This window comes from Canis lupus, chromosome 16 (assembly GCF_011100685.1).
Source record: "Canis lupus familiaris isolate Mischka breed German Shepherd chromosome 16, alternate assembly UU_Cfam_GSD_1.0, whole genome shotgun sequence".
NCBI classification, from domain to species: domain Eukaryota; kingdom Metazoa; phylum Chordata; class Mammalia; order Carnivora; family Canidae; genus Canis; species Canis lupus.
Window position 1 is genome coordinate 17,688,776 of NC_049237.1, and position 72,089 is coordinate 17,760,864.

Consider the following 72,089-nt stretch of genomic DNA (forward strand, 5'->3'; position numbering starts at 1 on the left):
GTCCCCCCCTGCCCCTCCGGGCACCCTCCCTCACCCCTGCCAAGGACTTTCACACCTTCCTCCCATCCCCCTCGGGTCCACTCACACTTCAGGCCTCGGCTCCAGCTGCCCACCCGCCGGGAAGCCCTCCGTGACCATTCTCCTCTCCTCCACCTCCATGCCTGCCTCGTCTATGCTGCACAACATGTAAGTAATTGCGACTTATTTCCCATCATCACATGCTAATAACAGCAGAGCATGCCTGCTGCCCCCGTGACCTCCTCAGGCTTCCACCCCTCCATGCCACACTGTCTCCATGTTGGGCATTTGGTTAACATGTGTTGCGAGACCAGCCAGTTGATTGATAGGAAGCACCCACTGAACTTGATCTGATGTACAAACTTCACTGTCACACATTTTATTTAGGCCTCGGTAAATGCAGTGACTGGGGTTCTCGCTATGCTTGCCTTGAGATAAATGCTTTTCATGGTACTTATTACTTCCTTTTCCATTTTGTAGATGCCAGCATCTATTTTGGAAATTTCAAAGTGATTTTTTTTTTATTATCTATTTGTGAGGTTTCCATCAGTTCATGGCTCTGCACCTCAAACGCATACATTCATGAAATATCAAAGGAAGAATAATCCCAAACCACATGAGATCCTTTTACAAGTTGAGTAAATTGCATATCATTATGGCACTTGGTATTTTAGATCATTTATTTATATTTTATATAATTTATGTTGAGTACAATTCTTTACCATATACTCTCATATGTTTTTGAAATCTTCTTTTAATGGCCACTCTCCTATTCGTTTCAAGTTAAAACACATTTCTTTGGTCTCCACTGGGTTCCAAATGCTGTGCTAGGAGTTAGGAATGGAAACATAAGTGAAGGCATGCCCTGTGCGCTCAAGGAGTTCACAGTGCCCTGGGGAGGGAGTCAGGAATGTCTCTGAGACCCCTTGACCCTCATTGCAAGTGCTCTAACAGAGCCAGAGTGCAGCGGGGCTGGGGCAGAGAGCATCTGGTGCAGCAGACACAACCATCAGGGGTCCTGTCTCTGCCCAAGTCAGGCTCTGTAGCTGAAGGAACTGCATCCCATAGCCACCAGGTACTTAAACGTCATTTATGGAAAAGCATGGCAGGTATTTTGCAAGGTGCTTCTTTATAAAAGGTGACTGAGTTCCAGACTAAAGCTTGATGTTGGGGAGAAATATCAGAAGTAAAAAATAAAAAACAAACCCTAAAAATACAAACCCAGGCTTGTACTGCACCAAGACAAAATACTTAAAACCCTAGAGTATCTGTCGTGCTGCTCGGGAGACAACCCTGGGGAAGCTGTGTGCAGGCACGTTGCCTCATCCATTCAGAGAAGGAACTCCTCGGCTAGATGTGCCTCTGAGCCTGTGCAGGGACGTGCCACAGAAGTGCAACCAGAAATGGGCCTCCTGCCAATGGGGGTCCAGCACCCCTCGGGTGTCACCTAAGCACTCTCCGTAGCATGTGTCTCCATTTTCGGGCCCCTCACCCCCAGATACCCCATACTTCCTGGTTCTCTGATCTATCTAGTTAACAAAACCCAGAACCAGGGAGCCAGTTGCCAGCTCCACCTCCACACCTGTAACTGCAAGTGAGGTATTTATCATTGGGTGGGATTCTCTGAAAGATAATATGTGATCACAGCACTCCCCAGAAGCACTTGGATTTTGTTTCCTTGTTTCTCCCGAACTGCATTATAAATAATAACATTCCCGCAAAACTTAGCAAGTGAAATGATATCTTTAATAACATGGCCCCGTTCTGTTTAATAAACAGTATTTCTTTTGCTAATGAGTCTCTTGTTGATGAGCAATAATATTAGGCATTTCTTTCAAGGCTTTTTCTTAAGAGAAAGTATTTGAACCACACAGAGAAGATGATCTTGCAAAAACCCCAGCGTGACTCCAGGCCCCGTGAACCTAGTGCCTCCCATGCGTGTAGGTGCCAACAGCGAAGGTGGGAATGGAGGTAAGGTTTCTCAGAGGGAACTTTTGTGGTAAGTGGGACGTGTCTGTTTATTTCATGGCAAACAGGAGCTGTCTGCTTGGGATGCTTGGGAGCTAACCTGTCCCGTTGATCAGCAAGCTCCTACGTAGGAGGTGTTGGTCACTGCCAGGAACATGGCTCTCTTGTTTCTGTTACAGAAATTCCACCATGCAATCACTGTCCACACACACACACACACACACACACACACAGACGAGCACACGAGCACACACACATGCACACACACTTGTATGGGGAGGATGGTGCTATGATGTCCCAGGGATCTCCCCAGCATGCCCCTGGCTTCCTCCTGCAGCCCTTGCTTCCTGACTTTGCCTGCTGAGGGGCCGAGTCTGTAGCAGACAGCAGCTGTGTTCCAGTGCACACATATGACAGGGATGTGGACCTCTTGCACACCTGGCTGCTGACAGATCGGGTTCCAGGTTCCAAATGTAGCTGCCCCCCGACCCCCTGCCCTCGATCCTATATGTGGGGTCAGCTCAAGGCCAGCAATAGTGAACAGACATCAGCAATCTAGCAATGAAGCGGGTGCTGGGCTGACCTTGTCATTTAGCCAAAGGCTTTTTCTCTGTTCTTTTAATGGAAGCACTTCAAGAAGCAAATAGCAGGCACGTGCATAAAGCGAATAGACCGGCCTCATGAAATCCAGGGCCACGTGCTGGGGCCTAGGCTTCCTTTGGCACCACCTCTACTTTCTACAGCTACCCCTGTGATTCTGGCAACGCAGGACATGGTTAGGGCAGCGAGCCCAGAGGTCACCGGATTTGGGCTCAGGTGTAGCAAGATGGAAGAGCAGATTCCAACACCAGAGACAAAAATCTTTCTCCCAGGGCTGAACCAACCAAACTGTTCGCTCAACCAGAAGGTCCACCTACTCAAGCCCCGGTTTCTGAATATTGCAGATGCCTTGGGTTTTGAACAATAGGAGTATCTCATCTCCAGTGAAGGCTTGCTGCTAACTGGAAATTAACGTGTCTCACAGGACGGTGCAATAAAGGAAAAAATGGCATTTTATGTTGACATAATTATTGTGGTTTATTTTCAGGGACATAAATTGTAACAATTCAACAGACTAAATTTAACACAACTTAAAATTATATGTAGTCACTATAGACAGTAGTGTAAGCAAGACTTGTCAGAGAAAATGCAACACTGTAGCTCTTTCAAACTTTTTTCAAACTTTTTTTTAAGTCCTAGAACTGTTATTCAAATTAAAGTTTGTTAATTTAGGGGGCGCCTGGGTGGCTCAGTGGGTGAAGCATCTGCCTTTGGTTCAGGTCATGATCTCCAGGTCCTGTGATCGACAGGGCATTGGGCTCCCCACAGGGGGCCTATTTCTCCCTCGGCCTATGTCTCTGCCTCTCTCTGTGTGTCTCTCATGAATAAATAAAATCTTTAAAAAATAAATAAATAAAATGAGATAAGCGTGATACAAAAGCTCCCAACAGGATGGGTCACTGACTCAAAAGTCTCTGGGAGATGCAGTGAAAAATACAATCTGATAGAGAAGGAGTCCCCTCCGTAAACTACTAAGCTTAAAATCTATAGGCTTGACGTTATTTAAAATCAAGAATTATTACACATTAGTAATATGCTACCTTTAAATTAATATATTTTTTAAGTGCCATGTATACTTTTTGTTAGGTTTTTCCAAAATGAACAGCGGAGAAATTAAATAAATAAATAAATAAATAAATAAATAAAAACAGCAGAGCCAGGCAGGAGGTTCGAGAGTGCTTTAATGGGGAGCGCTTCCAGGCGAGGTTCCATGACTGGGAGAGGTGACCCGAGTCAGGGAAGTCCCTGGGGATTGGGGAGTGTGGGGGTTTTAAAGCCTTATTGGTTCGGGGTCTGGATCCAGTGGATCCCTTGCCAAATTAGGCAAGGGAACACCGTGTCCCCAGGTGATTGGCTGGGGGTGGGGATAGTACAGATGATGGGGGGCGGTGTTCCCTGGCTGGAAAGTCCTGGATGGAAAGTTTTGGTTTCCTGTCTAGGCTTTGATTTACTGGAGATGATGTGGTCATGGCTGTTTTGGAGGGAAGATCAGACATTTTGACCCAATTTGAGACGTCCGCCATTTGGGGTGTCCCCGTCTCTCAGCCAGCCCAACACTTTTCAGGGAATGAATAGATTTAACTGGGTACCTCCCCATCCCTTCTAATGAGGTCTATGTGCTGAGTCAGGACGGCAACTTGAAGCCCTTGTGAAGAGCCTGTGGTAAATTGAGGCTCGAGCCCTTGCACGCTGGATGTGTGCTCTCTCTCTGAGGTGTGCACCCAAATCACAGATTTCTATTCCCTAAATGCTTTTGTGAAACATTATAACCTGAATCATGGGCTCGTCTGGAGAAAGCTCAGAGCAGTCCACTTATGTTCCAAAATGTTCTTACAAAACAACTGATGCTCCAGGATTGAGATGTGAGGGTTCTTTCCACTGTTCTCTGTCGTATTTCTGTCCTACACAAACACACAAACACCATGCTGTGTAATGCGCTGAGGTCGTTACTACCTGTAACTATGACATAACGTGGAGGAGTTTAGGGCAGACCAGTCACTGGACTCTGGTTCCTCTTCTGTCACGAGCCATCTCCTGGCTCTGTCATCTTGTCTTGTCGCCAGTCTGACCCCATTGTTCGCAGGTGGGGAACCGCGTCCCAGATGTTCACTGGAGGCACACTCCTCTGCGGGAAATTTCTGAATGACCTGCACGTCTGGTTTTTTTTTCCCAACTCATCATTTGTATTGTGTGGAAAGGTGGCCCCTCCGGTGACACCTCACTGTGGAGGGCCAGGTGGGCTTATATCCTTGTTTCAGGGTGGACCACACACAACACTGTTTGAGAACCAGAGGTCTCCTGCAGCCCCAGGGTAGTTCTATCATTTTAAACATTCTCTGTCCCCTTTTTCTGCCTTTTTTTTTTTTTTTTTAAGATTTTATTTATTTAGTCACGAGAGACACACAGAGAGAGGCAGGGACACAGGCAGAGGGAGAAGCAGGCTCCCTGTGGGGAACTGGATCCCAGGAACCCGGATCATGCCCTGAGCTGAAGGCAGATGTTCTACTACTGAGCCCCCCAGGTGTCCCTCTGCTCTGTTTTTCTTAATAGCAATGTGAGTATCTGACAACAGAACTCTACTCATAATTGTGGAGTTCTCTCCCCAAGGAGAGTAAGGGTTTGTAGTGTTCGCTCAAGCCTAGACTCTCTGGTGCATGAACACACACAATGATTCTTGCATGTTTCTCTCAGTTTTTCATTCAAAGCCTGATTGTGAGCCATGCCTACACAGAGGAAAGAGATCCTCTTGTTTGTTTGTTTGTTTTTCTGAAATCAGAGCACCTGGCCTAGGATCAGCAGAGGACAGCCTGGGGGGCATGGGGAAGGGGTGAAGACACGCTGCGATTTCCTCAGTGGAAAGGAGCCCTTGATTCCCAAGTGGCACTGGATGGGTAGGAAGCCTTCCCCTGTCCTGATGGCGTGTGGGAGGCAGCTGGGGTCAGGGCAGAGGTTGAAGCCTCTGCCAAACACTTGCAGAAGAGGAAATTAATGTTTGAATTCTCGCAACCTAGTTTTCTTTGTGAGAGCAGCAGCTGCAACACATTTTAATTTGCATGTGAATGAATTACTTTTAAAAACCATCACAAAATCAATTATCCTTTTTTATAGTATCTCTGTAAGTCACCATTTATCAAACCTACCATTAAAGGGAATGGGATTTAAAAGAAAAAAACAAACCAGTCCTAAATTTGCTATTCGAATGGGTAAATATACCAGGATTGTTGAATTCTGGGTTTGTTTACTACCGGTATGGAAAGGTGTGGTGTGAATGCGTGGAACACCCCCCACCCCCACTCCCACCCCGCATCTCTTCCGGATTGCTGTGCACCATCCCATGCCCCTCCCACACTCCTGGTCACCTTTCCCACTCTTCTACCTTCCTGCTATGAATGCCCTCTTCTGGAACGTCTTCCAGAATGGTGCAGCCAATCCTGCCACTTCAAGGGAGCATGTGCTCTCATAAAAGTACAAGAGTCACCCACCACCTTGTGTTGCTCACACTCTCACACACTTGACTGCCACAAGGCCTGAAGTAATGCCCTAATTCCACAGCATTATTGCTGTTTGACACATAAAACAGGGTCCTGAAGAAATAGAAAAACAGAGATAAACACTGAGAAGAAAGGCCAAGAACATAGGTCAGTGGTCAGTGGTTGCCATGCGTGAGGAGGAGACATAAAAATTCTGAGCAGTTGTGAGCAGTGTGAAGGTCTGCAGAAGCCCAGGCAACAAAATAGATGAGCCATTGGAAAAATGAGGGCCATCAGGGACTTTGCTTCATTAGATATTATTATGAAGTCTACTTGGAGTTGAGTGTTTTGGGCACTTCATCCATGTTTTAAGTAAAATAATATAATTCTGCCTTCTGGAGTTACTGGTAAATAGAGCCAACTGACTGCTGTTCTGCTTCTCTCCCTCATTAGCTTTGCAACGTTGAAGAAGCCACAGAGCTACTTTAGTGTTTGGTTTGCTCATGCGTAATGGAACAGCCTACACATGGCCTCTACTTTACAGAAATCTCCAATTTTCAAATTTTACAATAGAGTGAATGTAAACATGTCTTCAATTCTTGCCTTTCTTGTACAATTTATCTTTACAGTTCTTCTCACCAATAAGCTGAGTCTAATTCCCCACTCTTGCATCTGGGCCAGCTCTGTGGCTTGCTTTGACCAACATAATGTGGAGAAAGCTGGAGGTGTGCTGGGTCCAAACCTAGACCCCAAGAGAATCTGAGTGCTTTTTCTTTCTCCTCTGGAAGTCTGTCCAGCCTTCATGTCAGAATACCAGGTTGGCTTGCTGGAGCATGAGAGACCTCGTGGAACAGAGCCCTACCAGCCCAGCTGGGCCATCCTAAAGCAAGTAGCTGATTCATTCAATGGCTGGGCCAGTCACAGATGCACAACAAAGCCTATGGTTCAGAATCCCCAGCTGGCTACTGACTTTAAGAAATAACAAATGAGCCGCTAAGTCACTAAGTTGAGAGTTGATTGAGCAACCATAACTAGCTGATACAGATGATGAGCATTTCTGAGATTAGTCGGTGGGTAGTTAGGATACATTTTGGTTTCAAAGAGGAATTCCTTTACTCTGAAACTGACACCCATCCTTTCAGATTTGGCATATGTCTTAACTCTCTTCATCAAATGGAAAGCTAGATACATTTCCTTTCTTCTAATGAGCTACTAGGTAGTTCTCATTCTAAGTTTGAGCATTTTAAGGAATTGGGATAATGGATATTTGACTTGTAAGTCACACATTCTGACCTAGCTAATAGTCTAGCTATTAGCCCAAACATCACAGAAAGTTTCTAGGCATTTTAAGCAAATTTTAGAAAATTACTTGCAATGCTGCCTATTACTGTAAATACCAGGTGACTTTCTCTTCCTCTGAATGAATTTGGGTGGATTTCATTATTGGATAGGAAGTAAGCAAAGGTTCACTTACCCATGGTGACATCAAAGATCATGATGTCACCATTATTATTTGAATGATGACTTTATTGCATTTTGTAAAAATGATACATGCTCACTATAAAACACTCAAGCAATTCAGAAAAGTACAAAGAAAGTAATCAATCACCCCAAATCCTCCCAAACACTAGCGTTATCATTTTGTGAATATCATTTCAGATGGTTCCCTATTCAGATTATAAATAGAAGAGTAAAGAGGAAGTTAAAGAGATTTCTATACATAGGTTCAGACCATACCTATTATTTTTAATTTTCAAAGTGTTACATTCAATAATCCTTGATTTTATTAAGAGGAAGAAAATTTAAGGAAGAATTCAAATTCAGATAAATATCCATTCATTCCTTAGGAACTAGTTTCTCTGTGTTTATTCAAAGCCTATGGAAAATTAGGGAATCAGTGACCTCTTATATACCACTCAGATCTTTTTGGCTTCACTTGAACCCTGTTGCAGTTTTGCATCAGCTAAGATCAGTCTTAGAAAGAAATAACTTGACAGTGCATCACTACTTACCATATTGTCTACTTCAACTCCCAGTCAGAGGGTCCTCTGTGGATGTCACTATATGATCCTACTTGGCACATATATGACCCAAAAGTGCAGGGAAATGACATTCCAGGGATTTCCACTTTTGACCAATGGAAAAATAGAGCAAATATTAAATTGTTTCTTATTTTCCCATAATCCCCAAACAAGGGTGACCTTGAGATGCAGTTTATGTATTTCTTGGGGTCACATTCCTATGAATCTGGCAAGAATTCACACTTAGAAATAGCCGGCTGGGTAACACATTTGTACATTGCCTCCCCGTCCCTTGCCCACCTGATCATATTCCTACTTCAGTTATCAGAAGTGTACTTCTCCAGATAGCAATAGTAGATAAGTTCTGTCCTCAAGTGTTTTGTTTTGTTTTTTGTTTTTTTAATGTTGGATTCATTCTATGATATTGGTACCAGAAGTGGCCCTAGGTTATTAGGAAAGCAAATCCTCAAAATGGTGTTTTGGTATTTTTGAGCTTATTGGTGGCAGTAAGGATCTCAATGTTCAGGTGGTAAGTGGAATAGTGCTCATAATCCCAGGCATGCAGTGGCATTACTGTGGTTAATTGGGATAAGGTAGAGGCAGAGGATGAGGCATTAGAATGTGTGGGGATTATAACACTTCATATTGGGGAAATAATCTTTATAAGAATTGTGAAGTGGTCCAGCTTTATTAACAACATTGGAAACATTTCAAAAAGTAGACAATAAGCTCAGGACATCAAAATGATAACTTAAGACATGAGAGTATCACAGAGATGAAAGCTAGAGCATCTCAGTGGCATTAGACTGGGAAACTGTCACCTGTTGTAATCTTATAACTGAAAGTTTGAAATGTTGAACATGAGGTCCAAAATCTCACTGTAAAATGGCAAGGTGCAAAAGAGACCATATGTACAGCCTTGACAAGTCAATGATGGGAAAGTAGAGGATGAGAGGCCCAGGATGAGGGCATCTGAATGGATGAGCCTGAGGACCTTTAAATCTGAAATCCTACTTAAATATTCAGGATGCAAAAGCAGCGTCTTCCCCACTGTCAGAGAAAAGAAGCTTCTCCTTGCCTGAAGAATACAGCATTGATTCACCTGAAGTTCTTATTACAACATGCTGACACCACTCTTCCCACATTGCAGAGCAGTGTTTGTGCTTCCTAGTTTGGGTTGTGATGAGGACTAATGAGCTTGGAGGTAAATAGATCATACACTAAAAGACATAATGGTTGCTGGTTAGTTTTCCAGTAGAAACAAGGGAAATGTGTGGCCGTGGATCTTGAGGATATGGGACCACTATGGGTGGGATAAATCTGGCTAGGGAAAAAACTGTAGACTTGGGGACACTTGTCACGTACAGGAGACAATGCTTTGGCAAGGAGATCTGTAGGTCATCTAGTCGTCTATTGAGGTGGCTCCTTTAAGTTTGAAAATGGTCATATCTTACAGTAAATGAGATGAAGATGTTGACCTAGTATTGAAAAAGAATCAGAATATAAAAGTGAAAGGGACTAGTAGAAGGATTTATTACATAACATCTGGGAACCTGCCACTAAAAATGTTTCCCAACAGGACCCAGAGGACATTTTCTCACTAAGGTAATAGGGAAAGCATTTACCAGAAGGCATGTGGATTTTTCAGAAGCTCTTCTGTGTGGTTGTTCTCAATGAGCAAGAGCTGAGGCTGGAAAGTGCTGTCGTGAAAGGGGCTCCACGGAATGAATGAGGATGACTCCAGAATTGCACAGGCCTACTGGAAGCATTTATGGTCAGAGGCCAAGTGGACATAGTTACTATAATGGGTAAGAAGAGTGCCTTGATCTTCCAAGTTCTCTTAGGATGGTTAATAGATTCAGATGTCAAGACAGTACGTAGTATTAGATCGTAAATGTAGGTCTTAAACCACATCAGGGTTCCTAGAAGGAACATGACTGGGAGGTAGTCCCTTCCAGGGTGTGTACCTGAGCCCATGAAATGAACCCAAAGAGTGGGGGTCTTTGTGTCTCACATTAGTACTCACCAGAGAGTGCTCACTGCAGAGAAGCTACTAACAGAGCTTGCTGAATGGGATGGTCTGACCTATGGGTGTCAATGAGACTCCCTCTTTGACTACTGCAGAGCTTGCAAAATGGGCTCATGAATATAGCAGCCACAGTGGCAGAGATGGAGGCTTTCAGCTTTGTATGAAAGAATAGTTTGGGCTCCATCTCACTTGGGCAGGCCAAGCTCCTGTCACACCTGAATGCCCAAACTATCAGTAGCAGAAACTAATGCTGACCCCTTGTACCTTTTCTCCATGAGCCATTTGGTGGCAGATAAATTGCATCAGACCCCTTCCATTCTGGAGGTGGCCAGAAATACACCTTTTTGCTTACTCCAGATATGGATGTTCCTTTACTTCTCTGCCACCAGCAGCACTACTTGAGACTGCCTGATAGTCCATACAACCTTCCCCCAGTCCAAGGAAGGGTTCCTACCAAATGAAGTGCAGTGGCGAGCATGAGCCAATAGGATCCACTGATCTTAGCATGTATTTATCATCTAGAAACATCCAAACTCACAGAATGGTAAAGTGTTAACAACTCTGTCCACACATCTCACACCCAGATCATTGCTTTTCAATACTATTTCCCATTTAAGTTATCTGGGGCATCTTGGAGAAATCACTTATTCTGGGTCTGGAGCAAGAAAAGTACAAGATAAGCCTGAAACAACTTTTCATGCCAGGAAGTAAAGAAGGACTCAGAGGAAAATGAGGCCATGTCATGACAACCCAGGGACCATCAGTGGACAAACCTGGGAACATTTGGTCATTAAAAGAATATTAGTGCATAATCCTAACCCACCAAATGAAACAAGAATCCATGATAAGAAGAAGGAAGGGAGGGAGGGAGGGTCGGTGAATGAGGGAGGAAGAGAGGGTGGGTGAGGAAGGGTAAGGGAGGGAGGGAAAGCTATTCCTCACAGGAAAACATCAACTCATCTATGTAGGTAGAAGTGATGGAGTTGGGAAATAAGCATTTTGTGAACATCATGGTAAATACTAATTTATTATTTATTTATTCATGAGAGACTCAGAGAGAGGCAGAGACACAGGCAGAGGGAGAAGCAGGCTCCCTGCAGGGAGCCCGATGCAGAACTTGATCCCGGGACTGCAGGATCACACCCTGGGCCAAAGGCAGGTGCTAAACTGCTGAGCCACCCAGGGATCCCCACACGACATGGTTCTTAATGTGATGTAAGGGGAAGGATACATGTCTCTTACGCTGCAGTTTTCCCAAAAGTAGGTAACTTGAATCAAATCACGAGGACATATAACAACCCAGACTGGAGGGCATTCTCACTCTTCGAAAATGATGTTACAAAAGACAAAGAAAGGCGTGGGGACCATTCACGTTAAAGATTTAGGAGACATGGAAATGAACTACAGTGTGTAAGTCTGGTTTGTTTCCTGGACTAGAAAAGACTGCTCTAGAGCACACAATGCGGGCAGCTGGGTAAATCTCAATAAGGTGTAAAGATCTTCTTTGTATCATTCTCCCAGATTTTCTGTAACTTGGAAATTATTTCTAAGTAAAACCCTGCAAAGAACCTAGCTCATGCCAGCACAGGAATGTGGTTTTGGGGCACTGTCTTTCAGGATAAGAATTACATTGAACCAACAGGTGGGCCTTTGTTTTTCAGAGGAAGAATGCCTATTGGGTTCCCACTCTGGTCCTGGGATGTGTGTTTGATGAGCTCATCAGATGACCTAGGTTGACTGCAGTGCTCAAGTGGAACTCCTGTTGTCTCTGAGTTTTTTTTTTTCTCCCTGAGTTCTTTTATATTTTGACCTAAGGATTGTTTACAACTTATCAGATCATCGATGGATTTAACTAAGACTTTTGCATATTTTTCTGTAAGGCTTTTTTTTGTTTTAGTTTTTCAGTAACCAGGGCAATCCAGATGCTTAGTCTGCCACCTTAGCAGAAATGGAAGTCCCCTCCCTTTGCTTCCTAGCCCCGAGTGTTGCTGTGAAGGAACTAGATCAGCTTGTTTTGGTTCTTTCCCATTTTCTTTTGAAGGTGACTGGTTTTGACTGCTGGAAGTAATTTTTTTAATCCTTAAAGCTCAATAATTTATTTATAACACATCAACATTTTCTGATTTTTTTTAATCTGCAGATTTTCAGATTTTTTTATTCTGCAGATTCTACTTTTCCTTTATTTCAAGAAAATTTGCCTATAAATTCTCTGAGGACTTTTTTCAGCTTTTGGTGCTGTTGCATCAGCTGGGTAATTGCTTTCAAGTTAGATTGTATTTTTTTTTCTCTTTCCTGGCTAGTGTTTCCTCTCTAAAATTTTTAATAATTATCTCTGCACCTGTGCATTCACAGATTGTCTCTTGCCTTTTCTCCATCCAATTAATTGGATTTTCAAAAATGTCTATGTTTTCCTTGATACATATAATGTATTTTTAGGAAGCACACACACACACACACACACACACATATTTTATTATATCACTAGTTTGTTGATTAGATATGGAAGGATACATTTTGTATTCTCATTTTACTTCCTTAGCTCTATATCTCTTTCCATCATATTTTTTTTCTTTCCATCATATTTTTATAATTTAATCTATCTTTTAATTACTTAACCTATATATTTGATCACTCAGTCTATGATTTTAAATTTTATTGACTTTCTATTAACTCAAAAATTTCTATGTTTAATTGAATATTTCTGTTTTCTATTTCTATGTTTTATTATACCCCCATAGTTATCATTATTCCTGCAATATCTGCTCTGGACTACACTTTTTTCCAGGAATCTATTATTTTTATTTTTTTATTTTTCAACTTTTTATTTAAATTTCAGTTATTTAACAAATGGTGTAATATTAGTTTCAGGTGCAGAATTTAGTGATTCATCACTTACATAGGACACCAAGTGTTCCTCATAACAAGTGCCCTCTTTAGTCTCCATCACCCATATAACCCATCCTCTATTGTTAAGAGTCCGTTTTATGCTGTGCTTCTTTCTCTTTCTTCCCCCTATGTACATCTGTTTTCTTTCTTAAATTCCACATATTAATGAATTTGTTTGTTTCTGACTTATTTGCTTCTCTCTGACTTATTTTGCTTAACATTAGACTCTCTAGCTCTATCCACATCATTGCAAATGGTAAGATGAATGGATAAAGGAGATGTGTGTGTGTGTGTATGTGTGTGTGAATAATGATCAACCATAAAAAAGAATTAATTCCTTTTGTCTTTTATAGGCCATGATCCTTTATTTGCCCTGATTCCTTCCTCTTCCTGTCCCCTTGCTCCTTCTCTCAATCTCTCTTTTTGTTTTGGTCATAGTTTGTTTGCCGAACTCAGATGACAGCATTTGTTTTCATTTTCTGCGTACTTAATATGGGTCACTTTGTCCAAAACTTTCTAAGCATCTGACATAGTGTACATAAATACACCGTGACAATTTTTACCTTAAATTGAACCAGATCTACTCCCAATAAACAAAAGCCCAAGATCAGATGGATTCATAGGCAAATTCTACCAAACATTTAGAGAAAGAAGAATAAATATCTATTCTTCCCAAACTATTCCCCCCAAAAAAGGAAGGAAAACTTCCAAATTCATTCAATGAGACCATTATTACCCTGATACCAAAACCAGATAAAGACACCATAAAAAAAAAGAACTAAAACCAGTATCTTTGATGAACATAGGTGCAAAAATCCTCAACAAAATATTAGCAAACCAAATCCAACAAAACATTAAAAAAATCATTCACCATGACCAAGTGGGATTTATTCCAAATCAATCAATGTGATATATCACGTCAGTAAGAGAAAAGATAAAAATCATATGATCATTTCAGTAAATGCAGAAAAAGTTTTGACAAAGTACGGCATCCATTCATGACAAAAGCCTTCAACGAAGTAGGTTTACAGGGAACATATCTTAACACAAAAAGCCATATATAAAAAACCCACAACTAACATCGTACTCAATAGGGAAAAATTGAGAATTCCCCCCCTAAGGTCAGGAACAAGATAAGGATGTCCACTCTCATCACTTTTATTCAACATTAGTACTGGAAATCCTAGCCACAGTATTTAGACAATATAAAGAAATAAAAGTTATCCAAATCTGCAAGGAAGAAGTAAAACTTTCATTATTTGCAGATGACATGATACTATACATTGAAAATGCTAAAGACTCCACCAAAAAGTTATTAGAACTGATAAATGAATTTAGTAGGGTTGCAAGATACAAAATCAATATACAGAAATATGTTTATATATATACGGAATCAATATAGAGCAACACTTTATGCTATACACTAATAATGAAGCAGCAGAAAGAGAATAAGAAAACAATCCTATTTACAATGCACCAAAAGTAATAAAATACCCAGGAATAAACTTAACCAAAGAGGTGAAAGACTGGTACTCTGAAAACTATAAAACACTGATGAAAGAAATTGAAGATGACACAAGAGATGGAAAAATATTCCATGTTCATGGACTGGAAGAAGGAATTATGCTAAAATATCTGTATTACCTGAAGTAATTTACACATTTAATCTAATCTCTATCGAAATACTAACAGCGTTTTTCACAGAACTAGAAGGAACAATCCCAAAATTTATGTGAACACAAAAGACCCCAAATAGCCAAAGCAATCCTGAAAAAGAAAAACAAAAATTGGAGCATCATAATTCTGCACTTTGAGGTCTATTACAGAGCTGTAGTCATCAAAACAGTATGTTACTGGCACAAAAACTAGACACAGATCAATGGAACAGAATAGAGAGCCCTGAAATAAACCCACAACTGTATGGTCAATTAATCTTTGACAAAGGTAGAAAGAATATTGAATGGGAAAAAGTTTCTTCAACAAATGGTCTTGGGAAAACTAGACAGCTACATGCAGAAGAATGAAATGGGACCACTTTCTTATACCATTCACAAAAACTAACTCAAAAAGGATAAGGACCCAAATGTGGGACCTGAAACCATAAAAATCAGAGAAAGAAGCACAGGCAATAATTTCTGATATTGGCTATAGCAACATTTTTCTAGATGTGTCTCCTGAGGCAAGGGAAACAAAAGCAAATAAACTATTGGGATTACATCAAAATAAAGAATGTCTGCACAGTGAAGGAAATAACCAAAAAACCTAAAAGAAAACCTACAGAATGGGAGAAGATATTTGCAAATGACATATCCAGTAAAGGGTTAGTATCTAAAATATATGAAGAACTTACACAACTCTACACCAAAATAATGATGACGATAATGATAATGATAATAATAAATCATCTAATTTTAAAATGGGCAGAAGACACAAACAGACATTTCTCCAAAGGAGACATCCAGATGGCCAAAGAACACATGAAAAGATACTCAACATCGCTCATCACTAGGGAAATGCAAATCAAAACCACAATGAGATATCACTTCACACCAATCAGAATGGCTAAAATAAAAAATTCAAGAAACAGCAGATGTGGCAAGGACGTGGAGGAAAAGGAACCCCTGTGTAATTTTGGTGGAAATGCAAACTGGTGCAGCCACTGTGGAAAACAGTATGGAGGTTCCTCAAGAAGTTAAAAAATAGAGCTACCCTAAGACCCAGTAACTGCGCTACTAAGTATTTTTCCAAAGAATATGAAAACAGTAATTTGAAGGGATATACACACCCCGATGTTTATTGCAACATTATCTACAACAGCTAAATTATGGCATCAGCTCAAGTGTCCCTTGATTGATGAATGGATAAAAGAGATGTGAGATATATAGGTAGACATAGACATATAGACAGAGACATACACATATACATATATATACAGGTATATACCTACATGCACACTTATAATGGAATATTACTCAGCCATCAAAAGAATGAAATCTTGCCATTTGCAATGATGTGGATGGAACTAGAGGGTTTTACGCTAAACGAAATAAGTCAGAGAAAGACAGTATGTGATTTCACTCATACGTGGAAATTAAGAAACAAAACAAATGAACAAAAGGGGAAAGAAAAGAGTGACACAAACCAAGAAACAAATTCTTAACTTTAGAGAACACACAGCTGGTTACCCAGAGGAGGTGGGTGGGTGGGGACGGGTGAAACAGGCGATGAGGATTAAGGAGGGCACTTGTGATGAGCACGGGCTATTGTATGGAAGAGTCAAATCACTATATTGTACACTTGAAACTAATACAATGTTGTGCTAATTTTACTGGGATTAAATTTTTAAAAGAGAAAAGAAAATTGTTCCAAATCCTCTTCCTCTTCCAACAAACTATAGTTGAAGGCTGAGTAAGGCTTCCCAACGACTCTTCTGTAGCCCACAGGGGCTGGTGTGGGGGAATTTGCTGTTTTCCTCTCTCTCTCATCCCCCCTCCCAGATCAACAAAGCCCTCCTTGAGCAAACTGTAGACAGACTTGGAATGTCTGGGAACAGTGGTTCAGTGGTTGAGTGTCTGCCTTTGGCTCAGGTCATGGTCCCTGGGACCCTAATTCCTCATTGGGCTCCCCACAGGGAGCCTGCTTCTCCCTTTGCCTATGTCTCTGACTCTCTCTGTGTGTCTCTCATGAATAAATAAATAAATAACCTTTTTTAAAAAACTGTAGACAAACTTCTCTGACCCTCTTTTCTTTTTTGTTTTTTTATTTTACCATTTCATTTATTGGTGTTCAATTTGCCAACATACAGAATAACACCCAGTGCTCATCCCGTCAAGTGCCCCCCTCAGTGCCCGTCACCCAGTCACCCCCACCCCCTGCCCACCTCCCCTTCCACCACCCCTAGTTCGTTTCCCAGAGTTAGGAGTCTTCATGTTCTGTCTCCCTTTCTGATATTTCCTACCCATTTCTTCTCCCTTCCCTTATATTCCCTTTCACTATTAATTATATTCCCCAAATGAATGAGAACATATAATGTTTGTCCTTCTCTGATTGACTTATTTCACTCAGCATAATACCCTCCAGTTCCATCCACGTCGAAGCAAATGGTGGGTATTTGTCGTTTCTAATGGCTGAGGAATATTCCATTGTATACATAGACCACATCTTCTTTATCCATTCATCTGTCGATGGACACCGAGGCTCCTTCCACTCCTTCCACTCCTTCCCATAGTTTGGCTATTGTGGACATTGCTGCTATAAACATCGGGGTTCAGATGTCCCGGGGTTTCATTGCATCTGTATCTTTGGGGTAAATCCCCAACAGTGCAATTGCTGGGTCGTAGGGCAGGTCTATTTTTAACTTTTTGAGGAACCTCCACACAGTTTTCCAGAGTGGCTGCACCAGTTCACATTTCCACCAACAGTGCAAGAGGGTTCCCTTTTCTCCGCATCCTCTCCAATATTTGTTGTTTCCTGCCTTGTTAATGTTCCCCATTCTCACTGGTGTGAGGTGGTATCTCATTGTGGTTTTGATTTGTATTTCCCTGATGGCAAGTGATGCGGAGCATTTTCTTATGTGCGTGTTGGCTGTGTCTATGTCTTCCTCTGTGAGATTTCTGTTCATGTCTTTTGCCCATTTCATGATTGGATTGTTTGTTTCTTTGGTGTTGAGTTTGATAAGTTCTTTATAGATCTTGGAAACTAGCCCTTTATCTGATACGTCATTTGCAAATATCTTCTCCCATTCTGTAGGTTGTCTTTTAGTTTTGTTGACTGTATCCTTTGCTGTGCAAAAGCTTCTTATCTTGATGAAGTCCCAATAGTTCATTTTTGCTTTTGTTTCTTTTGCCTTCGTGGATGTATCTTGCAAGAAGTTACTATGGCCGAGTTCAAAAAGGGTGTTGCCTGTGTTCTTCTCTAGGATTTGGATGGAATCTTGTCTCACATTTAGATCTTTCATCCATTTTGAGTTTATCTTTGTGTATGGTGCAAGAGAGTGGTCTAGTTTCATTCTTCTGCATGTGGATGTCCAATTTTCCCAGCACCATTTATTGAAGAGACTTTTTTCCAGTGGATAGTCTTTCCTCCTTTGTCGAATATTAGTTGACCATAAAGTTGAGGGTCCACTTCTGGGTTCTCTATTCTGTTCCATTGATCTGTGTGTCTGTTTTTGTGCCAGTACCACACTGTCTTGATGACCACAGCTTTGTAGTACAACCTGAAATCTGGCATTGTGATGCCCCCAGATATGGTTTTCTTTTTTAAAATTCCCCTGGCTATTCAGGGTTCTGACCCTCTTTTCAAAGAGGACTCATCCTTGGGCCCTGCCATCAGCCTGCACAGCTGGGTTGTAGCAAGAATCCTGGTAAGTCAGTTTAGTGAGAATCCCATATCCTTAGCACCTGATCAAGGTCCACACTCCCCACCTTCCATATATAAATGCTTCACCAACTTCCAAAAGATTCCCATTAGGTTGGTTTAGCAAGGATTCCTCCATATGTGATGCCTCCCTTAGTGATTCTCCATCCCCTATCCGCCCTGCTCCTTGGCTGTAAATCCCCACTCGTCCTTGCATGCTTGGAGTGGAATGCAATCTCTCCCAGGAGTGAAATGGTCTTCTTTACATTTAGCAAGTGTCAAAATAACATCTTCTTTAACAAGACACATTATTTATGTTACTATTTTATCAGTGTGTGCCCACACCTCCTGCTAGATCGCCAGCTCTGAGGAAGAAGGGGGTTCACACTTTCCCAGCAGGCTGCAACAGCCCCTGGATTGGCGCCTGAGACAAGCTCAGTTAGCATTTGCTGAATTAACAGGCGGATAAATGAATATTAGAACTCACGTTCCTTTATTTTATGGAAACCATGGTATATCCTACTCCTCCAAGTTGAGAAATCATGAGATAAGCCAAATGACTACCTTTAAATGGTGCTTAAAGTTAGTATTCAGTAAGTGTTCAGTATCAAAACCAATAACGATAACTAGCCTTGTTCCTCCGACTCAAATTAGGGCTCGGAAAGTGGCGTGTCCTGGGTCCCTTCTCTCATCTCTCACTGTCCCAGCGGAAGGGCAGTTCTCATTTTCCCCTTGAACATTTTTAGAGGGCTGCTCCAAATCCTAAGTGATAGGGGAACTTTTAGGAGTTTCAACTTCACCTTTCCTCTTTTCTGCTCCTGAGGCGGGATGGGGACAAGACGTGGGGCCATGCTAAGCCACATGTAATCTATTTATTATTTTTCTTGTTGATTTGACATATTTATCACACTCATGAGTGGGAGATGGCGTGGCCTGCCTTCACGCTGCCATCTCCACGAGGTCCTGGGGGAATTCCTACCCTTGCACTGTCACACTGATTATCTCCCAGGGACTCGCTGCCGTGACGTAACTTCATGGTACAACCACCTCAGCATGTGCAGCCCACGTAGCCTGCCCCAGCCCCAGGCACTGCTGGCGGCACCCGGAGGTGACTGAGATATTCTGTCCGGCAGTCAACGTCGCGGCCTGGTCTGTCCGGGGTGGCGGGAGGGAAGGGATGTGGGTCCTGCTGGCTCTGGACGCCCCACTGCGGGCCAGTGAGGCTGGGCCTTGGGAGCTGGAAGAGCATCACTCTAGCCTCATGCCAACTGGGGCCCCTGGGCCGGGGGCCTGGGCCAGCCCAGGCTCTGAGGCAGGGCATCCCGCAAGTCTTCCTCTCCTGGTGACTCAGGGCAGTTGCTCCCGAAAACAGGCAGTGAGTCCTCCTAAAATCTTAAGGACTGTGAGCTGGGAGGGTGATGACGCCGTTAGGGTGGGGGAAAGGCTAGCGTGTCTCTGTCGTCAGTAGGGCTGAAAACTGCTTCAGTGGGTTGGGAAAGTAACTTGATAGAACCTTCTATTAAAATAAAAATATGGATGCCTGGGTGGCTCAGAGGTTAAGCGCCTGCCTTTGGCTTAGGGCATGATCCCGGAGTCCCCTGCAGGGAGCCTGCTTCTCCCTCTGCCTGTGTCTCTGTGTCTCTCATGAATAAATAAATAAAATCTTTAAAAAAAATAAAATTAAAACACGCTTGCATTTTGACATTGGACAGCACCTCTGGGGACTCTACCCTCCTGAAACAATAGCATTAGTTTAGACAAATATATAACCTAAGATGGTCACTGAAGCATTATCAACAGTAGTGACAAAAGAAAGAAGCAGGGACATCGGATTAATGACCTCTGTGTGGCCATGTGTGGAGTATGATGCAGCTAGGAAGGATACATATGCTGCAGCGTTAACCGAAAAAAAAAAGACATCTTGCTGAGTTAAAAGGAAGTGTTTGTATTTTGAGCGTGTGTGTGTGTGTCTGTGTGTGTGTGTGTCTGTGTGAGCACAGGCAGCAGCACAGGGGGCGCTTACTAAAGTTTTAATGCTGATTACCTTGGAAGGGACCAGGGTGGAAGGGGGAGATGGAGAAATGATTGACTTTGACTTCGTGGTGAATTGTTGAATTAACGTGTCACAACCAAAAGCATGTGTAGGCATTTTGCAGTTTGAAAGGAAAACCTGACAAAGAATGAAAAGAGATACAAAGTATTATGTGAAGTGAGAAAATCTTAATAGTTGGTGGTCTAGGGGACAACCATGGAAGAATCAGGGTTTAGCAGTCTCTTTACCCACAGACATCACTTGCAGCAGCTCCCAAGGGTGTGATAGGCATGGTATCCGTAGGGAGGAGAAGTCTGTGCACTGGGGCTCCCACACGGAGGCCGTGCACCAGTGGGAGAGGCCGTCACTATCACGGGAGGCCGTCCACCGGTGGGGGAGACTGTTGCTGTCACTGGAGGCCATCCACCAGTGGGGTAACCATCATGTCATTGGAGGCCGTCCATCAGCTGGGGAGGCCGTCACTGTCACTGGAGGCCGTCCATCAGTGGGGAGCCCATCGCTGTCACTGGAGGCCATCCACCAGCGGGGGAGGCCATTGCTGTCATTGGAGGTCATTGCTATCACCAGAGGCCATTTATCAGCAGGGGAGGCTGTCACTATCATTGGAGGCCATCTATTAGTGGGGATACCGTTGCTGTCAGTGGAGGTCATGCACTAGCGGGGGAGGCTGTCGCTGTCACTGGAGGCAGTCCACCCACAGGGGAGGGAGCCTGTCACTGTCATTGGAGGCCATCCACTCATGGGGGAGGCTGTCGTTGTCACTGGAGGCCGTCCATCAGTGGGGAGCCTGTCGCTGTCACTAGAGGCCAACCATCAGTGAGGGAGGCCATCGCATCACTGGCATCTGTCCATAAGCAGGGGAGCCCATTGCTGTCACTGGAGGCCATCTACCAGTGGGGAGGCCATCGCTGTCACCGGAGGCTGACCATCAGCGGGGGAGGCCATCATTGTCACTGGAGGCTGTCCATCAGCAGAGGAGCCCATCGCTGTCACTGGAGGCTGTCCACCAGTGGGGGAAGCAGTCGCTGTCACTGGAGGCCATCCACCATGGGGGGAGGCTGTCCTGTCACTGGAGGCCATCCATCAGTGGGGAGGCCATTGCTGTCACTGGAGGCTGTCCACCAGCGGGGGAGGCCATCGCTATCATGGAAGCCATCCATCTGTGGGGAGCCCGTTGCTGTCACTGGGGGCCGTCTACCAGGGGAGGGGGCCATCACTGTCACTGGAGGCCATCCACCAATGGGGAGACCATCACTGTCACTGGAGGCCATTCATTAGTGGGGAGACTGTGGCTGTCACTGGAGGCCATCCATCAGTGAGGAGGCCATTGCTGTCACTGGAGGCTGTCCACCAGCAGGGTAGACTGTTGCTGTCACTGGAACACGTGTGTTCCAGTGACAGCCATTCTGCCCTCTGAGGGCACCCTACTCTCCCATGTGCTGCAGAAGCGAAGGAAGGATGAGGGGGCTGTCAAGGGAGGAGGGTGTGTGTCTTCATCCATCAGCCTCCAGGGAGCACATCACCACACCTCTTAACTGGTTTCCATTTCTAGAGCACAGGGATAATGACTGTGCTTGACCCTGGATGAAATGTGTCCAAGAAAAGGTATATGCCCACTAAGTGCAAGGTTTCAGTAACTGGCATTGCACTAATTGGTGTGAGGCAGAGTCCAGAAACGAGGGAATATCCCTCCACTCGCCTTTTTATGTGACATGCTCTCGGACTTGGGCTGGATCTAAACTGGGGCCTCGCCCCCAACAGTGTCATGGAAAAGACTGAATATGATCCACAGCAAATTTCCTCTCTTAAAAAGATAATAAACCCAATACGCATGTCTAAATAAATTATAGGGCTCTATCACAAAGCCCCTTTAAAAATATCAACAGCATGCATAATTTGTGGCTACCCACAAAGACTGGGAATAGTCTGGGGAAAGAAATGAGAACTGGTCTGAACTCTCAACCTCCCCGTGCACAAGCCTTGACGCTGTTCCATCATGCAACAACCTTTAAAGATACCTAAGCGAAAATCCCAAGAATCTCTCCCAACCACTGCCCTCCGCCCCCAGGTGTACAGCTTCTGTTTTAATTAGGAAAAACTGTAGGCTGGTGCAGTATTCCCGTCAGAGATCTAGCAACTTCTGTCTTAGTCTGCCCACCGTGTAAAATGAAACAAACAAATAAACAAACAAAAAACCTTTGCTTGCACGTAGTAGATGTGCAACAACATAGGTGATGATGTGACTACAGAAACCCTACCTCCTACCTCCTCACGTAATACCCATCTTCTAATAAAGCATGATTCTTCTCCTAAATCTTGATTTATAAGATAATTGTACCAAAGATGTCACCTAAATGGGACCCAAGAAAGCTAAAGCTATTTTTAAGAGATAGTTTATTTAAATATCTTCAGGAAAAACTGTGATGGGCTTATCAAAATAAAATGCCCAGAACCATTTAGCCCCGTGTAGCCTGCAGACTGCCCCAGAAAGACAGGGCGAGCTGCCTCTGAGGCCCAGTGGAGCACCCCCGGCAGGCAGGCACAAAAAGCAGCAAAAACCATACAGGCGACATGATTCTCATGCTCAAAAAAGCTTATGCTCTCCTTAGAGAGATTTTAGTCTTTCAGAATGTTGCCTATTTTCCTCTTTTCTTTCAGATAGGTATGTAAAACAAAACAAAACAAAAACAAAACCATTCACCAGCATTTAGGCTCCTAGCACTTTTTTCCCTGGTAAAAACGAATGTTTTGGTTCCTTGAGTCAGTTCTGGCCTCACACTCCGTCTGCTGTGGGATGACTATTGGCATCTGTGAATTTTGAGTTCCAGGTGCCCGGGCTGTATCTCAGAACAATGAAAAGAGAACACCGGGGGATGGTACCCAGCATAGGTGGTTTTTAAAGCATCCCTGGAGATTCCAGGATGCCGCTTAAGGCTGAGGACCATCAGCCTCCATCCCGGGTCAGTGAGAGCTGGGTCAGAGGGCCCCTCTTGGTGGATCACATGACATCTGGAAACACTATTCTGCTCTATGTCTTGTAGTTTTTTGTTTGTTTGAAGATTTATTTATTTTAGAGAGAGAGCAAGAACGAGCTTGCACGCATGCACTTGAGCAGGGCGAGGGGCAGAGGGAGAGAATCTTCAAGCCGACTCCATGCTGAGTGCAGAGCCTGACATGGGGCTCGATCGTGACCTGAGATCATGACCTGAGTGGAAACCAAGAACCGGATGCTTAACCAACTGAACCACCCAGGCACCTCTCCTGTAGTTTTATTGGAGGTATGATCATTTTACTTTCCCATATTCTGAGTTTAAGTTTCTAATGGAACAGTCACATCAAAATATGTGCCCATATTTAGTGATACTAATTAAGAGAACTCACCCAATAGACAGTACCTGTATCATCAACCCTCACAAGGACTCTGTAAAGGGGGTTCGATCAACACTCCCATTTTACAGCTGAGGACACTGGGGCTCACAAAATTTCAACCCATCGCCCTGATGACAGGATTGGTGAGTGAAGATTTAGGACTCAAACCAGTATCTGCTTGACTTTTAGAGTCCTGTCTCCTTCCTGTGTGTGGAAATCAAACAAGAAATCAGGCCTGGAGATACAGGTTTGGGGTTGTCTCATAGAAGGGATAAGTGGCAAGACTTGTAGATGAACAGTTTTATAGAGAGATGAAGTGGTTCAGCCCTCCTGCCAGAAGAGAGAGGAGTTTAGACTCAAGGTGGGGATTTGACCTTTTTCAATGAGGGCCGTGGTTTAGCAGACAGGTGACTGCAGGTGGTATGCATGGCTCAGAGCCCTCTGTGACCCCTCTTCCCTGGGTGGCTTTGTAACAATATCGCTCACATGGCCACATAGAGCCTGAGTCTCAGGAGAGTCCCCTGCTTTTCATACTGTCATTCAGGTGTTGATGTTCTCAGCCTTTTGGGGATGGAATAGCCCATTTACACATCCCTCACTTGGCCACCAGGCTCTCAGTCTGATGAGCTGGTGCACGAGGATTCAACCCTCAGAGCCTGAAGTGTTGCTGTGTGATGTTGGGCAAGTCCCTTAACCTCTCTGAGCTTAGCTTCCTCATCTTTTAGCTGAGAATTTTGGACCAGATGATTTCTGACACTGAATGATCTACATAGAGGGTTTGGTTGTTGCTGTTAACCTCCGACAAAGTATTCTTCCTATGAGGCCAAATGATCAATGGAGTGAGAGGAGACTTACCAGAGAAGTAAAAATCAGTAATAAAGCTGAGCTGCCTTCATGCTTGCTCCTTGTAGCAGGACTGGAGCTTGATGCCCAGGTGACAGGAGGTCATGCCCCAGGGTCACTTCCTGGAGTTATCTCAGAAGACTCAGGCCACAGATGTGCAGGTGGCAAAGGGCCTGGGCCTACTGTAGGGAGATTTACAGCAGGGTTGGGCAATGTGATGGTTCTCCAATATGGGTTCTCTTCAAGTGCATTTCTTATTACAAAATGAGAGTGTCTTTTCTTATTTCCAGCCCTCACAGGGGCACCTGGGCAGCTCATTCAGGTGGGCATCTGACTCTTGATTTCGGCTCAGGTCATGATCTCAGGGTCCTGAATTCAAGCCCATGATCTCAGGGTCATGAGTTCAAGCCCCATGAGTTCAAGCCCAGCTCTGTGCTGGGCATAGAGCCTGCTTGAGATTCTCTCTCGCCCTCTGCCCCCCACTTATGTGCTCTCTCTCTCCCTCTAAAAAAAAAAAAAATCCTCACACTGAATCATAACCTTCAATGTTAGATCTTCAAATCAACAGACCAGTTCTGCAATCTCAATCTATCTGCTTGTTCTCTCTACCTCCATTTCTCTATTTCTGAGATGGATTTGTAATTATCTGCCTCATGTCATTATTGGAACAATCAAAATTATTCACTGAAGTGTGAACTGCAGCATCTGGGAAGGCAAAGTGTTTAATAAATGACAGGCGTTTCATGCTCACTCTCAGTAGAGAGGGCAGTGTGTGCAGTGCGGCAGGCAGCGAGGGACCCATGGCCAGCAGGTGTCTTCCCCGACAGTTTTCTAGGAGGACCATGGCTCCCTTCATCTCCTCCCTTATGGACTTCTACAGGACATCATTTTTGTTCCACACAATTAAGCATTTAATTAAATATTTTTTCAACTGTTAAAATTGTTTCGTGTGTGTAGGTTAGGTAGGATGGCATCGGCCCACCCACCGTCTTGGAATCATGGTGCTTTCAAGATATTGGGACATGTTACAGCGTGTACATGCCTGATCTTTGAAAAACCACCAAAATAACAAGAGTTAGAGCCCCAGTTGGGGCTGCCTCCAGCTTCTGACAGTCGAGCCATCACTCTGGGTGGGTGAGGCAGTGAGACAAGGCCTTCCAAAGGAAGTTAGACTTGACTTAGTCTTTAGAGATATGGAGAAAAACAGCCAAGTGTTTCTGGTGATGGGAGCATACAAGGGAAGCCAGGGGTGGGCATTCAACTTGCTCTCTGGAGGGATGGATGCCGGCAGTTCAGGCTTGCTGGTGGCAGTTCTGAGTCGCAGCCAGACATACTGCACAGAGTCATTGGAGGCGTAGGAAGAATGAGAAGTGCACAGTCTAATGACCTCTTCCACTGTCTTGAATTTAAATCTCATCTGGTGTCAAGATCTGATTCTGATGCTGGATTTGAGAGCCAGGAGCAAATTGTGTTCCTGGCTCTCTAACTGGCAGGGCAAACTCACTGCTTCCTTTTCCCCAGCTGGGGAGAGAGCCTGCCCTTGCCACCTCGCAGAGTTGTTCTGAGGAGAGAATGAGATAATAGATACAGAAAGCACTTTGAAGAAAATTACAAGTGCTCCAAAGTGACGATCTTCTCTTTTCTTTGCCATGGAAACCGGGCCTTTCCCCGGAGTAGGAGTTGGGGATGTTCAGTCTCATGAGGGGTTCAGACTTAATTGGAAATCATACCATGATGCTTCCTTCTGGAAGCTTCCCTGGATAATCAGCCAAAGGAACAGCGACTATCCCCGGAGGCCACTTGGCCAGACCTAGATCCCCCGGGGGAAGGCGACATTTCCCTAAGATACAGTGTTATCCAGACAGGGTGTTAGGTTTTCCTTCTGCTTTTCCCATCGGGCAGATCTAATTTTTCCTGTCTACTGCCGTCTAAAGTGTTAAAGCAAATCAGTCTGACTTTGTAAGCCAGAAAAATTCAAATATAATAGCAAATCATGTCCCATTAAGCCAACCCAAGGCTTCACTCTCCTTCAGTTCAAGATGGAAGTAGGCCAAGGGGGAGAGGCGGATTCACAGCTGGTGATGGATCCTGAAGATGAGTCTACAGGCTTAGTGTCCCATCTTTAGCCCAGAAACTTCCGGCACTGAATCATGCTTCCTCTTCTGGCAGCTGTGGGTGAAAGGGAAAAGGAGAACCCTGACCCGGTAGCTAGTTAATAGATTTGCCAAACAGGACTAGTGATATTTGCTAATAGATTTGCCAAACAGGATTAGTGATATTTGCTGCAAATATTTTGCCTTAAACTAGAGACATCTAAGAAGATAATTTTGTGCTTTGATACATGTGGATTTGAGAAAAGCTGTGTTTGGTGCTCCTGGGGTCGGTCAGATCCCACATGGCTCCCTTCCAGCCTGGGGTGGGGGGACAGAGTGTTTGTGCCAGAGACTCCCACATTCTTTCCTTCCTCTGTGTTAAGAGAACCACTTGCCAATTTCGGGGACTCCCTCCAAGAGTGGAAACACTCCTATTTAGTGAGTGTGTGCGAGGCCTATGTCCCCATGTCTGCCTGCCGGGCAAGCCCCCAGCCTCCCTCCACAGATGCTATAGCTCCAGGAGCTGTACACATCAAGCAGGACACTCTTTTCTTTTTAAGCCAGACATCCCCCCCATGCACCTGCCTTGTGTCTCTGGGGCCTCAGAAGGAAGAGTCAAGGCCACAGGTGGGTAACTGCTGGAAGGATGTCTGTTGTTGAATCTTTCGGAGAACTCAGGGCATCTTTGCCTTCTTTGTCAGGCTGCACAGGTTTATTCGCACCTTCAGACACCTGACCCTATGGGTCAGACACCCAGGGCCACTTAGGTGGGGCAAGAAATGAAGGGAAACTGGAAGCTAGGACAGAGGTGGGTGCTACACTCTGGCAAGACCCACGGAAATGAGGGTACCTTCCCCTGCGGGCCAAGATTGATCTCATCTCTGGGTGGAGGGGCTGGGTGCTCCATGGACCCTGGTGGAGGGAAGGTGGCTAGCAAATAGGCAACGAACCATGTCCAACCAGGAAATGCTTCTGAACCCCTTCTGTGTGTCTAGCCAGGTCCCTGGTTGTGAAGACAATAAAGCCCATGGGGGGTGCCAATCCTGCCCCTTCAACACAACAGGAACCCCCCCGTAGAACACATGGAAGCCTCAGCTAAATTGTGCCTCGAAGGAGTTCAGAGAACTGCCCATTCTGTGCTGACAGGAGTCAGGAGACCACCATGAAAAAGGACAGATTTCAGCAGAAACATGGAGGGACAGGCAAATGGAGAAATAGGCCCTGCTGGAGGCTGGAGACAGGAAGCAGGCTAGGGGAGGAGGGAGGGAAATGCGGAAACAGGAGCCAGGATCCAGAGGAGAGGAGGAGGGGTCCTGGTCTCTCCCTCCAGCATCCTGCTTTAACTCTGGAGATTTATGTTCATGAGGGAAGAAGTCTGCAGTCCTGAGAACAGAGACCATTCCATCTGTTAGATTCTACTTCTCGTGGCTGCCAAGTGGAAGGAGAAGCTTTCAGAAATTAGAATTAAACCAAAACCTGATTTTCCTGTTAGCTACTTCCTCCCACCAGGATTTGTGAGAAAGGACAGGTAAACTGGGGCTTGCTGCCCTGCAGACATGCCCTCCCCATCCCTCACAGCACCCCTATGTGGAAAATGAGACTGGCTGTCACCTCTCTAAGACGCTTTGCTTTTTTCTGAACACTTCTCAAATGTTGATTGTCCTTGACTTCCTTACTAACAACAGTAACATAATAGTAGGTGCTGGGTCATGGGCATTTTACAGATGTGTGGAGTAAATTGGCCCCACCATTTAGATACGAAAGCTGAATCACAGAAAGCTTCCACCACAGAGCATTTTGGTGGAAATGTACAATATTTTAGGTCATTGGCCTCATAGCATTAGAAGCAGAACATGCTTTATCTTCCTTTGCATTGGCAGTGATCAGAATTAGATGTTCTCTTCATCCTTCCTTTATCTCCCAAACCCTAAGTATTAAATGAGATTAATATATATTAATGCCATATAGGGTAGATACTTAATGTGTATTTAATGTGGGTCATGAATAAAAAATATTTGGTCCACCCCCAAGAGATCTGTATTTTAATTGTATTCCTCTAGTGGAAAGCCGGTCATTTCCTCCCCTGGGGGGAGGGTGCGGGGGTGGGAGGCTTCCAAGGCCCCTGTGGGCAGGTAGGCGGCCAGGCCTTTTTCTGGTGCCTACAGGGCTGGGAAGCTCCCTCCGGTGCTGCCTGTAGGGTCTCCAGGGGTCACACCCGAAGTGGAAGAATATCATCAGATGTACCCTGGACTAGCGTCCACAGCAGACCCTCGTCCCTAAGCAGGAAGAGCAAAGCTTGCCCAGAGTGAGTCAGCACAGACCGGGGGGGATTCGGAGGCCTCACAGCTGTGAGGGTTACTGTGTCTTTATCAAAGGGAGTGCATTTATTTCCCCTAACAGACAAAGACCAAAGATGCAGAGAAGGCTGAAATTCTTTTTTTTTTTTTTTTTTTTTAATCAGTCTTGAGAGACTTTTGTGCTTTTATACAGGCAGAGGGAGAAGCAGGCTCCCTCCCTGCGGGGAGTCCGATGCAAGATTCGATCCTGGGACTCCGGGATCACAACCTGAGGCGAAGGTAGATGCTCAACCACTGAGCCACCCAGGTGCCCCTGAGAAGGCTGAAATTCTTAAGGGATTGGCCAAATGAGCCTTTCGGCCTAGCCAGTGGGGGATAACCTTCTCTGTTGAGCAGCTCTGCCCACAGCTGCTAACGGGGCTTTAGATTTCTCTCCGGGACTGAAGCCTAAAGAAGGCTGAGGCTCTCCACCAGCTCTGCTTCAAGTTCTTAGGGCTGTGGTAGACAGTGAGGGTGGTGCTGTGGGGCAGGGCTATCAAAGACAAACACCCCTTCCTGGGGGTGCATCTCTCTGCTGCCAGGCAATCACCACTTTGGGGAGCTGGGCTGGACATGCCCAGAGCTAAGGACTGAGCCCTCCTACTCTTCCTGGTCTGAATAGCTCATGAAAATCCTTTATTTTCCTTGTTCTCTGATCTTCCCAGATCAACCGACACACACAGGCATGGTGTGATGAACCTGTGGCCTCTGTGCCTGCACACAAGGTCATCGCCCCCAGGGATAGGCCCAGGCCTGTGCCTCTGGGAGTCCCATTACGTCCCAGATTTGTATCAGATACACATCGGCAATGAACAGAGCCAGGCATCCCACACTCCAGGGAGCAGAGCACTGGTTCCAAAGGGGCAGGGCTATTCTGCCCATTCTGGGGAGCTTCTGAAGAACCAAATTCTGGCAAGCTCCAGTTAGTGTGTGCTCCCCAACCAAACCTACCTGTGTAGGACAACTCGCTGCTGAGTTAGAGAAAAAAATAGTTTTAATATATTTTCAAGATTAAAATAAGTGGCCTAAGTGAATCACCCTCTTATCTGTTTTACAGAAGCGGAAACTGAACATCAGCAACAAGGTTATTTATTCTGGATTTTGGACTAGAATTCAAAGAAGAGTCTTTTGATTTTCTGTCCATGATCTTCTCCATCCTATTTTGGCTGTTACTGAGAGTAACCTCACTCCTGATAAGATTGATTCATTAATTACGGCTACCAGGATGGCCTCACGGGTCCCTCAGACTGAGGAAGCATTAAACAACTTCTTCCTGGCTCTGGCCCCTAACCTCTCTTTTCTTAGAGCACTTTCTTTAGAATATATAAGTGGAAATTCTTTCTCTGCCACTTTGTGATGTAAATCCAGTTTTACAACCCAGAACTCTCTTTCTCAAGGATGTGGGTGCCAACCCTTTGAAATGTAACCATCTGGGGAGATGGTGCCCAGTTTCTGTCTGACTTTGGTGGACACCTTGCTCCCAGTCATAAAGCTACCTCCTGTTGGGAAGAGACAGAAAGCTTGCTTTTCCTTTGGGGAAGGCCAATTAGCAAATATAAGTGTTCCATGCTCACTTCCCCCATCCTGGTTCCTAAAAATGCCTTCAGCCTTTGTTTCAGCAGAGTTGAGTTCAGACTGTGTTCTGTTTTCTCCCAGCTATTGCAATAACCTGGAGTAAAGTCTTCTTTTTCTGTTTGGTTTGGAGCAATTTTTGCTTTGATAATGGTGAGGAGAAAAAAAAACCTAGAGGGCAACAATTTCTAAAGACAAAAAAGGAAAGGGTGTTAGGAAGCAGATGAGAGACAAGAAAGGAAGTTGGATGACAATGACAATAGCTCTCCCTGAGATCCCATGGACCTGAATGTCTTTAAGGTTTTTCCAGATCTTGGTACTCCATATTTTCCCAGAAAACCAAGGAGGCCCTAGGATTTTGTGGCCTTTGAACACAATGCCCTGTATTTTTTTCAGGGTGGCTTCTTATAAACTGCAATGTTTTGGCTGTTTCCGAGTTATTCTAAATGTTTAAACAAAAGCTACATTTCATTGTATCTGTGCCTTGCAGCTGCCTAAGTCAAAGTTACAAGTTTTAAGGCTAAGAAACTGTGTTAGAGATAAAATTGTAGGTAAGAGTGAAAATGAGATAACTAAGCATTGATTGGGATCCTGCCAGGGATGGAGAGAGGAGAGTGTGAGACAACCGCTAACCATGGCCGTGTTCATGCTGTGCTTGAAGGCTGAATGGAATGTATGTCATCAGTGGCCCATCAGAGAGCATATAGGTTCCTTGAGGCCCATCCGCTGTGGCATGGGCTTCTCTAAGCCTCATAAAGAGTCCAGAAGGCTTCTGCACATTGAATATTGAAAGGCTGATCGCCTTTACACTCTCATTCCATTGGCTTGGCTGGGCCAAAGATCCTAGACTATAGCTTCCAGCTCAACCTGTCCTTGGGCCGTTGCTTATTCTGTATATCCCAGCTTGCCTTCCTAACTGATTCATAGTCACTCTTATTGTCTTTCATTCTGGCAACTCAACAAGCTCAAAACCTGGGAGTTACTCTCTACCTCTGTTGAGTTAAAAAGTCCTGCAGTTTTCAGCTACTTAATTCTTGAATCCATCCCATTCTCTCCACCACTACCACATGGTACTTCAGGTCCTCATCATCTACTGCCCAGACCAGTGTAATAGCTTCCCACTAGGCCACCCATCTGTACTGTTTATCAATTTTCCCCACTGCCCAGCTGGGAGAACAATATTTTTCAAATACTAGAGAGATCATGTGATTTCTCAACTAAAACCCTTTAGTGGCTCTCCAGTGAGTGCAAGTAATGTCCAAGCTCCTTAACCAGGCACATGTGACCCTGTATGACTTGGTCTCTCTCTCTCTCTCATCCCTCTAGCTCTACCTCAGGCCATTTCTAACAATATTGACCTGCTTACTTCCTGGAGCAGGTCACTTTTCATCAGTGAGAGTGCATATATTTTTTTTAAGATTTTACTTATTTATTCATGAGAGACACAGAGAGAGAGAGGCAGAGACACAGGCAGAGGGAGAAGCAGGCTCCATGCAAAGAGCCCGATGTGGGACTTGATCCCGATCCTGGGACTCCAGGATCATGTTCTGAGCCAAAGGCAGATGCTTAACTGCTTAGCCATCCAGGCATCCCTGCCTTGCATATTATTGCCCACACTCTGAATTGCTCATGTTCTCAATAATTTTATGTCCCTTTTGAACATGCTGACCCTTGGGTTGGGTACAAATAAATGATCCACAAAAACAGGATGAGTCACTCCCTCTTCCCCATCCACAGGACAGAGTTCCTAGGGCTTATGTATTCTTTAGCACCACCATAAAGGACATCCTGGTGGGCACTACTCTACTTCCCTCAGCTCCTCCCTCCTTCTAGTTTCTGATTAAGACCACATAATCTTACTTACTGTTTTACCCTGCCCTATTGTGCTTTGCTGACTTCCCTTTTCCTGAGAGGACTCTCTCAGTACATCACACAGAGAGGGGTGCCTGGGTGGCTTAGTTGGATAAGCATCCAGCTCTTGGTTTTGGCTCAGGTTGTGCTCTCAGAGTCATGAGATGGAGCTCCACGTAGGAATCCGTACTCGGCACAGAGTCTGCTTGAGATTCTATCTCTACTCATCCTCTCCTGCTCTCCCTCTGCCTCTCCTGCTCATGCTCTCTTTCTGAATACTAATGAATAGGTCACTAATGGGATAAAACAAGAAAGCTATAACTGTGTGCACTGTGTGACGCAGCATTTGAGGTGAACAGGGATGGGTTCCATAGGGGGGAATTTCAATAAAAGTATTATTAGCTCCTGTCATTCCCTCTTCTTAGAATGCTCACTTGCCTTTTAAGCTTGCTTCCACAGTAGAATCTAGGATATAAAGACATAGGACTCAATAAGAAAATACTTTAAAAATGTATGAACCCTCACAATAATCAAATGGTAAATCTTTGATTATTCATAAATTAAATGGAAATAGCAGCTAAAATATTTTTGATCTAGTGCAGTGTATTTTCTGTGATCTGCTCTTCCTTTGAACAAGGCATCTGGCAAAAACTGATTAAAATTGAAGAGGTTGGCCAGGGAGGTCTACATTTCAAATTATAGTGATGCTTGCCTTAGACTCATTTGCTATTTTTCCCATTATTTCTTCAGGATGCATTAGGCATTGCCTTGGTTTAGGTTATGGTTTAATAGATTTCTATTTTCCTTCTTTAATGTTGTTAACCTAACCTGAATTTTCTGGTTCTATCAAAGTACTACCTCACCCTTGATGCTAAAACTCTAATGGGATTTGAATAATGAACTGCAATATAACCTCTGAAAACTGATTGGATCTCAAATTCCTGGATGTGTATTTATCCTTTAGCCTTGTCTGAAATGCCTGGTTATATGTCATAGGACAAATACCATTCCTATTAAGAGAAAGAAGAAAAGTACTTCATTTTAAGACTTTTATTAGGGAATCTTCTACAAAATACAGAATTTAAAAATTAAAATGAAAAGATCCAAGTATTAAAATGATCTAATTTATCTGGCTTAATCCTCATTCATTCTGAGTTAAGCAAGAAAGTAATCAACATAATACAAAGAAATGAAGCAGTATATATTTGATTATTCTAAAAGCAATACACATTTATTATGAAAAATTATATGAACAAAATATGCAGAGAAAATACAAAGTAAATATCACCTACAATTCTTTCTCCTAGAAATAACCATTCAACATGTGGTTTCCTTTCTTATAATCTATGCTTTCCTTATGTACCATTTCAAAGCATAATTGTAATTAAGAATATAGAGAGCTTTGTGTGAATGTTTCATATAGTTTTTTTAAAAGTGTTTTTTCTTTCATCCAATATTGCTGGCTTTAAGAATTTTTTTCCAAATAAAATGTTGTATGTTGGGTGACATCACAGAAAATGGTGAAGTAGGGTACTCAAAAAATTGGTACCTCTACTGAAACACCCATAAACTAACAAACACTGGCACAATCCCCCAATTCATATTAATCACAAGAAGTTCAGAATAGCCCAAATAATCTTGAAAAAGAAGAATAGGTTTGCAGAACACAAACTTCCTGATTTCAAACTTACTATAAAGCTACAGCAATCAAAACAGAGTGGTACTGGCATAAGAACAGATGTATAGACTGATGGAATATAACAGAAATTCCAGATATAAACTCATTCATCTATGGTCAAATGATGTGCGACAAAGGTGCCAAGGTCATGAAATGGAGAAATAATGATCTCTTTAACAAATGTTGCTGGGATAACTGGACAGCCACAAGAAACTGGACAGCCCTACCAAAAGCATAAGCAACAAAAACAATGGATTACTTAGGCTTTATCAAAGCTGAAGGCCTTTGTGCATCAAATGATATTATCAAGAAAATGAAAAGACAGCCTAATGATATATCTGATAGAATTTTGTATCCAGAGTATAAAAAGAACTCTTACAACTCAATAACAAAAAGACAATCCAATTTAAAAGTAAGCAAAGGACTTCGCGAGACAGTTCTCCAAAGAAGAAATACAAATGACCAATGAACTCGTAAAAATGCTCAACAGCAATAGGCATTAGGGAAATGCAAATATAACCCCAGTGAATTACTTCTTCACACTCACTTGAATTATTATAATAAAAATATGAAATAATGAAAGGATAAATAATAAAATAATAAAAATATGAAATAATGGCAAGGATGTGGAGAAACTGGAAGACTTGCTTATTGATGGTGGGATTTTAAAAGAATTCAGCCACCACGGAAAACAGGTTGGCTATTCCTTATAAAGTGAAACATAGAATTACCAACTATATAACCCAACAATTCCACTCTTCCACTCTAGGTATAGACCTGAAGGAATTGAAAACAAGTGCTCAAACAAAGGCATGTACATGCATGCTCCCAGCAGCAAATACCCAAAAAGTAGAAGTGGCTAAACTGTCCATCAAAGGAAAATGGATAAACAAATTGTGGTATATACATGCATTGGAATAATATTAATCCATAAAAAGAAATGAAGCTCTGATACATGTGGATGAATCTCAAAACATTATTCTAAGCTAAAGAAGCCAAATACAAGAGATCACATATTATATGATTCCATTTATATGAAATATCTAGAATAGGTAAATCCATAGAGACAGAATCTAGTCTACTCACTGCCAAGAGCTGGGGAGACAGGGAAGGGGAAAAGACTTTTGGGATACACAGAAGTGGTGGGTGCACAACACTGTGAATGTACTAAATGCTCTTAATTCTTTGCTTTAAAATGGTTTTCATTTTTATGTTATATGAATTTTACTTCAATAAGAAAAGGAAAGCCATATTGCATGTATCGATAGTTTGTTCTTTTGTATTACTGAGAGGTATTCCATTGTATGGATGGAATCATAGTGACAGATAATGAATCAGGGGTTCATGCTGGGAGAAAGGAGTGCCTATAGAGAGGCAGGGTGAGGGAGTTGTGTTGATGGTTCTTACAAATGCCATAAAATGTCATAGAACTAAAAATCAAGGAAAAAGAAAAGAATGTACACAATAACTGGTCATTTAGTTAATAGTATCATAACAGTCCCCAAATCCTGGCCTTGATAGTTCTATGTGGTCATTCATTCAATGCCCCTTGTCCCAGAGCTCCATGCCCACCCAGGCATGGCAGAGCTCCATGGCCTGCTTTGTAAAAGGCTTTATCTTTTCTATAGAAGCCCAGGTTTTGCTCCTGAGCTCTAGGAATTGAGGTCATGACTCTCCTGCTGGGGTTTGCATAAACTCTACCCAGAATCTTTTCTCACCATAGATACTTTTAATGACATGGAGTCTCTTGGGTTCTATGACATGAGTGTCAAGCAGGCTTGTACCATATTCTGGACCTCCTGACAGCCTTAGAATCATATGGTGTATGAGCCTGAGTAGTATTCCTAAGTGTGGAACATGCTGCCTTCGGGACCCACATCATGGTGCTGCCATCTTTTTTTTTTTTTAATATTTTATTTATTTATTCATTCAGACAGAGAGAGAGAGAGAGAGAGAGAGAGAGGCAGAGACACAGGCAGAGGAAGAAGCAGGCTCCATGCAGGGATCCCGATGTGGGACTCGATCCCGAGACTCCAGAGCCATGCCCTGGGCCGAAGGCAGGCACCAAACCGCTGAGCCACCCAGGGATCCCCTAGGTGCTGCCATCTTAATGGTGAGAAGATGCGTATTAATTTATTCTTAATTGGGAAAGCAAGTCTCATTATGTCCAAGATCCTTGAGCATTTCAGTGATATGGTCAGCCTCTTACTCTTTACCTCTAAACTCTGGACTGTACATGTATGCTACTTCTGTCCCAGGTGACATGATGTTTTTAATACATGGGTGCGTGTGATGTTCTGTAGAATATCTAGATCGTGTGGTTCTCTCTGAGTAGGAAGGTTCATGGGACTGTGAAGACAGGTCATTAACATATATTGCTGTCTGTTCCAAGTGACTGAGAAATATTTCTGATTTTCCTTTTTCAAGAGAAATGAAACAGAATGCATTTCATACATCAGAGGTCACATACTCTGTACCTGAGGTCATGTTAATCTGCTCTAGTAAAGATGCCACTACTGGCATAGAAGCTGCAAGTAGGGGCAGCCCTGGTGGTGTAGTGGTTTAGTGCTACCTGCAGCCCAGGGCGTGATCCTGGAGACCCTGGATCGAGTCCCATGTCGGGCTCTCTGCATGGAGCCTGCTTCTACCTCTGCCTGTGTCTCTGCCTCTCATTCTTTCTCTGTGTCTCTATGAATAAATAAATAAAAAAAAATCTAAAAAAAAAAAAAAAAAAAAGAAGCTGCAAGTAGAGTTTTTACTCGGGTGAGTTGGGCATGCGGTCCAGGCTGGTAAATTAAATGGGCAATGGTGGGGAGTACCACCACTGAATTCTTTTTGTTTTTGAGGGTAGAACTAATCTCTACATTCCCTCTGAGATGCGATATAATTTTTAATTTACTCACCAGGCAGGGAGGTGGACACAAATTCAAAGGCTTCCACTTGGCCATCTCCATTACAATAGTTCTCATTTCACAGGACAAGAACTAACAAATGGCTTTTGCCAACTACAATGTGTATTTTTTTTTTTCAGTTATATATTCAGGGATCAGGAAATACCCACTAGTATGTCACTGGACCGGATGATGGCTTTGTATACCATTCTGGCCTCAGAATTCCATTTATTGTCGGTCCTCCTACACACACCACTAGGTATAGGTGGGTAGGGTTATGATGACACTATATACCTTTGGGACCCTCTGTCCAACAGTTCTCAAAATATGTAGTATTCTCTTTCCCCAGGGTGTGTTATCTACAAAAATGATCCTAATCCCTTCTGGGGAAAGCCTGGGTAAATCATTATTGTATACAGTGGTTATGGTGTTCAAGATCCTTTTACCTGGACAGCAGTCCTCCCCATCAGTCAATCGACTTGGGTCTGAAAAGTGAGCAAAATTAACTTGGCCACAGCAACTTCTTGCAAGATACATCTATGAAGGCAAGGGAAACAAAAGCAAAAATGAACTATTGGGACTTAATCAAGATAAAAAGTTTCTGCACAGCAAAAGCAACAGTCAACAAAACAAAAAGACAACCTACAGAATGAGAGAAGATATTTGCAAATGACTTATCAGATAAAGGGCTAGCATCCAAGATCTATAAAGAACTTATTAAACTCAGTAGCAAAGACACAAACAATCCAATCATGAAATGGGCAAAAGACATGAAGAGAAATCTCACAGAGGAAGACATAGACATGACCAACATGCACATGAGAAAATGCTCCTCATCACTGGCCATCAGGGAAATACAAATCAAAACCACAATGAGATACCACCTCACACCAGTGAGAATGGCGAAAATTAACAAGGCAGGAAACAACAAATGTTGGAGAGGTTGTGGAGAAAGGGGAACCCTCTTGCACTGTTGGTGGGAATGTGAACTGGTGCAGCCACTCTGGAAAACTGTGTGGAGGTTCCTCAAAGAGTTAAAAATAGACCTGCCCTATGACCCAGCAATTGCACTGTTGGGGATTTACCCCAAAGATACAGATGCAGTGAAACAGCAGGACACCTGCACCCCGATGTTTCTAGCAGCAATGTCCACAACAGCCACACTGCGGAAGAAGTCTCGGTGTCCATTGAAAGATGATGGATAAAGAAGATGTGGTTTATGTATACAATGGAATATTACTCAGCCATTAGAAACGATGAATACCCACCATTTGCTTCAACGTGGATGGAACTGGAGGGTATTATGCTGAGTAAAGTAAGTCAATCGGAGAAGGACAAACAGTGTATGTTCTCATTCATTCGGGGAATATAAAAAAATAGTGAAAGAGAATAAAGGGGAAAGGAGAGAAAATGAGTGGGAAATATCAGAGAGGGTGACCACACATGAGATACTCCTAACTCTGGGAAACAAACAAGGAGTAGTGGAAGGGGAGGTGGGCAGGGGGGATGGGGTGACTGGGTGATGGGCACTGAGGGGGGCACTTGATGGGATGAGCAATGGGTGTTATACTATATGTTGGCAAACTGAACTCCAATTAAAAATATAAAGAAAAATAGAAACTGGGCCATGGATCACATTTTTAAAAAGATTTTGTTTATTTATTCATGAAAGACACAGAGAGACAGAGACATAGGCAGAGGCTGAAGCAGGCTCCCTGTGGGGAACCTGATGTGGAACTCAATTCAGGGACCCCAGGATCATGCTCTGAGCCTAAGGCAGAACTCAATCACTGAACTACCCAGGCATTCCCCATCGATCACATTTTTTTGTTAGGGTGGCTTCTTTCAGCCTTTTGGTCATTAATCCTTGATTTCTGGCTTGATAAACCCTTGTTGGCTGCTGATCAATCTTGATCTGACGTATACTGTGTTCTAGTAACTACATCAATAGCTCTTTTGGTATCAGAAACTCTGACTGCCTCTCCGATCTTGCTACTACTTAAATAAAGGTCCCATCCTGCCCCTCGTGGTTATGCATTGTCACCTTGTTTCTATTATTTAGGGATCTCATCATCCCCATGAAAAATACTGAGCTTAGTTCTACCATCAGCTCTGTCTGACAGAAGATGATCACCACTGAGCTTCTTCATAATCCTAATGTCCTTATCACTGCACAGCTTATTGCTTGGACCTTTATGGTCATATATCCACGTTAAAATACCAACTTCTCTGAGTCTTTTATCCCTTCTGCTACCATCTGTCATGGGAGTTCTGGCATTAATGTCTAACTTGGTGTTAGAACTGTCTTACCAGCACATCGGCATGCACTCTTCGGTGTGCTGCTAGGATGCTAAACTCTGTGTCATGGTAGCATTCTCTCATAAAGAAACTTTCAGTGTCTAGCCCTATATTCTGGGCCTTGATTCAGCATCCTCAGGATTCTGACCTATACACATTCTGCTGGCACTTGCCAGCACCTGCTGACTAATTCCTATAGCTTACTCAGGATATAGTCCCTTTCTCTCTTGGCAGAACCAGAACTTTTCCAGCCATTGATCTATCCCTTACTATGGGTCTAGTGACCAGGAGGGAAAGTGTGTGTCAATCTGCAGATGGGAAGGAATGGAGGGGTCAGGGAGAGAATGTGTCACTTAACAAGGCAAAATCTTCTACATCATTTTTTAAGCAAATGCAGAACACTAGACTTAGCTGGAAAGATTTGGCTCTTTCTATAGACCCAGGGAGTCTAGAATTCAAGGTTTTTTCCATTTCATGCTCCCAGATTTCCCTATCCCAAGCCTCAGGGTCCCACCCTTCTCAATCATGGCCTTGACCTTGGCAGAACATTCTTCCTACAGTTGAAAATTAACCTTCTCTGGAGCTCTATTTATCTTATGAGTAAGTTCTGGTCCTGATACACAGATTTGTTTTCTGCCCTTCAGCTCATCAGAAGATGAAAGCCTTTTTTATATACTTCTAAAGAAGTCCTCTTGTTTTCACACTGAGTCTCTAACTGATGATTAATGACTCTCAGCCTCTTTAGTTTTTCTCCCATTCATCTGTCATCTCATTCCATGATCTCTGCAATTGCTCTTTCCTCGATACTTCTCTAATAACCGAGAAGCTGCATGTTGTGCCAGCCAGTACATTTCCTTCCTCTGGTATCCCATCCTGTTTTCACACAGATGATGGTTTTAGCAATTGCATTGCTATTGCAAACCAGGAGCTTCCTATGCTCTACCCTACCATAAATATAGTGCTTATTGCCAGCCCACTGGCAGATGATCCAGATGATCCCAAATTCCATTTTAGAGTCTGTTTCTTCAGACCACTCCAGGTATTAGATGTCGTAGATCAGGCAATCTATAAAACAGATCATGAGATAGAGATTCTTATGAAAGGAATCTATTGGGTTATGCCCTTGAGATCAATACCCACAGAGGAGTGATGGATGCAGGAATGATAGCAGCAGAAGCTGAACAGTGACCCACATACAAAAGGGCCTCAGCACTCTGTGGGGAGCTCTGGAGATAGGATTGTTCCTCAGGGTTGCCCTAAAGGAAGGATAGAAAGTCAAGTGTCATTGGATGTAGGCTGTTCCCAGAAAGAGCCATGTCCTTACGTTAGAAGATGATGTTCATTTGAGAACAATTTCCAGAGACAGAGAGATTCAGGTAACAGCTGTCTATAGCCAACATTTCCAGAATCTGGATAAATTAATTATTCAGTACTAGGGGTGATAGATAGGACCTGAGAATTGCACCACAGAATCCAGAGTGAAATTTTAGGGAAGGGCTATCCAAGCAGCTCAATGGGTTCTAAAATTACTTTAAAAGTGGAAGAAGTAAAGGGGCAGAGATTTTAAGGGGAGGTTAATTCCAAATTTGGGGAGCATTCTAGGTTCTAGCTTAAATGTAAATATGACATTGGAGAAGTATGAGATTAGGCAATGCTTCAGCTCCCTGCAGACTAAAAAAATGTTAAAGGAAATCCTTCAGATGGAAGAAAACTGATGCCAGGTGAGAAGGTGAATCTACATGAAGAGATGAAGAACATCAGATATTGTAGATATATTAGCAAATACAAATTTAAAAGTCTTTTTCAAAAAAAAAAAAAAAAAAAAAATTAAAGTCTTTTTCTTTCAAAAAATTCTTTAAAAATAAGTGTTTAAAGAAAAAAATGATAATATTTTGGGCAGTTTATGCAGAAATAAAATGTGTAAAAATAATAGCACAAAAGACGAGGAGGAGCAAATTAAAATATACCATTATGAGGTATTTACATTAAATCTGAAATGGCATATTATTTTTTGAAGGTAGACTCTGAGAAGCAAAAGACACATCTTTAAACTGTAGAACAATACTAAAAAAAGTATAGTGTATAAGTCTATATTGGCAAAAAATTGACAAAAAATACTAAACTCAAGATTATAAAAGAAAAAGGAAAATATGGACAATGAACAAATAGACAGCAGCTTTAAATCCAACATTGTTTGCATTGCATGTGGGTGGTCTAAATACTCCATTTATAGGGCCGCCTGGGTGGCTCAGCAGCTGAGCATCTGTGTTTGGCTCAGGGTGTAATCTTGGGGTCCTGGGATTGAGTCCTGCATCGGGATCCCTGCAGTGAGCCTGCTTCTCCCTCTGCCTGTGTTTTTACCTCTCTCTCTCTCTCTCTCTGTGTCTCTCATGAATACATAAATGCTCCATTTACAAAGCAGAAGGCTGAGAGGTTAGATTAACAAGGAAGCATGGCAAATTATACGTCCTCTACAAGATACACTTCATGAAGAAACAGATATAAGTAAACAAAAGATGGAAACAAGACTGTCCCAATATGAATTATGAGACTACCAGAGAGCACTAATAATTGTATCACACAAAGTAGACTTGAAAGCAAGGGACACTGCCACAGGTCAGGAAAGACACTGAATAATAACACATATGTGCACATCCATTAAGAAGACTTAACACTCCTAAATGTCTATGCATGTAACACAACTTCAAAATCCACCGAGCAGAAACTAAGAAAACTGAAAAGAGAAATAAATAAATCTCCTATGGTAGCTGGAAATTCTAACTTTTCTGTCAGTGACTGATAGAGTAAATATACAGAAGAACAATAAAAATATGGAACACATGAACAGCGCTGTCAACCAACTGATCTAATTGATATTCATGCTACATGCCACCTACTAGAGGCAAAATACACATAACTTCAATCGTACGTTAAATATTCAGTAAGATAGGCTGTCTTCCAGGACACCAAACACCTCTCAATAATCTTTAAATGAATCATATCACCAAAAATACAAACTCTGAATCACAGGGAATTGCAGTAGAATAACAAGGATATATTTGGCAAACTCCTCCAATGTTTGGAAATTAAACAAGATACATTTAAATAACCCATAGGTTTGAAAAGAAAAAGAAAACACAAGAAAATAGTTTGAATTAAGTGAAGATGAAAAAAGCAAAATAAGAAATTTTGGGGGGTGGCCATGCAGGGAAAACAGTGTTTATAAAAGATTTATAACTTGTAAACAAAAGATTTAAAAATAAGTAATTGAATATTTCAACTTGAAAAGGTAAGAAGAGAGAGAGAGGAGGGAAAAATCAAGCAGAAGTACATATAATGAAGAACATGATAAATGAGTCCCAGCTAGTAGAAGACAACGGCAATAGCCTTCGTCCCTATCTGCCCAGTTTTCATCCAGAAGGGATGGAAAACAGGAAGTAAGAAAGAATAAAAGCACACAAAAACCACACCCTCAGGATAACAGAAAATGCTCATGCTTCAAAATCCCTATTCATATTTAAAAGCAGGGAGGGTGCTGAATTCTGGGGTGCAGCCTCTTGCGCTCCTTCCCCATGCACACCTTGCCCCAAGGCCGACAAATCCTAAGGGTAGGGAGAGAAAAGAAAGGGGCTAGCCCCAGACCCAGACTGACCCCAAACGACAGTCATAAAGACTGACTCAGCCCTCAATCTGAAACTGCTAGAAAGCATCTGGAGTATCAGAAGGGACTTGAAAATATGCATACACTGAAGGGACAGTCTTCAAAATGAATGACTTTCCCAGGTAGGAAAGAACAGGCAAAGAAGGGAGACACGACCTTGGCAATTGGGTGGTGAAGGGGAAAAGGCGAAAGGGGCATTCCAAGGTCCTCTGCAAAAAAAAAAGAAGAAACACAGCTCCTCTCCCTCACCACACACCGCTAAAAACAAATCCTCTGAACTCCCCAAACTTTGCTTCACTAAAAAAGAGGGCATTGTGAAACTTGGAATTTGGAAAACAACTTTAGTCCCACAAAGACAAACAATGGAAGTTTAACATGTCCCTACAGGTTGCTGCAAAAAAAACAAAACAAAACAAAACAAAACAAAACAAAACAAAAAAAACCCAAAGTTAAATTCAACACTCACCCACTAAGGTAGATTACCACCTGACAAATCATCACGGAGCAGAAGAAACTCCAAGTGGAGTTGCATGGACCCACATGAGCATTTGAGGACATGAATAAGAACCCTGAAAACTATGAACAGAAATGAACAAAACAAACAAAAAACACCCAAAGAAAAATAAAACAAAAGGGGTTCATTCAACTTAGGAAATAAATGAAAGAAAAGACAAAGTTATCTCAAATTTTAGTAACGAGTTACAAGAGGTAGACTCAAATGAGAATTTAATGAGAACCATTGAAAAAAGGCACAAAAATGATAAAAATAATTTTTAAATGAGGTTTAAAAAATAAAAGCATCAAAAAATGTAGTAGAATGGAAGAACAGGCAAAGTAGGAAAATCATTTCTATTTGGGGGGCTAAGGAAGAAAATAGACAAGAGGACAAATTTTTAAAACTATAACCCATGAAAACCTTCCAGAAAAAAAAAAAAGTAAAGATTACTTCAATCTGTACCTTGAAAGAATTTATCAGGTACCTGGGAGCATTAATTCAGAATGATCAACTCTGAGACACATCCCAGGGAGATGTTTAGATTTCAAAGATAAAAAGTTTCTCAGCAAAAGATCAAATAATTTACAAAGATAAAAGAATTAGACTGCCATCTGATTCTTCAAAAAGGAACATAAAGGAAGACACACACACAAAAAAAGCAGCATTTTTTAAAAAGTACCAAGACTACTGGAAACCTGCTTTCAACATACAGAGAGGTAAGGGAACTCTGTGTCTGTCAGTGCTTCTTGAAGACTTTATACAGAGTACAAGCTTCATATATCATCACAGCAACCGAATCCGGAACAATTTGTGGGAGAAAGTAAATGGTGATAGTCAAGAATAATAAGCTATAGAATAAATATCTATGAATCTGCAGTAATATAAATGAACAGAGAAGGGTCAGCTTTCTCTTGTACTGGAATTCTAATTAATACAATTTATTTTGTGGAATGATACAAAAGAAAATCAGCATTGAGCAAATACAGCAGCAAAAATTGTTACAGTCAAGAGTGATGAAGATGCTAAAATTAGTGGAGAAACCAGATATCTGCACTGATTTAAGGCACTTCCCCACAAAATAGTCACCTGTGACAACAGGAAAGATAGTAACTTTACTGTGGAGAAATCCGGCATCAGCCACATGACCAAAGTGAACATCACCAGTGAGAAGGCACCTTGATGCCTCTTCATATGAGGCACAGAAATTAGGAGAAGACATTGATATTAATATCAAAAAATGAAATGTTCAGGAATACATTTAACAAAATGCATATACTATGTATACACTGAAAACTACCAAAGGTTTTTTGTTTTTTTTTTAAGATAAAGTTATGAATAAACAAATAAATGGAGAAATATACCATGTCCCTGAGTTGGAAGACTCAATATTGTTTAGATAGAAATTGTCTCCAAAATTGATATATGGATTCAACACATTCCTAATCAAAATTCCATCTGGCTATTTTATACATTTGATAGGCTGATTCCAAATTTATATGAATATGCAAAGAATCCTAAATTGCCAAAACGATCTGGCAGGGGGAGGACAAAGTTGGAGGAGTTACCATAACTGATTTCAAGACTTACTGGAAAGCCACAGTAATCAAGATAGGGTAGCGTTGTTATAGAAACAGACATTCAGATCCATGGAACAGAGTAGGGACCAGAAAAAAGCAAACCTAAATAGTACATGAATTTTCAATGAAGCTGTCAAGGTAATGAAATGGAGGGAAAAAGGAGACTTTGAACATGTGATGTTGAGACAAACTGGATATCCTAATAAAAAAGAATAACCTCTAAGGAGGAAGCTAAAGCTATAAAATCTCTAGAAGAAAATACAGAAGTTCTTAGTGGCAGCAAAGATTTCTTATGTAGGACACAAAAGGACTGTTTTGAAAGCCCTGGCCCCGGATTTTCTTTTTGTAGAGCAGGTGCCTGGGCTAAGCTTCGATCGTGGGGGGTCTGCTCTTGGAAGGGGGCTTTCTCCAGTAGGCCTGCTGCCTGCCCTTGGCTAGATGGAGAGCCAGGCCACCCCTGCCCCCCATCCCAGGCTCCTTAGTAATCTTGGTTGTTTTTGATAACTGACCTTTGGGTCTTTTGTTTTGTTTTGTTTTTTTCTTCCCATGCTTTAAATTCCTGCTCTTATGTTTTAAATTCACCAAGACAGAGTAAGCCCATGATATTTTAAGCCTCTACGCCCCTGGACCCCAATAAAGAGCAGAATGTTAGGGCTTTGCTCGCCCTTTTTCTGAAACCTTGATTATGGCCCCAGATGTGCTGTGTAATTTCCAGATATTATAAGTAAAAAACCTTTTCCTTCAAAGTTTCCTGAAGGTTATTGTTGAGGGAGTCTTGCAATTATAATAAGAACCACAAGGGTATACACTTTATAGAAAAGAAAATTGATAACTTGGATTTCATCAAAATTAAATACTTATTGTAACTCATATATATAAGTATACATATATACACATATATTTCATATATATTTCATATATGTGTGTGTGTATATATATATACACACACACATAGGCTGATACCGACAATATATAAAAAACTCTTACAACTCAATAATAAAAAGCAAAGCAATACAATTAAAAATAGTCAGTAGATCTCTAGGATTTATTCATCTTGCATAACTAGCATCTGCTTTGTATGCTTCGGCCAATACACCCCATTTTGTCCGCCTTCCTCAACGAACATTTCACCGTTTCTCTGAGTTTGACTCGTTTAGATTCCTCATATAAGTGGAATTACACAGAATTTGTTCTGGGACTGATTTCACTTAGGATAATTTGTGTTCATTTGTGCTGCAGCAAATGGCAGAATTTCCTTCTTTCTAATGGCTGAATAATATTCCATTGTACGTAAATACATATTTTCTTTATCCATGTATATGTCGATGGACATGCAGGTTGTTTCCATGTGTTAGTTATTGTGGATGATGTTGGAAGGAACATGGCAGAGTGAGAATCTCTTTAAGATCCCGATTTCAATTCCTTTGGATATATACCCAGAAGTGAGATTGCTGGATCATATGCTAGCTCTATTTTTAATTTTAATTAACACCACTTATTTGCTTATGTTAATATGAATTTGCTTCTGTTAAGTGTTCTTATCACATAAAGAGAAAAATAAGGAGTGCAGGAGGAAATTTTTGGAGATGATGGATCTGTTTATAGCATTGATTGTGATGATGGTTTCATGGGTGTATGCTTATCTCCAAACTCATCAAATTGTATGTATTCAATAAATATGCACAGCTTTTTGTATGTTAATCATACCACAATAAAGTGATTTTTGGAGGCACCTGAGTGGCTCAGTGGTTGAGCGTCTGCCTTTGGGCCAGGTTGTGATCCCAGGTGCTGGGATGGAGCCCCACATTGGGCTCCCTGCAGGGAGCCTGCTTCTCCCTCTGCCTATGTCTCTGCCTCTCTTGCTCTCTCTCATGAATAAATAAATAAAATCTTTAAAAAAATAAAGTGATTTTTTAAAGTTAAAAGATTCATACACTTTGCAAAAGAAGATGTCTATACAATATTATATATTATGTATTCTACATATGTGGTCCATGTGTACTTTAGGAGGAGATGTTCAACATTATTAGACACCAGGAGAATGAAAATTAAAACCACGAGACTAACCAGAATTTAAAAGACTGACAGAACTAAGTGTTGACAAAGATGGAAAGCAAATGAAAACAAAGATGTGTAGCAACCAGTAGAGATGCAAAATGGTATATCTATGTCGGGAAACATTTTGACAGGTTTTTCGACAGTTTCTCATAAATTTAAGTGTGTATTTACCATATCACCCAGGAATTCCACCCCTGGGTATTTATCCAAGAGAAAAACATATGTCCACACAAAGATGGTGCCGTTGCTTTATTCGAGCTCATTGAGAACTAGCGAGAACCATCAACAGGTGAAGGATGAGCAGACTGTGTGACATCCCCGTGATGGGATACGGAATTCCTGCTCTGATCAGCAGTAAGAAATACACTACTGATGCACAGGAAATAATGATTATCAGAGGTTATATGCTGAATGGAAGGGGGCTGACACAAAGAACTACGTACTGTGCGATTCTATTTCTTGGACATCCTAAGAAAGGTCCAACTAACCCAGAATGGCAGGAGATACTTTGGCTTTTGCCAATTCCTGAAAGGAAAGGGTGGGAGTTTGGGGAAGTGGTGATGATTACATGGGTGTACCCATTTGTCAAAGCTTGTTGAAGTGCACACTTAAAATTAATGTATTTTATTGTTATGTAAATAGATCTCAACAGAATTGATTTAAAAAATCACACTTTTGAGGCAAGTTCAAAGCATGGCATTGAGTCTCACCCATGTGATTAGGTTGCATGAGAATAATAAAATCTTGAAAAATTCTGCAAGTCCAACTGATTTTTTTTGTTGTTGTTACCTTAAAAGGGCAATGAAACGACTTTGAAAATTTTCAGCCTCACCTGTGCTGAGAGCTGCTGTTAGAGATCTGACATAGCAAATGGAGATCAGCAGAGAAAGCCATTGGCTCATGGCAGAGCCACACCTTGGACCCAGGACTCAGGGCCAGGGTGACCATGCTGAGCGAGTGGAGGATGACAGTCCCCCCCGAGCCCACAAATGCAGGAAGTCTGACTTGGGAACAGAAGGTGTCCCTCCTTGATCATACAGGGGCTGGTGTTAGAAGTGGGGTGTATGTCTGAGCTAGCCTCACTGCAGAGATGGCCTGGCACTGAGCTGGCTTTCTCCTAGTGTCTGAGCCCTCGGCCAGCGCGGTGTTAAAATTCCTCTACCAAGAAGACTTCTGGATGCAGGAGCCAGACATTCATGGAGAGGCCAGATTTGCCTGCAGGGAACTGGGCAGGGCTGATGGCATAGAGTGGCCAGCCTGCAGGTGCCTGATAACCATCTGTCCCCTTCCTGACACTCTTCCCTGCCCACAGCAGGGTCAATTCTTCATCACTACTTGAGGAAGGACCATGTACCTGCCAGCTACATGCCGTAGCAGAGCCATAGCTGGGCCCAGGCTGTCTGGTTCCCACTGCACCATGACTTGTGGCCACCATGCTAGGCACCGGTCATGGCATTACATAGACAGTAGTCAGGAGGTCACAGTCTTATATCAAATGCATGGAGGTTCCCTGGTCACCTTCTGCCTTTATCAGATGCAGGTAAGGCTGGGGGCAGCAAAGCCTGGGAGACAAACGTGAGCAGATAGCTACATGGGGTGAGTGGCTGGCAGGTTTGTTGACCTGCAGTGCACCTGGGCCACACTGCTTTCCTAATTGACAGTTGGTAGCCAAACTCCTTAAAACAGAGTTTTAATTATTTCAGAAAGGACATCTGTTCTACTAACTCCAAAATTCATTGGGATGTGATAAGCCTGGATTTCACCTAATCATGTACATTATGCAGACAAAGAACTAACCCGAATGGTTTACTTTTCTTCTTCACTCAACTCCTGACACAGTGGCCAGTTCCACTCTGACGTTGTGGCAGTGGGCAGAGAACTGGTGAAGGTCAATTTCCTGGCCTTGGATGAGGGCAATCTAAAATCCATCGTGTGGCCAAGATGGGGAGGAGATGTTCTCTGAGCTATTACTTGTGTTTGTTGAGTACATAAGTACTCTGCTAGGATTTAGGGACTCGGTGCTAGCAAACATACTCAGCCCTCACCAATAAGCACTTGTAAAATTGGAATGCCAGCATTTTCTCTTTCAGACAATCCCCTCTAAACCAGGAGACAAATTGGGCCTATCAACTAAATTACCGGGAGGAATACTTCCACCACCCTTGTGACCCATCTACTAAACTCAGTATGGTAGAAGCCCACAGACTAACTTTGGGCAAAACTCTATCCCTAATGCCCATAACATAGCAGCTGCAGAGTCCCAGACTCTGCTCTTGAGTTGCACCTTTTGCACCACCCATAACCCAACAGCAGGTCAGTATTTATTTGAATGACCTACAGATCTGCAGAAGGCCCAGAGATGCTTCCAGAATATTAGAGAATTTACATTTGTGACAATGACTAAATTTAGTATAGCATCTAAGGACTTTTTAAATATGTGTTTGGTACCACAATTGGTGTTGAGATGCATTAGCTCATAGAGACCAAGTAATATATTCAAGGTTACTAAGCTGTTAAGTTGCACAAGTGAATTTGGCTCCAGCCGCACCTTTAATCATGGTGGTTTGAGAGAAAGGATGTTCAGTGGCATGGGCTGGGACAGAGACCACCAATGGCCTGCCTCTCACCCCTGCAAATTCACTCTGCCCACCTCATTTAGGGGATGGATGCTTATGATCAGACCATCAGGTAATGCTATGGATTTTCTTGGCAGATGACAAGTAGAATGATGAACTTCACCCTCCACCACACCTGGCTCTGTCTCAAGATCTGCCCCATTATTCTGTGTCCCAGGGGAATGCTCAGTTACTCTCAGAAATGTCACTCAAAGAGAAAATGCTGGCATTCCAATTTTGCAAGTGCTTATTGGTGAGGGTTGAGTATGTTTGCTAGCACCGAGTCCCTAAATCCTAGCAGAGTGCTTATGTACTCAACAAACACAAGTAATAGCTCAGAGAACATCTCCTCCCCATCTTGGCCACACGATGGATTTTAGATTGCCCTCATAAAAATGTGCAATAAACCAATATAATACAAATAAAAAATAATAATGTAGAACTGAAAGCCCGCTGTAGGGCAGAAACTATGTTGACTGGGCCATGGATTTGGCTGTAGACTTGAAAAATCCTCAAGTTCCTGTTTGTGCCTTTCTTTAATATTTTCTCTCTCATCTCTGTTTGTATTTTGTAGGCGAGCTTATGATTGCATTGATTCTTACTACATAAGGTGCTATTCCTCAGTGTGGACACATCTGGGTCATTCTCTTTCTACACAGCTTATATGAGTGGCTGTTTTTGTGCAAAGTATAGTTCCAGGCTTTCTCCAATTCCTCACCTGCTATCTGCCATTTTCATCATTATTATCATTGGCACCAACTTAACTCCCTAACATGATTTACTAAATACATATGTGTAGATAGCCAGAGAAAATCAGTAGTTATTCATGACGCATTGGCATATACAGATGATCATTAACTAATCACATTTATGCTCTGCTAGGGTCTTGATTGATTGAAACAAATAGTTTCTTGCTGAAGAATAAATACTATGAATGAGACTGTGCTGTTTAATAATGTAGGATCCCATGGTAGCACAAGATATGCATACATGGTTGATTAATATTTGCAGTTGCTAGTTTCATCCAGGGATCACATTTAAACTTCAGTGAACAATAAATGATTTACTCTGGGAAACTCTCATGGAGCAGGAAATTGGTTCCATATTTTGCAGATTTTTTTCTTCTCTTAGAGGTCTGCAGGAACATTCTGTATGCTCAATATTTTAGAATAGAATGTCTTTTGATTACTTTATACCCTTTATACCTAATAGTTCAGCAGTTCTCATCCACAGCCAACATTGTTAAGATATCATTTTGCTTCCAACGGCTATGGTGTTGCACTGATGGATTGCTTAGGCGATGTATGAGCAGATGTAAATTAACTATCAAGAGCAAAATGAAAGATTAACTTCATTGCTTCCCAGAGACAATATATTATGAGCATTTTCTTGATTTAATGTATTTGTCTGGGTCTTCTGTCTACAAAATTTTAAAAAATGAATATACAGTAACATATCATCTGTCTGGCATCACGAAATGAGTTATGTCATTAGCAGTAGCAGATTATTTCTTTCCTAATTACAAGGACAACCTTTAATCATTTTTTAAAAATGGAGAATGCAACAAAGAACAATATGAACATAAAAATCATCTATAATACCATAATTCTAGTAACTAAGGCAACAGTCTTTAACCATCCTAATATAAATTATTTTGATTTTTTTCCCTAGGCGGGCTACATATATGCACACCTGTGCATATAATTTACACAGAGACCTATTGTACATTCTACTTTATAACATACTTTGTGATTTAATACATTATAACTATTTTTCAATGTCATTCAATATTTTTTCCTCTCTTGAACATTTAAAGGAATACACAGAATTCTATCTTTGGAACTATCCTAACTTATTTAGTTAATAGCACATTGTTAAATATTCAGGTTGTTTTCAATGTTAGGTTGTTTGTATTTATATAATTATAAGCAACTACTCACTGAGCAGCACTCTGGTATATTTCTACACAAAAAATTTGATTATTTCTTTAGATGAATTATTATAAGCAGAATTATTATATTAAAGAGAAAATACATTTTAAGTCTTTGTTTAATGCATATTACAAACTTTCTTTCTGAAAGATTGCTCTGATTTACATTCAAACTAGCAATGCCATTCCTTAAACCTTCTCTAAAGCTAGTTATATGATTTATTATGCCTGTCCTGGCAAACTGTAAAATATTTTTGCATCTTAACATTAGTTTAATTTCTATTTTTTATTACCAATGATGTTAATTTTACTTCTAATGTATATTCCCTTTGCTTTTAGCTTTTTTTTTTTTTTTTTTGAGGGAGCCTTCCTAAGAAGTATTATTTACCTATTTCTGTGTAACAGATTACCATATGCTTAGTGGCTTAAAACAACACACAGTCATTGTCTTGTAGTTCCCATGGGTCAGGAATCTGGCATGACTAAGTTAGGTCCTCTGTGAAGGTGAGCCAGGGCTGAGGTCTCATTTGATGAGACTCAGTTGAGGAAGGATCAACTTCCTACTCACTTGTGTGGTTTTTGACAGGATTTAGTTCCTTTCAGGCTATTGGACTAAGGGCCTCTGTTTCTAGTTGGCTGTTAGCCAGAGGCCTCCCTCAATGCTTCATCACATGGGCCATCTCAACATGGCAATCTGCTTCATCAAAGGGAGACAGTTCACTAGCAAGATGGAAGTTAGACATTTTATAATCTAACCATGAAAGCAACATCCCCTCATCATTGGGGAAGAGATTGACTAAGGCCAAGGATACCAGAGGCAGAGATCATCAGGGACCATATAGAAGATACCCAGCATAATGCACTACTCTGTTTTCTTGGAGGTATATAAAAACATAACTGGCTTTTAACTGGTACCTCAAACCTCTATATCTCATATTCTTAATCTGCAAAATTGAGATAAAAATATTAATCAACCCATGAAGCTATTATAAAGATTAAATGAAGTAATTCAAAAATCCTTAGAATAATCTCTGGCACTTAGCAAGTGCCATATCATACTTGTAGTTATTTTCATCATCATAATCATCATATCATCATCACCACCATTACCTTCATCATCACCGTCACTATCATCATCACATCCTCATCACCACCATCAACAACCTCATTCTCATCACATCCCCACTGTGTTATCACGTCCTCAAGGACAAAAGGTTATTGTAAGGTTATTAACTTCTTCAGAAATACTTAAAAAATACTTGCTAAATGTATTAAATAATGAGTGAATAAATGGGTGAAAACAAAAATCACTGTCATCTGGGGCTTTACAGGCAAATTCTACCATTTAAAGAAGAGTAACACCTATTGTTCTCAAACTATTCCAAAACATAGAAAGGGAAGAAAAATTCCCAGATTCATTCTATGAAGCCAGCATTACTCTGCTACTAAAACCAGATAGAATCCTCTAAAAAGGAGAACTACATCATCCTGATGAACATGGATGCAAAAATTCTCAATAAAATATTAGCAAACCCAATCGAACAATACATTAAAAAAATTATTCACCATGATCAAGTGAGATTTATTCCAAGAATGCAAGGAGGTTTAATATTCACAAATCAATCAACATGATATATCACATTAATAAAAGAAAGGATAAGAACCATATGATCTTTTCAATAGAGGCAGAAAAAGCATTTGACATAGTACAGCATCTATTCATGATAAAAACCCTCAACAGTGTAGGTTTAGAGGGAAGATTCCTCAACAAAATAAAGGCCATATAAAATAACCCATAGCTAATATCATCCTCAAGGGAGAAAAAATAGAGCTCTTCTTCTATGGCCAGGAACAAGAAAGGGACATCCACTCTCACCGCTGTTATTCAGTATAGTAATGTTAAGTCCTAGCCATGGCAGATAACAAAAAGAAGTAAAAGGTATCCAAATTGGGAAGGAAGGAGTAAAGCTTTCACTATTTACAGATGACGATACCATATACAGAAAACCCAAAAGACTGCACCAAGAAATTGCTAGAACTGACATACAAATCAGTAAAGTCACAGGATATGAAATCAACATACAGAAATCTGTTGCATTTCTATACACCAATAATGAAGCAGCAGAAAGAGAAATCAAGGAATTGATTTCATTTACATCTGCACCAGAAACAGTAAGATACTTGGGAATAAATGTAACCAAAGAGGTAAAAGACCTGTACTTTGGAACTATGAAACACTGATGAAAGAAGCTGAAGATGACAAAGAAATGGAAAGACATTCCATGTTCATGGATTGGAAGAACAAATATTGTTTAGCTGTCTATCCTATCTAAAGCCATCTAGACATTTAATGCAATCCTTATCAAAACACCAATGGCATTTTTTTGTACAGAACTAGAATGAACAATCCTAAAATTTGTGTAAGACTGCAAATAGCCGAAGAAATTTTGAAAAAGAAAAACAAAGCTGGAGGCATCGCATTTCCAGATTTCAAGTTATACTACAAACTGTAGTCATCAAAACAGCATGGTACTGGCACAAGAATAGACACATAGATCAATAGAGCAGAATAGAAAGCCAAAAATAAACCCACAATCATATGGTTAATTAATCTTCAACAAAGCAGGAAAGAATATCCGATGGGAAAAAGACAGTCTCTTTAACAAATGATGTTGGGAAAACTGGACAGCCACATGCAAAAGAATGAAACTGGACCACTTTCTTATACTATGCATAAAAATAAATTCAAAATGGATCAAAGACCCAAATGTGAGACCTGAAACCATAAAAATTCTAGAAGAGAACACAGGCAATTCTTCTCTGATGTCAGCTATAGCAACTTCTTTCTAGATAGATCTCCTGAGGCAAGGGAAGTAGAAGCAAAAATAAACTATTGGGATTTTGTCCAAATAAAAAGCTTCTGCACAGTGAAGGAAACAATCAACAAAACTGAAAGGCAACTACAGAATGGGAGAAGATATTTGCAAATGACATATCCAATAAAGGGTTAGTATCCAAAATGTACAAAGAACTTCCAAAATTCAACACCTAAAAAATGAATAAACCACTTAAAAAATGGGCAGAAGATATGAATGGGCATTTTCCCAAAGAAGATATACAGTTGGCCAACAGACACAGGAGAAGATACTCAACATCACTCATCATTAGGAAGTGTATTATTTAGATTGCCCATTTTCCTGCACTGGCCTTGTTGGGAAGGCCAATGGAGAGGCTAAGGCCCCTCAACCCATGCCTGGGTAGCTCCATTTTATAGGTACAAACTTTCACAGTCACAGCAAATACACAACATGACCAAGATCACACGGCTAGGTTGTGGCTTGGGGGTTTATGGCAGATCTGGTGCTAGACTTAGGATGCCTTCTAGGAAATAACATCTGAATGCCACTGGTAGGGACACCTGGGTGGCTCAGCAGTTGAGCATCTGCCTTAGGCTCAGGGCCTGATCCTGGGGTCCCAGGATCAAGTCCCACATTGGGCTCCCTGCATGGGGCCTGCTTCTCCCTCTGCCTGTGTCTCTGACTATCTCTTTCTGTGTCTCTCATGAATAAATAAATAAAATCTTTAAAAAAAAAGAGTGCCACTGGTAGCTGCTGGACAAGCAGAAAGAGAGGATGCAGCATTGCTGAAATCTTGCTATTTACCCTAAATATATCCAGCAAGGATCTTTACATTCAAGGATTCTCAATGTTTCTGTTTTCATAGACAGAATGGCCATTTAAGGACCCTGAGTTCTAGTTTTGACATTAAGTAGTTCTGCGGAAAAAAAAAAAAATTCCCCTAATTATTTGCCTCATGTCCATTTCCCCTTCTTTCTTATTTACAACCCTCCTTTTCAGTTACTTTTCTGTTTTTGTCTTGTTTTCATGTGTGGGTGTAGACATGTGTGTACATGTGCGTGTGTGCATGCTCCAAATGTGTTCAGCTAACCAGATGCCATTTCTCAGACCAAACTTGTCCATGAATGGTCAGGCCACTGCTGTGACCAGTGAGATACTCTTGGCTGGGAAGTGGAGAGAGGCTCCTTCAGGGAGGAACCGAGTTTGAGTGCATCTCTTCTGCTCTTTCATCTTCAGGCTTTTTGCTGCCTGGCAGGGGGATGAAATGCTGTAGTCCCTGCCCAGGGCACATGTGGGAGACCACGAAAGTACACACAGCTTAGATTTTTAAGGAAAATGGGACTATCACACCAGTCCCGAATTGCCCACCTCAGATTTATTTTATGTGGGACAAAATATGTCCTTATGTGTTCAAGGCATTATTAATAGAAGGTTTGTCTTCTATATACCCAGACCCTAACTCATCAATCGTGTGATCTCGATCAAGTGAATTCCCACTCCTACCCCTAAGTTTCCATGTCTGTAAAACGGGCTCTGTGAAGGGTGGAAAGAGGAAGCTGGCATTATGATTAGGTGATTTCAAAAGCACTCCTAGTCTATTATTTCATGGTTCTATTCAGATCCCTGGTATCCTATCTATTCTGAAGCCTCAGAATATTGATTCTTAGGCCTTTCCTTAACTCCCTCAAAGGTCCAAGTTTTAAGATAAATCATATTATTGTTATTATTAAAGATTTTATTTATTTATTCATGAGAGACACAGAGAGAGGCAGAGACACAGGCAGAGGGAGAAGCAAGCTTCCTGCAGGGAGCCCGATGTGGGACTCAATCCTAGAACTCTGGGATCATGACATGAGCCAAAGGCAGATGGTCAACTGCTGAGCCACCCAGGCATGCTGATAAATCATCATTGAAATAAACATGAGAAGAGATCTACTCCTTTAAAGAGCTTTTTTTTGCTAGGTGTTATTTTTAAGTGTGTGTGTGTGTGTGTGTGTGTGTGTCTTTCCAGAAAACTTTATTTTTTTTTAAAGATTTTATTTACTTATTCATGAGAGACACACACAGAGAGAGAGAGAGAGGCAGAGACACAGGCAAGGGGGGAGAAGCAGGCTCCACGCAGGGAGCCTGACGCGGGACTCGATCCTGGGTCTTGAGGATCACACCCTGGGCTGAAGGCGGCTCTAAACCGCTGAGCCACCTGGGCTGCCCACTTTTCAGAAAACTTTAATTCTTAGCATAATAAAACCTTATTCAATTGGATTCTACTAGATAAATTGTGTGGTAACTTAGAGTCTCAGCCAAAGATGACTTCAATTGTAAAACAAATTACTTTTTTGGGGGGGAAAAAGAAAGGATGCCCCAAGTAAATCAGCTATAAATAAGGCAAATTTATCTCTGCTCAGAACTGTTCTCAACTACTGTGGAGAATTTATTCACATAACTAATTAATGTACTAATTAGAAACCATTCTCATCCAGCTCATTACATTTTGCTCACTGACAGAATTTTGCGGGTGGGTCTCCATTCAGCGTTGGAAGGGAGCTGGAAGTAGGAAGGCCTCGTTCCTTTTGAGGTATGGAATTCACACCTCACCGCCCCATCTACCTGAGTCAGTGACATTGGCTCCTGGTTAATTCCTATGTCTCAGGTAAAAGATGAAATGCCACCCCTTTTTCCTTAAATTATTGGTATTTCAGAGTTTTCATTTCCTCCAGGTTATGACACTCTGAGGGTTTCTTGGGGACAAGAATCCAATAGTGACACCAAAAAGATACCAGAAGCCCTGGTTTCTTAATGTAAATGGTTTTCTTTTATATATATATATATATAAATTTATTTTTTATTGGTGTTCAATTTGCCAATATAGAATAACACCCAGTGTTTTCTTTCTCTTTTTGTGTTGCAGCCAGGAGGAAGAGAAACTGACAGGAGTACTGAAAAGCCAAGAGGCCTGTGAGTCACAGAAGTTTCTTCTCAGACATAGAAGTCCACTGGGGACAAGACAAATGCCAAGATTTCTCTGACATTCATCAGCCAGTCTCTTGGTTGTGCAAGACTCTAGGCACGTCCCCCGAGAGTGAGAAACAGGTGTTCAGTCTACCTGAAAAAATGCTACACGAATGAGGGTTATTTTTTTTCTTGAAACTCCCTAAGCTCTGCGCCCAAACCCTAACTCATGAATTGTGTGATCTTCGTGTATTGTGCACAATGACAGGTTGTATTCAACAGGAGCTGGTGGAGATAGAGTGAGTGTAGGCGCGGGAGGTGGATCCAGTTGCCTGACCAGTCTATACCTTTGCTTCCCAGGTGCCGCTACTGGAGTTCAGTGATACCAAATTCTGAGGGTTGTGGGAAGCAGACAGATCTGCCATTTCCCATTTCAACCTGTGTTCTAGATCTTCTGAGGAGTGAAGTCTTAAAGCCAACAACTTGTCTCAATTTCTGCTTGTTTTTATTGGCTCATATATTGTATCTTGCTGTGCATCCTCTCCTACCCTTCTCAGACTTGGAGGTATCTGGTGACTCTTTGAAGGTCACATATAAGATTTCATCCTTCTTGTCGCTCCTTTCAACAGCCCTCTCTTCCCTTTGGGTGATTGCTGCCTTTCCCCCTCATTATAATTCATGCCGAGATCTGTCCGTCCCAAGTCCTATGGTCAACATCTTCCAGCTCGTACCTCAAACTTCCAGTTTCATATTCTAGCTACTGAGGCAAGAAGAATTGATCCTTCCTAAGACATTACTGACAGGCAGACCTTGTCTACCTTTCTCAGAAAACTCATTTATATTTTAGCAGAGCTCTCCAGTGCCACAGAGGAATGACTATGACATTTTAAGCAGGTTGAGTAGATGATTCTCAGGGTGAGAGCAGAGGGGCTATCTCTGCTTCTCAATACTCACCTGATCAATGACTGTGTACACTTTCCCTGCTTGTTAGCAGTGCTGACGATACAGCAAGATTGTCAATGTGAGTTCAGAGTTGATGTCTGCTGGGGCATTTGGGCCTCAGAGATCCTTTCATCTCCTCTTCCCATTCTTGAAATGGGTAAATGAGGGGTAGGGGTAGGGCTTACTAGGTTCCAGAAGCAGATGCCCCTGGGAGGACAACAGCTCCCCATTCTTGCCTGTTTTGTGGTATTTTTGACAGTGCAGAGAAGTTACTAGGGTCGTCCTGTTTTACCTCCTTTTTGCTGCATTGAGAAACATCTGAAATAAACCAAAGGTAGACCTTGAATATTCAGACACCCCAGTAGAACCCACTCTTTCAGGCCTGATTTATGCCTCCCTTCCTCCCAAGCACACATTCTAATTGCTCCATGCTTCAGGGAACGTCATCTCCCTGGAGCATCGTTGAAATGTATACAGTGACTTCCACAGAAGACATAACTTAAGAATTACAAAGTGTTCAACTAGTTGTTAGTCTTGTCTTGTCAATTAGATGGTAACCTTTTTTAAGGGCAGAGAGCTTTATCAGCCCCACTCTTCCTGGGTGTGGTAGTGCTGAGCTTAGCTCTGGGTCACCAGCTCAGTTCCACATGGTACCTGCTAGGGTCATGCTGCTCGAGCATGAACGGATGTGCCCCCTACCCCCCATCTTCAAGTCTCAGAATGGGGCTGATTTGAGATTTCATTCTTTCACTGATATTGGGAGTTTCTTAGTGGAGAAATGGGGACCCTTTAGGAAGTGCTACAGAAAGAACGCGTGGTGGAAGGACTGTTTCCTACAAGCGAGGCCCACCGTGGCCTTTTGATGGGGGGGAAAGAGAAAGCAAAAAAGACTTTCATCCTCGAGCTGCATTTAGATGCCTTTGGAGTATGGGGAAGTGTTGTGAGCTATTTCAATCCCAGAAAGCAGGCTTAAAAAGTGAAATAAATAATTGACCATTTTAAATCATTTAAACCACTGGTTCTTAACCTCTTTGGAATACGGAGCCCCTTGGAGAGTGTGTTGGGTACTACTCACCCTATGTTGAAATAAATGCACATATATACACATAAACTTCTGCAAATAAATTCAAGAGATTCAACAGCCCACCAAATGACCATCCTCAGCCCCCCGGCTCTGATGGCATCAGCACTAGTCTCACTGTCCTCCCTGACTGTGCTCCCAGCAGAATTAAGCCAGTCAGACTGAACCCAAAGCCTCATAGGCAGTTTCTGATGGGAAAATGTTAATGTTCTTCAGCAGAGCATGGGGCTGGAAGAAGTAGCCTGTATTTTTCAGGTGCCAAAGTCCCATTTGGGGATCTGAATAGCGTACTCATTTCTCTCAAGGACTATAGCAAGTCAAATAAAACAAATTGAAGCCAACATGTGACACGTTTATGTGTGTTCATGCATGGACAGGTTTCACTCCCCCTGGAGAATCAGGCTCCGTACAATCAGTGTGATTTCAACCTCAAAATCCTTTGTCATGCTCTCCTCTCACATATTTCTGGTTTCTAGTTGACAAAGGAATAAGAATCTATTTTTTTCATTGTGGGGGAATGAATAGGGCTGGGAAAATGAGGTCAAGGATGTCAGTGGAATTGAAAGAGGGAGACAGGGACATCTTTTGTGTTAAGTAAATGACCTTCCAAGTCAATGGAAGCCTCCGGGAGTGAAATGAGGGAGTTTCCCCATCAGGAGCCATGACCTCTGATGAAACAGCACGGGCCACCATCCCATCCTGAGCAGGAACACCCTTCCCATTTCCAGGGCTTTCCGTGAAGATATTCAGTTGCAAGTCAGACTCGAATGCAAGTGGTCCTTTAACAAATGCATTGTGCAGTCTCAGCAGACCTCAAAGCCCTTCAGATGAAAATGTACCTTTACCTGAAGCCCTAACTTCCAAAGATGTGTTGCTGAGAATTGGGAAGTGCTGGGACACCACAGAGAGGCACTGACACCAGGACTCTGTCATTCAGAGCACTAGCTCCATGAAGTGCGGTTAGGGGATTGCTCTGGACTACACTCTGGCCCCCGACAGTGTTGGTGGTGGCCGAGCTGGTAGGGGGAGCTGCTTCTGCCTCGATGGTTAAATAAAGATGCCGGAATGAGGGTGTGAACATTAGGGAGTGGAATGCTACCAGCTCCAGAGGAAAGGAACATAGAAGAAGAAAAGAGGACAGCAGGCAATGATGTGCAGAGCCTCCTTCCGCAGGCTTCATCATCATCGAGATTGTCCTTCAGTTCATTCGTCCATTTCCTCATAGAAAAATGTCTCGATCTCCTGTTTTGTCTGGGTCATGCTGGTTTGCAGGGGAATTGCCATCTTCAACAGAGAGAAGAGATTTCCTGTTTCATGGAGACAACACTCCAGCGGGAGAGGAAGCTCTTAAGCGGCAAACTGCATAATTAGTCTTTCCTTCAGAATTCTCTCCGCCAGAAAAGCAATAAGAAAATTGGCAGAAAGTGTCAGAATGAACTTTTCTAGAACTCTAAAAATTAATCAAGGGCTTGCAGCAATCCTGGGAGCATTTATTCAAGAAAAATAGCCAAGCCTCTGTATAATCAGCAATCTGTATTTTAGCTTACTCTGTTCCACGCCCCCTCTCCCCAGCTCTGCAGTGGGCTAGAAAACCATCAGCTCTCCCCCGGTGAGAATCAGTGGCCCCTAGAGTGGGCACCATGAAGGGGGAAGCCCATCACAGCCTCGCCCCAGGATGTAAGAATCATTACTGTTGGACCACAGTGTGGTTTTCTGAAAGACACCACTGGGAGGGCTGCTTCGGTTTCACCTGATTCAGAACCTGCTTGGCACACCAAGCCTTTTCCCAGGTCCATTTGTCAAAAACATTTAGAGGCCGTTGTTTACCTATGAAGCTGATGATGGCTGGGCAAACAACACACTAATCAGAACACTCGGAAAATCTGGAAAAAGAGATGTTCACAGAGAGCCCTGGCAGGGTCTTGGGAATCAAGAAACACAGGGTGGGAGTGAACAGCCTAGGGCTGTGAGCGCACTCTGGAAAGTTCTTAGGTCTGGGCTGACCTTGAGCCTCTCCCTTACTTTCTTGTTTCTTCACATGACTCATGGTTTCCTGTTGAAAATGGAGTTTTTCAAGTACTATGACATGGCAACTCTGGGAACGACTATCCTTACTCTTTATAGTCATTTTGTTCCATTCTTGCTTAGAGACTTTTCCACATACAGCCATTGGAGCCCATGTTCAGGTAGCTTGCTGGTCAGCTAATGGTTGCACAGATATTTTGTTAAAAGTTTGGAAACAGCAAGTCTGTTGGGCTCTGCTGAGTGTGTGTGTGTGTGTGTGTGTGTGTGCATGTGCACACATGCATGCCCCTGGGCACCTGTTGCACACCTAGCCAGGCAGTCAATAACTCTGTCTCAGTCTACATTTCTTAGTGTGGAAGGGGCCCACCCAGAGATCACATATGGTGGAATGGGTTTATACTTGCCAAATCTAGAGAGATAGGAAGTGGATTAGTGGTTGCCAGGGGCGGTAAGGAGGATGGGATGGGATGATCCCTGAAGATTATGGTATTTCTCTTCATGCTGATGAAAATATGCTGGGATTAAATAGGGATGATAGGGAATATATTAAATATGCTTGTGAATATACCTAAAATAATTTAATTGCACACTCAAAAAGGGTGAATTTTATGGTTTGTAAATTATATCTCAATTCAAAAAAGGCTATATGGGGCAATCTGGACTTGGTCAATGAGATATCTGCTCTGACCATGGTGATTTCATAGAGACTGGATTTATCATCCAGACTGGGAGACTGAAAACCAGTAAAAAATCCCATGGACAATGGGTTTAATCCCTGGGACATGAGGTGGTAGAGATGCATGATCTCTGAGGGGCAAGAAACAAAGTCTCACAAGTGCCCTAGATTCTTGCCCCAAGAGCTGTCCTGCCGTAGTGTGGGAAGTGGTGTAGCAGTCATAGACCAGAATCTTGCAGAGCTGAGGAGTTGGTGCAGGAGTTGGTGCAGGACCTTGGAGAGGTACTTTGGTAGATTACCAGAAATGGCAAAGCTGCAAATGGAGAGTAACCAGAGATCTACAAAAGACTCCTCTCAAATATTCACCAAAGAGCTAACCTGCACACGCACATGAGGAAGCTCTCAAGGGCTTGGATGGAAGCCACATGACTGGAAGTCACAGCACCCAGCACTCACACAGGACCACACTAGTGCCCATTTCCACCAAGGAGACTGGAAAGCTTCACAATACATCCGATATTGGGTGCACTACTCAGAAGGGTGTCCTTCAGTAGTATGAGATCACTAGCCCCATACTCACATACCCAACAAGTTTTCAAAACAAGACCTAAAAAGATCAAACTGCTTCCAAGGAACTTAATGCATTCTGGGGTGGGGGTGGGGGACTAAAAATATTTTTAGATAATTCTAACAAATTTTTAAATTATTTAATAAAAATATAATAAAACTTTTTAAAAACTTAAGTTATAAATAAAAATGTTCAGCTTCTTACAAGCTAAAATTCACAAAGCCTGGCATTCAAAGATTGTTAAGCATTAAAAATCAGAAAATCACATAATAATACAGATAATAATCAATCGAAACTAACCCAGAAAGGCATGAATGTTTGAGATAGCAGAAGGAGACATGAAAATCATATTTATAACTACATACCACGTATCCAAAAAGCTAAGCAGGAGCATAGAAATCACTTTTAAAAAACCCACTTAAATTTCAAGGAATGAAAACTCCAATATCAAAATGAAAAATACATAGAAAGGAATTAATGGCAGACTAGGCATTGCAGAAAAGATAAGAGACATTGAAAACACAGCAGCAGAAACCACTCAAAATGAAACTTAGAGAAAAACTCAAAAGAAGAAAATCAACAAGGCATCTGAGAGTTGCAGCACCAGCTCAGGCTGCCCAGTGTGTGTATTATGGGAGTGCCTGAAAGAAAGGGGCTGGGGGAGAAGCCTAGCTGGAAAGTGTTCAGGATAAGTCGGCAACATGGCGTCCAGGCTTGGTGGGTCCAGCTCTCCTATAGGACCTGTGAGCTCCAGCTCTCCTGCAGGCCAGAGCTCAGACCCAGCACCTCCAGACAGAGCTTCCTTCCCTGCCGCCCTGAGTCTCCTCTTCTCTCAGTTGCTGATTTAGGAAGGTTTGCCCAGACCAGCCTCTGAACTGATCCATGAGGTGCCTGAGTCTACTCCATATTTGTCTCCTTTCAGGGAATACCATCCTTCATGCTGAGCCCCTTTGGCCTGTGCTCACTTGCCAAAGGCACTGGCACTCTGCTCCTCTTCTGTCCTTCCTTTCTCTGTGCTTCCCCCCCCCCCCACCTAGTGAGCAACAGCCCTCTCTGCCTCTTCCAGCTCTTTGGCTTGGTGCTGGCCAGGGGGCTTGGGTACCTTGCAGCTAGGCATCAGGGGTAGACAGTCCCATGGAAGTCCTCAGCTAAGCCCCTTCCCCAGCTCACTCCCCACTACCCATGATTGTCATAGATTTGCTCTTGCAGAAATGGCCCTGGAGCCTCAGTTTCCATGTGATGACCTGGCATCACCTAGCCCTCTTCTGGCTACAGCCCTCTCTGGGAATGTGGCAGCTCCTCCCCCGAGTCATTGATTATTCCAGGGACAGATTATTAATTAGTAATTCTTACTCAGTAGTTATAACTTCAACACAACTCTGACTTGCTGGAAGAAGTACAGGATGTGGGCAGCACTTAGAGCAGAAAGATCTGACCCAGTCTGAGGACCATGGCCTGGGAGGTGATGCTGAAATGAGACACTTGGGACCACTGAAGGAAATAAATGAAAAAGGGATTTAGGAAAGGAAATGGAAGAGTCTGCAGCTTGGCTTTTCTGAGTAACTGGGACTGTGTGGCTGGAGGGGAGGAAAAGGGAGCCAACGTGAGAGGTCACATGAACTGGGCTCCTTGTGATAGACCAGAGTGCCAGGACTTTATCCTCAGAGCAATGGGACACGCTCTGAAAAGTTTTGGTTGACAGGGGGCAGTGGGGTCAAACAATTTGGACTGAACTGTAACAAGCTAACTGGAGAATGGATTAGGGGTGGACAGCACTGTTTGTGACACCAGCACAGGATTCTACACGTCTGTACCAGAGCTACAGCCATGGAGAACAAGGAGGAGGGCCCATTTTGGAGCTAATTATAGGGGCCATCACCAAGATGGTCCCACCTCTTCTTTCTTCCTCACGATTGGAAATTCAGCTCAACAAAAGTGACAGTTCCCTGTGTAATGGTGCAGGGGTATGAATGAGACATGGGAATAGTACAGGCACCAGGAGTGAGCTTACAAAATGAAACTATTTCCAGAACTTTCCTGTTTGGGATTACTAATACATGAGAAAAACTGGAGACACCAAAGATCTTTAGAATCAAATGTCAAGGTAAGGGGGCCAACCCGAGTTCTAGAAACACTGACCTTCACTGCAGACAGTGTGGCCTTGGGTCAGAGAAAGTTTCCTGGAAGTTTTGCCTGAGTGTGGTCTGGATGGAGACAGGTATTTACATAATCTCAGGAAAGTAGAGCTTTGGTATTGAAAGCTTTATGGTATGGAAAGAATTTGGTATTTTATAGGACCACAGCCATCAGCCCATCCCAGGAAATCAGTATAGACAGAAGAGATTCTCGTTGAAATAAACATAATTTCTCACCTGTGAAGGGCAATAACATTTCAGAGGCAGGTGAACAAGAAGTTTAATGAAGCTATAAGTGTTTAAAAAGTCATAAAATCACCATTTCCTCTTCCCCCTTCACGGATGAGTTCAACTAGGGTTCAACCGCCAGGTGTACATGTGAGCACCAGGCCCCGGCCATGTGCCAGGAGTCACAGCTAACTGGGTCTGCATGCCTCCTGTTCCCTGGGGGTTTGGGTGTGGAGATTTCAAAGACCCTTCCAGAGGCTGATAGCTCTTCTCAGTTGAGCATTTCCTTGTTCCCTTGTGTAAAATCTACACATAGAGCTGGAGGATATTAAATTAAACTCTCACTTGATGGGGTCCACTCACCTATTTCAGAATATATGGTCAGTGCCCATGACCCAAAACATCTGTGACAGTTCATGTGTCAACTTGACTGGGGCCACAGGGTGCCCAGTTATTTGGTCAGACATTATTCTGAATGTATTTGGGAGGATGCTTTTTGCATGAGATTAACATTTGAGTTGGTGGACAGAGTAAAACAGATTGCCTCCCCTAGAGTGGATGGGCCTCATCCAATCAGTTAAAGGCCTGAATAGGACAAAAGGCTGAAACACACACAAAAACAAAGAATTCCTCCTGCCTGACTTCCTTGAACAAGGACATCGGCTTTTCCTGCCCTCACATATGAACTAAAACTTCAGCTCCTCCTAGGTCTCCAGCCTGTTGACCTTCCAACTAGAAGCCAACATTATTGGCTCTCCTTACTCTCCAGCTTGCACACCCACCCTGTAGATTTTAAGGCTTGCCAGCCTCCCTAAACCTGTAAGCGGATTCCTTATAATAAATCTCTTTCTATGTATATATAGGCTACTGGTTTTGTTTCCCTGGGAAACCCTAACACAGATTCCTGCCCTTGCCTTCTAGGGACTCTGAAGATCTGCTTCCAAAAAGCCTGGGATAGCATCCTTCAGCCTTCTCTCCATCTTGTCCCTAAGGGGAATGTGTTACTCAGTAGTACAGCCTGACCTTCAGCAATTCTTGCACTTCTGCATTTCTCTCTTATGTCAGGATGGGATTCTCCCTCCACCTTCCACACTCCCTGCACTGCCTCTTGGCACCAGCAGAGCCAACAAAGGAAACCAGAGCCAGCTGTGTCTTCTCTCAGCTGATTTTCCCCCTGGAATACTGAAGGATGCACTTTCCTCTCCATCCCTCTCCACTGAATGTTTTTATTTAAAAAGTACTTTTACTTCTTCCCCAAGCATGAACCGGAGCAGCTTCCTACTGGCCCCGGAGTGAGACCTACTTGGCTTTAGTGGAGCAGCCTGAGAGCAGCCATAGCTAAGACCCCTTCCCATCTATGGCTTAGGTCTAAAAGGACACCTCCAGCCTGAAAATGAGAGGTTGGAGAACCATTTATCATTCAAATGGTCCTCAAAAGAAAGCTGGGGTAACAATCCTCATATTAGATCAATTAAAGTTTATCCCAAAGACTGTAGTAAGAGATGAAGAGGGACACTATATTATACTTAAAGGGTCTATCCAACAAGACCTAACAATCATGAATATTTATGTCCTAATGTGGGAGCTGCCAAGTGTATCAATCAATTAATGACCAAAGTAAAGAGATACTTAAGTAATACACGAATAGGAGGAGACTTCAACACAGCACTTTCTGCAAATGACAGATATTCAAAGCACAACATCACCAAAGAAAAAAGAGCTTTAAATGGTACACTGGACCAGATGGATTTCACAGATATATACAGAACTTTGCATCCGAACACAACTGAATATACATTCTTCTCAAGTGCACGTGGAACTTTCTCCAGAATAGACCACATATTGGGTCACAAATCAGGTCTCCACTGATAGCAAAGATTGGGATTGTCCCCTGCTTATTTTCAGACCACAATATTTTGAAACTATAACTCAATTACAAGAAGAAATTTGGAAGAAACTCAAACACGTAGAGGTTAAAGAGCATCCTGCTAAAAGATGAATGGGTCAACCATCTATGACTTAGGAACAGGTAGAATCCAGGATGGGGTTTCTCTATTTTAATTGCTCTCTTGTTTCTTTCCTTTTTAAGCTATTCCTATGTAGAGACCTGTTGGAGCTTGTGTAGCCTCTGTCCTTGGAGAGGCCAGGGTTTTATTAAGGGGTACACATATAAGAGAAAATGAGAGGATTCATGCTCACAGCTGCCAGAGACCTATTGAAAGATCACATTTAGGAGAGCTTCTTGTGTTGACCCAGTGCCTTATTGGGATGGAAGGCACCCAGAGAAATTTAACCTGTTAAGTGTGTCCCTCTTCATACCCAACTTGGAATTCATTTATACTCTTAGTCATGCTCATCCTTCTTTGAAGGTGCCATGTTCTTCTTGAGACCATGGCTTCTGTTGTACTGTAGATTCCACCATAATTCCCTTCTTTCTCATCTTTTCCACGTGGATTATTCTGGCATCTTGAAAATTAGTTGAAAATAAGGTCCCTCTGTTCAGTTTCATTGATTTCTATGTCTGTCCTCCATCCCATGTAGTCTTGATAGGACAGCTTCACAGTAAGCTTACAAGTCATATAGCATTCCCCAAGCTTCTTTTTATTCTTCAAAATTGTTTTGGCTCTTTTAGGTTCCTCTATTCCCAACATTTTAGAAATCCCTGAGTATTTTTTAATTTTGTATGATATTTTGTTTTTTGGCCTGTATGATCTCTATATCTTTAGTTGCCTGCCAAAAATCTTAGTGAAACTATTCAAAGCTTTAGCTTAAAAATATTAGGTGATTTGCTCAAAGTTAAGCTATTAGTTGACCATGTCCCTAGTCAGGTCATGACTAAGGTCACATTTATTTCGGGTACTGCAAGTATCAGTAGCAGAGAGTAGCAGTTCAACTGTGTTAGGACCTCATTGCAAACATATTAGAGCGCTGAGATACTATTAGGGTTGCATTGTAACTTTTCCCCCACTTCTGCCAATATCCACCAGAAAAATAGAGCTGAATGACAGGTATATTAAAAAAAACTTATTCATAAATTGGTTTCCATTTTTGTGCCAGTGAGGGTATTATTAACTTTTATAAAATGGATAGGAGTAGCTGGACCATTTGATTGGTCAATAATAGCACTAAGCCTGGTGCATAAATCTTTATGAGCATGCAGGTAGAAATTCATTAGCCACATTATCCTCCTTCATACTGTTTCCCATAAAAAAGACAGAAAAGGTACTTAGGGAAAAGCTTGAACACTATTCCTATAACCTTTTTTTTCTCTCCTTTAACTCAATGTAAATATACTACGGGCTGTCAGCTCCTTATTGGAAAAAGAGGCTTAATAGCAGTTGCAATGTCAGGAAAAATAAAGCAGTGGGTTTCAGACTTGAATGTCACCATATCTTTGGAGGCAAGAGCAGGAAAGGAATTGGTGTTGGGCCAAATTGAAAATGTTCAGCTTCAGCTTCAAGTATACACCAGAAATGAAACAAGGGCTTATTAAGGAGTTAAACTCTCTGAGCAAAAATGTCTTTTATTTTGCTTATGAAAAATGATATGCAACTAGCATGGTGTTGGATGCTAGGGCTAGGGGGCTGGTAAATGGGGCCATTGCTAAAGAAGCAGAAGGCAGAGTCCTCATACCAAGCTCATTCTCGTTAAAGGTATATTTCTCTCATGGAAATATCTCAGAAACAACACAGGAGAACAACACAGCTGCCACACAGCTGAGTGGACGGTCAGCTGGTATGGCATATACAACACATTGAATAAAATTCAGAGAATTGAGAGATGATTGAAAATCCATTTGAACAAAATTGGCTTCCTGGGTTGAGTATTAGACTCGACCTTACTTATAAGACAGCAGTGTTGAGGTAGACAGGTGGAAAGAGGGCCCAAGTTTTCACAGGTAGGTCAAGAGAAAAGATGGAAGGTGAATCCTGTTCCTTCATCTGTAAAATAAATGGAGCTAATGTTACAAGGTAGTGAGGCAGCATAGCAGTAGGGACAGCCCGAGGATGCTGCAGCCAAATAACCATCCAAATTCTCATGGGTTAAAGTGTAGTTTTATTCCTCATTATCCTACATGTCCACTGTGGTTCAGGAGGGGAGACGAGTCAGCATGGTCACTCAGGGACCCACACCGATGGTGCAGCTGCCACCTTGAACACTTTTATCTTTGGGCCCCAAAGACAAGAGAGCCTTGGAGGAGGATTTCCTATCAGCGATTCAGTGTTTCAGCCTGTCCTCACAGTGATGGGCTTGTAACTCATGGAGCAGGACTTATCACTCACCACAGTGGGGCCAGGAATAGAATACCATGTTTCTGGAATGTGGGAAAATAAAAAATATTTCAACAAAATTAGTGTTTGCCACAACTAGGTTCTGTGAGGATTGAGTAAGATAATACCTGTCAAGGGCTTAGCACCATGCCTGAACCATACTGAGTCCTCAGTAAATAACAGCTTTTATAGTTATTAAGGTGTGAGCCTGTGAATTTTTTTGGCAAATACTAAACCAGATGCTCTTTAATAACTATTTTACCATATTATTTTTTAATCTGTACAACTCTGAAGTATTATCATCATTCTCTTACAGATGAGGACACAGAGTATGAGCCCTTAAGCAATATCCCTGATGTTATACAGCTTTTACTGGCTAAGTATGGACTGGTGTCCAGGTAAGTTGGACTCCAAATGCTATTTTCACTATGTGACATAGTCTTTATAAAAGATCCTTTCAGTACTATGGTTTGTAGGGAATAGAAGTGTTTTGAGTTCTATAAGTGCATTCACTTTGTGTAAAAATAAAATTCCAACATCTATTCATTAAATATATATTCTATGTTACTAAATCTTCTCTTAGGTTCCGAGGCTTAAGACACAAAAGATCTCTGCCTGCAAGTTATCCAAATATTGATGGGAAAGATAAATAAGTAAACAGACACTTGCAATATTATGTAGCAAGTACCCTACCAGAGATGTTATTGATAATGTGCAGAGGAGGAACAATTAGCCCAGAATGGAGGCAGGACAGGGAAAGCTTCTTAGCTAGGTGACATATGGGCTGAGTCCGCAAAGTCTAGCACAAAGATAATTGGGTAAAGGACATGGGTTGGAAGCACACATTCCAGGCTGAAGCAGCCACGTGTGAAAGCATGGAACTTAGACAGCATAGCACAACCAGGATGTTAAGTGGTTGTTCATGGCTGTGGGACAGAAAGGGAGTGTTGGTGGCAGTGCCAAGAATTAAATCTACATAGATAGACTCTGACTGGATCTTGAAGGGCTTTCAGGGATGCGCTGAGAGATGTGGATTCTATTCTGAATCAGTAAGGATCCTTTCAATGATTTGAAACAGGAAGGTGACATTATTAGACTGGCATTTTAGAAAGAGCGTTCTACCAAAAGAGAGGACTTTGGATTAGAGGGTTCTGAGCCCGGATGCCTGGGTGGCTCAGTTGGTTAAATATCTGCCTTTGGTTTGGGTCATGATCTCAGGGTCCTGGGACTGAGCCCCACATCAGACTCCCTGCTCAATGAGCAGTCTGCTTCTTCCTCTCCCTCTGCCCCTTCTCTTGCTTGTGCTCTTTGATCTATCTAAAAATAAATCTAAAAAAATAATAAAATAAAAACAAAGGGGCTGGACTTGGATACAGTGAAATCCTGTATCCAAGCAAGAGCTAGGAGGCTTTGCAAATTAGTCTTGGTGAGATTTGATTTAGGTTTGAACTTAAGCAGTAGATTCAAAGACAGAATAAAGGGAACATATAGGAAGGTATAGCTCTGCAGCTGGATGGCCCTTCAGAGATGTTCCCAACCGAGGTGAGCTAGTCAGGCCTTTGTACTCCTGCACGAGCCAGTCATCGGATGTGGGCAGGGTCACCCAAGAGAGGCAGTTTCCTTTGAGCAAGGACTGTTTAGCCATGCCACTTCTGCACACATACTCCTAGCAGCTGAAGGGACACACTGGAGGGATGAGAACCTATGGAGCACAGCATGGCATCCACCACGGCCATGGGATATTCTAGGCCTTGCTCCACATGCATTTTCACAATGCAATTCACTTGATCCTTACAACAAACAATGAGATAGGTGCTACTAGTCCTCTTATTTACAGCTGAAGAAGCTGAAGCAGGGGCAGGCTGAACTACTTCCTCATGGTTGTAGAGAACCAGCACTCACAACCAGTACTCAGGCATCCAGCTTGCACTCTTTCCCGCTCTCTGCTGAGCCAGGGGATACAGCTCTTGTGTCTGTCACCCACGTGAATGGCTGTGCAGTGTGGTCCTGACTCGAGTGGCAATTTTGCATCCCTCCCTCCCCCTATATCTTACTATGAAGTCAGCTCCTCTTGGATAGCACACACCATTTGCAGATTTTGTACTTGATGTTTCAGAGAATCTTGTGCCATTTTCTAAATGTCTAGTTAATTATGCATTTGTCAATATGCAAGCATTCAGTCTGAAGAAAATAATTGACAAAATAATAATTGACAAATCAACACATAACAGCAAGAATTTGAAATTACAGGAACATGTGAAAATGTAGACTTTCTGGACATTGAAGTAGGTTGGAAATAGATCCTAGGCATTTTCAAAGATGGAGGACGCAGCCACCAGGTGCCTAAAATAAAGTCTGATGACACTCGTACTAATACTGGGGAGGCTATGAAGTGGATTTCCCACATCTCTGTTGGTGGGAGTAAAGAGTGGCACCATTACTCTGAAAAAGTCTGGTTGTAACTCAGTAGATAAATCCCCGAAACACCGCACTGAGGGAAAAAGCCTCACACAAAGAAAAACAGACTGCATCATTCCATTTATGTGAAGTTCCTGAACAGATAAAACTAATCCATTGGGAAAACACAGACTGAATAGTAGTTGCCACACATAGAGGGTGTAGCTACTGAGCAGGAGGGATGTGGGAACTTTGCATGGTGGTGATAATGTTCTCTCCTCTTGATAGCAG